Here is a 72,089-nt window from a genome sequence, read left to right on the forward strand (position 1 = left end):
AGAATTTAAGACAATAGACATAAATGTAGCACCTATCTGCGCAGATCAAAATGACGTAATGACAAACTATTTTTGATATTTGTGACGCTGGAGGAACGATGCTGTTAGGAAAAAAAAACAGTAACGCTGCTCTGTTCTACACAGCTTCTAATGTGTCAGCCTGTTAATGTAATTTTGAGCCAAAAAGTGACTTACAGAGATAAATCTTGATAATGACTGGCGCCAAGGAGATTGTTTTTAATGTATGAAAGCATGCAGTTATAGGGGCGGCTGTGATAAAGCTGACGTGTGCTTTCCAGGTTAGATCCGAAATTAGAATTGCCCCAAAATATTTACGAGATTCTACGTGTGCCAATAAGGAAATATAAAGTGTAGAAAACAGGACATGCGTTCTTGAGACGGGAAAGGCGCAATACTTTGAGTTTAGCAGCATTAAGCGCCATTTGCCATTGCGAGCCCTCATTGGCGATAGTGGTTAGGCCCGCTTGGAGTAATTCAACGTGATTAATGTTTTTTTTTTCTCGTGGTAAATGACATAATGATCCACAAACAGTCCCATTTAAGATATTACTTTGTTAGGTCGTTGTTAGAAAGGGACAGACGAGAGAATCTTGCGAGATGCCCGAGGTCACACGAATCGCTAACGATTCAAAGTCATTAAAGCGTATATACTGTAATCGGTTAGACAAAACGCACTTTATAAATTCTGGTACACCCCGCCGGGGTGGCGCAGTGGTTACGACGCTCGACTACTGTTCCCAAGGACGCGGGATCGAATCCCGGCCTCGGCGGCAGCTTTTCGGTGGAGGTGAAAAGCAAGGCGTCCGTGTGCTGTGCGATGTCAGTGCACGTTAAAGAACCCCAGGTGGTCGAAATTTCCGGAGTCCTCCACTACGGCGTCTCTCATAGCCTGAGTTGCTTTGGGACGTTAAACCCCACAAACCAACCAACCAAATTCTGGTACACCATGTTTGACATTAGGCATGCTCAATTTGTAAAGCCGTACATTCGGCGACACTGTATCAAACGCATTGCTAAAGCGTATATAAATGCATTCAGTCGCATTTCAATCATGACGTATGAACTTGACCTAGCTCATAGGGTTAATCAATTATATTTCGCAAAACAAGCGTTTTCTCAAACCATGTAAAAAAAACAGTTAGAAAACAGTTAAAAAAACAAGGTCACCCAAGAAAGTTTGGCAGATGGGATAAGATGACCTGCTCCAATATCTTGGAAGAAATACTGGTCAATGATATTGGTCGATAGTTGAGCGTAGGGTAGTAGTCTCCTGATTTATGACGTGGAAAACAAGTATGTCCCACGAGTTAATTTTAGGATCTCAGAACAACCGCCTTCGGAAGCAAACGAAAATTACTAGCGATGGGTAGACTTAGCAGCCATGCTTCTTCGCTTGCATATTGGAATATTTTGGTACGACAATTTTCTTCTCGGCCTAAAATAATTGTTTTAGGCATCGCACTGCGAATTTTAGATTGTTACATTAATAATCTCTGCAATTGAAGCCATGGAATCGCTATCTTACATTCTCGCCCTTCTTAGGATGACAGAGAGTGTTCTCCATACAGCATTCGCTTAGTTTGGACAAAACTGCAGCAACAATTTAAGCTACCCGTTCCGTGGGAAGTGCTTTATAAGTTACTTCATCATAATAGCCACCCTAGGCTATTACGACTATCTGAATAGTTACAATTACGAATATCCGACTAGTTGATCTGCTAGCGTTGAATTCATATAGAAACCTTCTATATTTCGACTTCCAGAAACAAAACTCTCAACATAAGATTCTAAAAACAAAAGATGCTCTGTGGAGAAGTGTGCGAAAGAAGTTCCCCAAAATGTAATCCTTACCGTCCAGCCTCCTCCGTCCGTATCCATGTCACAGTAGACTCTCTGTCCCCAGGGACCAGCAGCATCGTGGAACAAGGTGTAAACTCCGCTCGTCGCGTGACCGCCTCGCAGGGCGTCGCCGCAGTGCTGGGGCCTAAACGGCACTGCAGAACAAAACCGCAGCCATTTTTGTTTCCTGAATAGCGCATACAGATGACATGAATCCCTATGCGTGGTTAATTTCGATGTCTTTTAGGACGCTTTGGCTTCAGTTTGCTTGTTTTTATGCCTCGTCAAAATCAAATGGCTTTGTTAATGGTAAAAAATAGACGATCTCTCTCTTCTGCGAATATAAAGTGAAACGTGTCATTGGCCGTGTATTTGGACCGAAATTCCGCACCCTTACCTGAGCGTCGCAAGTCAAACAAGCTTTCGATAGACCTGCTATCATAATATGCATTGCTAACGCTGATAGTGAAAGATATCTTTCGCGTTTTCTGTTATGGACTGCCAATGTTCCTCAGATTATCAAGATTTCGTGCTCATGCGTGTTATATACCTGGACTTGTTAAGGAAAGATTGTTACTTAAGTATATGCTGCACCAGCAGTCCGAACCGCGTAGAGACAGTGGCCTCGTCAGGCACCAATTGCCTTTAGCTTCTGTTCCTGCATCAGGCATTGTATTTGTGAGATGAATAAATGTGCTCCATTGGCCTATGGTTCTCTATTTTTGTTTTCTGCCTAAATGCAGAAAAAAGGGCCCTGGGACAGGTGCGGCCGCGGTGAGGCTATAAATAATTAAATGTTGTAGTATAGCGGGCCTTGCATGATATCATGCTTAGCGGAATAATGGATCACTAGTGCGCATGCGGGGAATGCTTGCATAGAATTAGTCTTAGCGCATGCACTAATTTTATGAAGGCAGCGTTGCGGCTTTCCATATTGTAACGGGACGCGGAGGAGGCCTTCCAAGCTAGACCCATTTTCAGCTGAACAAGGAGTAGTTTTGGTCTTGTTTGACACCCTTAATGTCTCACTGTGGTTGCTGTTTGACACCTTTAATATCTCACTGTGGTTGGTGTTTCTCGCTATGACTGACCGTGCTTTCGCGATCCAGCTGAGGCTGTTTCTCAGCCCAGTTTTGGAGATCCATTCCTGATTTTGGCTCCCTGAAGCCTAATGGGCCGCCATCTGCTATTTTACCGTCTGCAACTCTTCAGAACAGGCAAAGTTGGTATGAAGGAACCAAAAAATATTTTGGAAATTTGCGGCGGTGTTTTAACGCATATAAATAATTTATTACGGCAGTCTATACTGAAGTCTCTAAAATATTTTCCCCATTCCATATTATTTGATGGAAAGCATACACGTTCTACAAATTTCACGTTCGCATTTCGTCAATCAGATGGGTTCACGTTTCTTATTGCACATTATTTTAGTCGCCAAAGCATCACTCGGGCATTTTGATGACAGAAAGCAGGTTTTCTGTTTTAACTGGCTCTCTAAAAGACACTAATGTATAGAAGTTTGGAACAAAGAAGCAGTAGTAACCAGTGATGAAAGGCCTTCCGCCTTCATGCGAAGTAGAATGCGTTGAGCGGTTTCTGAGCGTTGCAATAAATCTCTATTTAGGCATAATTTGCTTCCCTTTCTCTCTCTCCGCTTTCACTCCTGCCTTCCTCCCTTACTTTACGGTGCGGTAAAAGTGTCCACTGAAAAAGTGTGACAGATACTGCGCCTTGTCTTTCCTGTGAACCAATTATTATTATTACTACAATTTGCCTACGGCACATATATAATTTTTCTTATTTTCGCTACCACTTTAATGCTATTCTAAAACTCTTTTTTTTTTCAAGCAGCGTGAAAAATTTCTATTGTTTTTTCATTTTTCCTTAAATAAAGCCTAGAAAACGTACCATCCTTCAATGGTACGGTGAATCTGACCGCTTTTCTTTTATAGTTTTTTTTACTAGAATTATTTTCCTGATTTCTTCTTACCCTGTCCATTTAAGATATATTACCTGTCCCTGCACCTTCAAGAGAACGATAGTCAGTGTTCCTGACGCTTTCTGGGATGTTAGGGGCCTCATTGCGGAATGCCTTCAATATTCAATAAAATATTGCTATTATCTGCTACTAGTAATAATACTGTTGAGCAGGTTTCATCATTTCATGTTACTGAATTCGCTTCTAAGTTCTTAAAACTGAGAGCTTTCTTCAGCCCCACACCTACGTCTGAGGACATTGTTCCGCCACTATTTATCATACGCGCTGCACAAAACAGATGCAGCTACAAGAAACAGGAATCACTTAAGCGCCAGGTGTGTGTGGGGAGCAGAGTGTTTGGATGGATAGATCCATGGTATGAACCAAAAAGGTACCGTCCATTTCCTCCAAATACATGGCCTGATAGTCTTTATTCTGCTTACACCTATGGTGACAAGATGACAAATGTTCTAGCCTTCTTGCATATCCTATCTATTTGCGAATTGTTTAGTCTGAAGAATGCCTTTGTTAAATGAGTAAGCAACAAGCATGAAACACCACATCTATCTGTAACATTTCAATGTTACTATCAAACAGCTTGCAATAAATAAAGCCTCAAAGCCTAACATACAATGTTTAGAGCATGAACAAATTTTCAATTCTTTTCAGAAATCTTATTTCTCTAAGAACAATGATCAGGGAATGTATACCAGTAGGGAAAGCGTCACATAGGACAACGGTTGTGCATTGCACATGAAAAGTGCTAAAAGAACTGCCCGTATACGGGCACAGGTGGTCAGTTAGGGCAAAGCTTTCGCGCACGTCTTGATTTTTGCCTGTTACAACAGCATTTTTTCTCTCATCTGTGAAGTGAATGTTTTTGTTTCCCTCATTTGAACTATCAATAAATAAAAAATAGTGATGGTTTAGCTTTGGCTAAAGCGAGGGCTAGCGAATACTAGGGAACTATGGTTACGCTTGGAAATTGGCGATGACTTATCTCAGCTAGGCCAGGATAGTGCAATCATGTGTGCCTGGTGCTGGGCTGCCTACTCCTCTCGAATCTCATCTAATCCCATCCAATCCTGTGTAATGCAATCCAATCTAATATAAGCCAAACCAAACCAATCCAGTGTAATCCTATCCAGTCCAATCAAGTACAGTTCATTCCAGTCAAGTACAATCCAATCCAATCCAAACCAAATCAGTCCAAACCAGTCTAATCCAATCCAGTCGAGTCTAATCCAATCTAATCTAATGTAGTTCAATCCAGTCGTGTCCAATGCTGAGTACAAGCTCGTCTGAAATGCGCCGCTGACTAGCCTATCATCATGACTATTGCCATCCTTACGCTAGAGAAGGAAAATTAAGATGCGCTGTTTTCGATCTCAGGCGTGGACAGGTCTGTGACATATTTTTGTTTGCGAAGCATGCGTATGTCCTTCAAGTCCTGAATTGTGGAAGGAGGAAGGTACAAGTAATACACATAATTTTATCGACATTTGTGTGGCGCACTCAATGGAAGTCCATGCGGCGTGACTTGTTCCTTCCCTTAGAGTTTTGTGGAGTGGGCCTTGTTCCCCTATTTGTGTATCAACTTGTTTCCCGCTTTTTTTTTTTTTTCAAGTCGGCAAACTACTCATTTTGTTTGTGCCTGTCATCATTAGGCGTGTTATTCCTCATTTGCCTTGCTTATTCGCATCGACTGGGCAGGCTCATGAGGGGCCTTTATGAGAATTCCTTAAAAAGGCTGCTGACACTTTCAATTTTCTGACTGTGCGTTTCTCTATAGATTACCTGTGTAACCCCTCGAGAAAGCAGATGAACCAGGTCCTCACTGAGTCTTTCTTCCATCCACCGTTGTATCGGCAGCCTTATCTGGGGCTTTTGAACACCACTGTTTTAAAGCGTGTTAGGCGAATGTGCCTTCAGGCAGCCGTTCTTTTTCAAACGGCACACAGCGACGTTGCCTGTCAAAACATTTCTTTATGATAAAGAGATGTTTGTGCCCTGGGTGGTGAATTGACGTCTCTGTAACGTGCCTGAGACAATTGTTCATTGCTTTATTCTGTGCCGTGATGCTATGTTCTTTTGGGACATACTACAAAGAACTCTTAAAAAGATATTTAAATTACATCATGTACTATTAGATTTTGGCCTCTTGACAAAAACTCTGTCGTGCCTTATGATCTATTTGTGTTGATGGAACTGTTCAGTCTTTGGAAATGCCGTATGATGGACAGGCATGCCGAGTCACCAAGAACGTCCAAATCTGTGTTTCGGGAGCAGTGTACTTTGGTCAGGAGTGCGTATGCTCCACGCGAAGAACCTCCAAACTCTGCCTAATCTAGATGCATGTGTGGGCCTCCCGGGAGTTTGGTGTTTTGAAGGTGGTGCATTGTCGGGCTTGGGATGTGGCGGGCTCATATTAAGCACCCCGCTAACTTCAGACATAAACATAGTAAGTAAATGGAGTTTTTCTTTTTTTACTCAAGTTTTTCTATGTAATAAAACAATAATCTGCGCATGGCTCACTTGGCTAAAGCGTTTGAGATGGGGCATGAGAGATGGAGGTTCGATTCCCGGTGGAGAGAGCATTTTTTTTATGAGGAGACCGTAGCTCCTCTTCAGGCTGTAGCTGCGGCCACCCGAGGTCTCGCTTTAGCTGTCGGAGTGTTGCTTTCGCAACAAAAAAGACAAGTGAATGAAAAAGGACACAGTCATAAAAAAAAGTCAGGATGTTGTCTGTGTCACTGTTACATGCTCTAGTCTCGTTAATTATTGGTGACACACTAAATAGCCAGCTTTCTACCTTGTTTGAAGTATACCGCATCGTGTGCTTTCTTCTATCGTATTCACAATAGCCAATCAGTAAAAAGCATTTCAAATTTAATGCAAGAATTATAAACACTTACATTTTTGGACAAGAGTCGCACCAAACGACTGTAGCGGGGCGCTTGTCGCGTGGACGAATATTGCCAGCAAGGTTGCATACCGACACATGGCGAAAATGTTCTGTGTAGCGCAGTGAAGAAGTGGATGTCTGAAAATGGCCAGAGGTGTCAAAGTATTCCAATGTCAAATATACACCAATTAAAATGTTGCTCCTTAACCTGTCGTCTCTTTTACCACTATTTTGATCACATTCAAAAACACGTTTCGAAGTACACAGTATAAAATTAAGCGTAAGTATTCTATATTCACTTCACTTCAGCTCACGCATCTGGTGGAGATGCAAAAGGACGAAAAGGGGGCATTATAATATCCGTAGTTATACTGCCCGTCGTATAAGACAAGTTATATGCACTCTTTCGTCTTCCAATACGTAACAAAAGGTGTTTAACATACCAAGACCTAAGCATGTGCTGTGTCGGATTCCATACTGTACGACTCTGGAATGAACGAGACTAACTGTGCTTGTCATACGCGCACTAATATCAGGCATAACTTGAGGTCTCTTGCACATCGCTTGCTTGACATCCCGCTGCTACAGTCGGCTTTAAAACCAACCTCCTGGAGCTTAACATCCGAACACGGTAGACACTAAGCCACCGCGTCAGTACAAAAGAAAGCACATGTAATACGAATATATGCAGATGGACCTAGCAATGAATAGGTTTAGATAACTAAAACGCTAATTAGTTGACGGTCCTGTATTGGAGCGTAAGTGGTTATCCTGCGCCACTGTGAACAAATATAGACTAAAGCTTTCTAGAATAGACGGACATATAATTACCATGTAGGAATTCCTGCCAGCCTTTAATACCCATCCATTGTTCTTCATTACCCTAAACCTGAAGCTGGAAAGCATTCTATCCAACTTCCCGCCGGAGGGACAAAAAAGTGCCGCGTTGCTCTATTTGCTTGCTTAAATATCGCCAGCGATCAAGACTAAGTTCGCAGGGCCTCAGTTCTAAATAGCACGCACACGAGAACATTCACACACAGCGTGGACTTGCGCAAGTCTATTGCACAAATTTATATCCTCCGCGTTTTAAGGCATGACATCATGCTTGTAGCCTTCACACGAATATGATAACATGCGTCCTGTTGATTCTTTCTAAATTCAGCAGCATTTCTTTTCGAGGCGAGCGTTTTCAAAGCCTTCTCGAGATGTTAACTGAAGCAAAATTTGTGCAACATTTTTACCTGTGAATTGTTCTATCGCAACACCTCTGCGTCCGCAAGTTACCTCACAAGAAACCACGGGAGATATTTTCAAAAAGATGAGATTTCTCTATACATTGATACTTTAGGTATCATACATTCAGTGGTGAATCGAAGAATCAGAATACATGTCATTAAAAAAATTCTCATTTCTCCTGCATTTTCAAGAAAGCGGTTCAGCAAAACAAAACAATATATTTTACTGGTTTGCGAAGGAACCGGAATAACTTGACGGGCTCTTGAACACGATAGCCGAAAACGAATCAAGCACCAAGTAATCATAATTTCACCATTAATTGCTAGCGTACACAAATTTTATAAAGTAGGAAAAAAAATGATTCATTTGATTTTAGGTCTAGCGCTAACATTTAACGCCATCATGACTATAGGGAGAAATTAACTTTAAAATACTGTGTTTATATTCTGCTTTTGCAAAGACACCTTTTTATAACATTTTGTTTAAACTTTAGTTCGTTGAGCTCAGCAAACACGTTTTTAACGTTGTTTCATGCATGCAATCCTTACCTGTTTATGTAGCTAAGGCTATATAGCTTACCTTGCTTCCAACAGCAAAAGTTGATGCTAGAAGTAAAACGCCGTTTTTCCCCTTGCAGGCCGTATACCGGAATGGTATCTCAAGTTGCACACCAAGGTACGGGCCGAATTGTTTTGCCAGACATGACGCAACTGGGCGTTCCCAATTGGCTGGGACCAGAAAATGATGTCTGCGACGCACAAAGTAACTCGAGACGGTTGATAACGGAGATAGTGTCGGTGCCAGGAGGCATTCTCTCATTCACGGCCAGATGGCTGATTGGACTCTATTGTGAGCTCCGCTGACCAGAGCTGCGTCGCAGAAAGATAAACGTTACCCTGTATCTTCAGACGAGCTGCTCGTATACGTGGAACCGCGGTGACATGCCACCGCTTAGTGACGGAGAGCTTCTAGACCGGCCCTGCCGCGGACTTATAGTTATGCTCATCATCTTCAGCATCATTTATTTTGTAATAGGGGACCTTGCAGAGCGCGCTACGCCATGAACAGTTAACACAACATCCGGCGATTAGTCCTAGAGCTTGTGTCAGCACACGTGCGAGCATCGGATCGAGCGTTGTTTTCGCTGTCTTTCTTTTGTGTCAGAAGTTGTACATTATTGTCGTCGTTGTCTTTCTTGAGCATCAGGCGTTCAACACTTCAAAACCGATTGCCTGCCCTACAACTTCCCCCGGGCGAAACGGCGCCATCCTGGCTGCTTATGGCAATGTCACGGTGGCAGGATAATAGTAAGGTATACGTTTTCACTGTAGCTGCGACGATGGTCAGTATATGGCGCAAGGAGTTCTGCGGAGTAGTTGACGGGGATTTTTGCTTGGAAATAGGGTAGGGGCACTGGTACTTGCTCAGAAGATTTGAGGAAACACCGGGGCTGGAGGAAGGTACCCATAGCCAGAACAAAGACAGTGGACGGTAAGCAGGAAGTAGTGCAAATTGATATTGGGCGGTGTTACGTATCTCCACCGACAAGTGGGACAGCTGACGCGGCCACCGCATAGCAACAGGCAGAACCGCGAGCGGATCGGCCATTTCGACGCCGTTCATCGGACGCGCAACGCTTCCTCCCGCCGACAAGCCTCAGCGTGTTCTTGCCACGCGCCAAATGTGTGTGCGTGCGTGTGTGTGCAGAAGCTGGCCAAGCCTGGAGATCGAGGGAAAGTGCGTCGCCCTCTCCTGTCTGCAGGAGGTGGAGGAGATGAGGTCGGAACACCTGCGATTGAGTCATTCGTCGTGAACCAACATGTTTAGCTCTCCCTTTCCTCTGAGGGTTTACCCTTTCCCCGTGAACTGGAAAAACTATAAAAAGCAGCGGCCGACTCCGCTGAGATAGAGACTACTTTAACGCGCCGTTGAGACGACGCTAGACACCAGCTGTGTGAACGTGTCTGTATTCTCTCCGGGTCAGCTTCTCTGCCCGTATCTTCTCGATGTTGTAGTAAAGGTTCTTTGCTGGCACAGTGGATGCCGTCCGCCGTCCACGGAGCCACCAGGCCAACGCCACCCAGAGCCACGCGACCCCCAAACGTAACAGTTGGTGAACAGCGGTGGGATGACGACGACCAAGCCGTAACCGTGGTCGGAGGGACGAGCCAGGCGATACCGTCGTCCAACAACTGGTGAACAGCGGAGAGACGAGGACGACCAAGCAGTGACCGTGGTCGGTGAAACGAGCCAGGCCTGACCGAGTGCAACATCTGGTGGGAAGAGCGGAGATGTCCCAGGCGTGACCCGTGAAACAAGCAGCTAAGCGGAAAGTCGGGAGCAGTGCAACGAGCCCTGTGTGATGACTGGTTGCCTGCAGCGGAACGACTGCGTTGGATTCTTGGCTGCGAGGTTTGGTGAGTGCGGGACTTTCTTCTACTGAGTTTTGCCAGGCTTTTGTTAAGTATAGAGAACAGAGCTGGTAATTGTGTTGTCGTTGTTGCTGGGTTAATTGCAGCAAGGCAATAGTGGGCAGTAGAGAAGGCAGCACTAGGAACAGCCATGAATTTGGATTTGAAGTCGTTGCGCAAACCGAAATTGCTGGAGCTTGCGGAAGAGTTGGGTCTGGATTTGTCAGACAAACTCAGAAAACCAGAAGTGTTAAAGGCTATTCTTGCGTCGGAAGCTGAAGATGACGAGCTTTCGGAATGCCTTGAGATCATTGACGAACGTGAGGAGACAGAGGAACGTGAACGTAGAGAACGTCACGAGAAAGAGGAACGTGAACTGAAGGAAAGGCTAGGAAAAGAGGAACGTGACCGTAAGGAAAGGCAAGAGAAAGAGGAGCGAGACCGTCAACTCACTATGGAACTGAAACGTATCGAGGTAAACGCGGGACGCGCTGGTAGTGCAAGTCGGACTCACGGTGCAGGAGAACGGGAATCGTTCAAAATGAGGGACCTAATGGGGCCGTTTGAGCTTGGAGGGGACATTGGTTTGTTCCTGGTTAACTTCGAGCGAACGTGCGAGAGGCAAGGGTTTTCTCGGGAAACGTGGCCACAGCGCTTGCTCACTTTGTTACCCGGTGAGGCGGCAGACGTAATCGCTCGCTTGACAAAAGAGGAAGCAGAGGATTACGACAAAGTGGAATCGAGTCTGCTAAGAAAGTACAGGCTGTCAGCAGAAGCATTCCGTCGGAATTTTCGAGAGCATGAGAAAAGCAAAAGTGAGTCGTATACAGAGTTTGCCTACAAGCTCATGTCAAACATGTATGAGTGGCTCAAAGAAGAAAAAGCGTATGGTAACCACGATAAGGTTCTGCAGTGTTTCGGGCTGGAACAGTTTTACAGTCGGTTACCCGAGAACGTGCGGTATTGGGTCATGGATAGGCCAGATGTTAGTACGGTGGATAAAGCCGCCGAGCTAGCTGAAGGGTTTGTGACGCGTCGGGCTCGTGGAGCTAAGGACGGTCAACAGGGGGAATTCGGCTCTAAGTTTGAGAGGCCGAAGTTCAAGCCCTTTAAAGCTAAAGAGAATAAACGTGGTGCGGATGCGAGTCAAAGCAGTCCGGCCGACGATAAAGCGACGGTGGTAACCGAAGCCGAACGGAAAAAGAGGTTCGAGGCAAGGCAATCGCGCGTCTGTTATACGTGCCAGAAGCCTGGTCATTTTTCGGCACAGTGTCCAGAGACAAAACCAAAGATTGTGTTGTTGTCATTATGCCGAAGTGACGAGAACATGAAGCTTCTCGAACCGTACACTCGAGACCTCCTCGTGAACGGGAAACAGTGTCGAGTGCTTCGCGATTCTGCGGCTACCATCGATGTGGTTCACCCCTCTTACGTAGAACCAGAGATGTTCACGGGTGAGTGCGCGTGGATCAAACAGGCCGTGGAAGCTCGCAGCGTGCGTTTGCCAATAGCCAAAGTGCTTATTGAGGGACCTTTCGGGGCACTTGAGACAGAAGCGGCGGTGTCATCTGTGCTTCGTCCTCAGTACCCGTACCTATTTTCAAACAAGTCCGATCACCTCTTGCGCGAAAATGGGCTGGTGTTTGGAGAGGGTAGCGTACAGGCCTTGACCAGATCTAGAGCTCGGGAGCTAGCTGCAAAGGCGGTAGTACCGGAGAGGTGGTCAAGCAATGAGAAAGGGTCGAAGGTACAGCACGCTGAGATTAAGACCACGTACGCCGTAGACACAAGTGAACCTGAAAAGTCAAAGGTACCAGAGTGTGAGAAACAGCTTGGGGAAGCGGCCGAGCAACGTGACCGCAGTAGTCAGCCGACCGATTCTCGAACAGAAGAGTATCCTGTTACCTCGGTCGAGACACTAGCTGAGACGGTTAGCACAGGCTTAATCGGCCAGAAGTCCGAAGTGACGCCATTAAGCGAGGTGAACTGCATGCCGACCCAAGTAGCTGTAGTAGATACAGTTCCATCAAATGAGTGTGGGGAACTGGTAGTAACTGAACCGCCTCTCGAGTCGAAAGCAGAAGCTTGTGTAGAGCGCGATGGAGATGAAAACGAGCTAGGAGAGGACAAAATTTCGGTTTCCGAAGTCAGCTGTGTTATAGAGCAGGGCACGCAGAAAAACGTAGTGCCGATCAAGGAAATAGCGCAGCCCGCGAGTTGTGATCAGCCAGGGCAGACCGACGAGGAGTGCGCGTCCGCTGTGGAGAGCGAGACTTGCGAAAGCGACAGTGAACGACCAGAGCAAAGTCAGAATCGTTCGTGCCCCAATACCACGCTGGGTTGTATTCGCGAAAGCAACCCCAGTGTGAACGCGGACGTGGCACATATGACCCTCACGCAATCCGAAGCGCCCCAGCTGTCGAAGGAGCTTGATCGTGCGCCGGTTAGCGCTGAGCAATGCGGCTCATCGGAGGACCCGTGTAACGTGAGTGGCGAGCCGCCAGAGGAAATGCCTAGCTTGAGGGCTGGCGTGAGCAGTTGTTGTTCGGACTTGTCTGAAGATGAGTCATGCACTGCTGGCCGCGATGCAGACGCGGCACCACACTTTGACCACTCAGATGACCCCGGTGTCCTACTAGCTCCGGTTACCGCTAGAACGTTGACCGCTAGCTTGCCAGAGCTCGCGCCGAAAGTAAGTAGGACTAGAGTATTCAAGTACTGCCACTGAAAAACGCGGAAAGGCAGACGCGAGAAAGATTGCTGCCATCGTAAGGAGAGCAAACGCAAACGATTGCAAAAAGAAAACAGAAAGCCTGTGTTTCAGTGCTGCCGTAGAAAAAAACGGAAAGGCAGGCGCGAGAAAGAATGGAACAAGTGGAAGCTATCGCGAAAAAGACAGAGACTATCCCAAACGCACAAATGCGCCCGCGCCGAGAAAATGCGTGACTGGTGCGCAAAGCGTAAGGAGAGGGATAGGTTGTTCAGGAAAGTGAGTGATTCATCCTCATGTGGTTTCTTGCATAGAAACAGAAAGGTACGGTTGTTCCGTGAAACGGACAGCCGAAGTTTTAGTGAAAAGGGTGATCTCAGCGGTAACGCCGATGGCTTAAGTCGAAGCCCATAACGTGAGAAAAAGCCTCAGTTTTCACTTCTTGGTGTTTCTTTCTGACATAGGGTTTTGAACATTTATATTCATTATCTTTGTTTGAAAATGATGTTTTGAAAATGCAACTTTCAAATTTGTGGAAGCGTTCCAAATGCTGCTGAGCTGCCCTTTAATATAGATGGGGGCATAAGAGGGAAATAGTCTGGCAAAACTTAGTGAAGATTGTGCCGTGCTTGCTGGCTGACCGGTTGAGTTTTTAGCGTGGTTGTGACGTTGTGGGTTGTCGTAAAACTCTCCTGAAGACAAGTTGCAGAGTGCCTTGGGAACCAGGACTTGCCAAGGAAGTCTTCGGGCAGTTTGGGCTCAAGGGAAGCAGAATCGGACGACCCCGGCAAGCAGCAACATCCCGATCCCTCCGGACAGCGGATGCAGTCCCCTGCCCTTCGGGATCTCCCTTCACCGGCGGGGCAGTCTGTTACGTTTCTCCACCGACAAGTGGGACAGCTGACGCGGCCACCGCATAGCAACAGGCAGAACCGCGAGCGGATCGGCCATTTCGACGCCGTTCATCGGCCGCGCAACGCTTCCTCCCGCGGGCAAGTCTCGACGTGATCCTGCCACGCGCCAAATGTGTGTGCGTGCGTGTGTGTGCAAAAGCTGGCCAAGCCTGGAGCTCGAGGGAGAATGCGTCGCCCTCTCCTGTCTGCAGGAGGTGGAGGAGATGTGGTCGCGCCACCTGCGATTGAGTCATCGCCTTGTCTGAACTTGAAGGGCTCTCTCCATTTCCCTGGGAACTGGCATGCCTATATAAAGCAGCGGCAGACTCTGCTGCGACAGAGACTACTTTGACGCGCCGTTGAGACGACGCTAGACACCAGCTTTGTGAACGTGTCTGTATTCTCTCCGGGTCAGCTTCTCTGCCCGTTCTTTCACGATGTTTTAGTAAAGGTTGTTTCGTTAGAAGACGCCTCGTCTTTGCTGGCACCTTTGATGCCGTCCGCCGTCCGCGGAGCCGCCAGGCCAACGTTACCGAGGGGCCGCGCGCCGCACGTAATAACTGCTGGCAGCGGTACGCTACTCAGGCACTCGCAAACCCAAACCTAACAGTACATTTCCCTTGATTTCTTTAGGATTGACGTAAGTTTGTTACGGTATGATTTGAATTCATTGCATAATGTCGAATCCTTTGTTTTTATGAACTGGGCGTACAAGGCATTTTTGTGCCTAATCATTTTCAGGAGCTCATGCGTTGACATGCCTTGCTTCCTTTTTTTACTAACCTGCGAGTAAAGTATACGATATACATATGTTTAAAGGTGTCGATAAAAGGGTTAAAGGCCGCTTCCGCACAACTAGTTGCATTAGGAGTAGCCCATGTTTGTTGCCTTACAGAATCTCGGAACTTTTCAAGACACGAAGGCGTTATCACCTGAACATAATGTTCGTGGCGAACCATTATCGAGATATTCAATGCCTCCTCCTAACAGGATTAGGTCGAAATGATCGCTGATGTCAGTCTATATTGTGCTTGCAGTAATCAAATTCGTATTTGTTTGTTACAAATATGTCTAATAAAGAAGTACTTTCCCGTCCGATTCGAGTCGGCTGAGTAATATAATCTTTGTAACACCACTAGATTTAATCACTGATTGTACTTGTTTATGAATGGACGTATATCCTTGCACCTTCACCTTAATATCGCCGCCTATGGTTAACTGTACGGTTTGCTCTGCCACATGACCAAAAATGTTTCTAAGAGTGAAATAAACCTTTTGGCATCGCTTGATAGTGATCTGTATAATACTAAAAAAATATTTCCTTTCTTGAGCAAGGTAAGTGCCTCTCAATCAGATGTAAGTGTTGAAAACTCGTAAAAATATTTGTACTGAATGCTGTCTCTCACTAAATGAGCAACACCGCCTCCTCGCTTATTTTGACGATTGCAGAAGGATAACTGATACCGTGGAAGCTGCAAAATGCATGATTCGTGAGTGTGAAAATTCTCAGCCAGCATGATTATGTCAAAAGAGACACCAATGATTTTTAACAGCATTGTTAGGTCATCTTCGCCGGCGAGCGAGCGTACATTCATATGAAAAAAAAAAAAACGATGCGCACGTATCTTTTGTCATTTATTGTTTGATTTTACAAGGTTGAAGATCCAGTTTGGTTCTGATTTTCTCTTTTGCTAATACAGTTGGCATAATCACGCATTTAAAGAGAATTGAGTCATCAAGATGTCATCAAGAAGATTCATAGTTCAATAACACAAGCCTTCCCGAATGATGACAGCTTTAAGCTGGCTTAAGATTTTAACAAACACTTCATAGAACCTGTTAGCAAGATACTTGCGCCTAATGCATCTTTCTCCAGAAGCATCACACCTAATACATCAAACATTAATTCCGCTTATTTTTCTTCTATCTCGGAAACAGAACTCTGGAATATCTTGAAAACGATACGTACCACAAGTACGCCTGGACACGATGGCAATAGAATCAGAGATATTACTGTAATTCTTTATAAATTGAAAGCAGTCTTTCTTTATATCATTGATGAAACACTGAGAACAGGCTTGATTCATCTTAAACTCAAAACTAGTGCAGTGAGGCCCCTTTTTAAGAAATGATCACGAAATATTTATGATAACTATAGACAAGTGGGCATCCTTTCTTCAGTTGCCTGTATTCTTAAAAAAGCTGTTCACGTTCATGTGATTGTATTCTGTCAAAAGTGGAATTTACTAGGCGACGTTCAATACGGTTTTCGTCCAGGTCACAGCACTAATCAACTTTTAGAATATTTTAATGACCTCGTTTGCTCTGAAATAGATAAAAATATTACTGTTCTAATACCTTTTATTGACCTTCAGAAGGCGTTTGATACAATTAATCATCAACTTTTGCTAGATAAAATAGAGAATTTTCGTTTCAGAGGGCCAAACCGAACATTTTTTTATAATTACTTAACAGATCAAAAACAATGTGTAAAAATAGGCGCTTGCTACAGTAAGTTACTGGAAATTTAATCTGGGGTACCCCAAGGCTAGATTCTAGGTCTCCTTTTATTTTAAATTTATATCAATGATTGAGCCACTTTGGCAGTGAAATCCAAACTATAGTTGTATGCAGATGACACTGCCCTTGTACTGCCTCGAACATCATATAGTGATCTCGAGGATATATTACAATCTTATATAATACAAAGGTTTTCATGGTTTCCATACAATAAAATATTAATCGCAAATCCAAAACAAACCTTATATGTTTCCACAACCGACATGAAATCATTTTAAACTACAGACTAACTTTCTTGCATTACAATTGCTCTGAAAATAGTTCGTGTATCCCCATTCCGCTCAATAACTGCACAGCTACGCTGTCCGGGATAACCCCCTGCGCTCTGTAAGTCGCCATCAACTCACGGCGTGATTCGGCTAGCACGGCGCAGTGCAGTAGAAGATGTTCGAGAGTTTCTACCGCGCCACAGCCGTCACACACGTCACTGGTGACAAGTCCGTGGCACATCCGTCGTTCCCCAGGCCAACACATCCAATGCTCGTAGGGAGGATCATTGCGCGATGCAGCCGAGTAATTGAGCGGCCGCTGACACTGTGAATGCGCTCATCTCTTGCCATGCGTGGGTCGGGGGGGCTGTGTTCGGAGTTGGTCGTCGATTACCGCACGCACGTCCTCCAAAGCGAGGTGCTCGTCTTTAGGAGGGAGTTCATGTGCTGTGGTCGCGAGCTCGTCGGCACGTTCATTGCCCTCGATGCCGCAGTGCCCGGGGATCCACTGTGCCCGCATAGCGCAGCCACGCTGCGACAAGCGTTCGAGACGCACGCGAATCTGACACAGCAGCGGAGTTCCCCGGCCGGTGGTTGACGTCTCCGTTGCCAGAGGTAGCTGCTTGCTAGCAGCGGCGGCTACAATCCCCACCCTGCAACTGCACAGACAGCTGCACTTGTCATTCCTGGGTGTTTCCACCACAGCGGAGCTCCTGGGCCTAGGTCGCCTAAGTCTGGATATCCTGCTTGGATTGACTCCGCCGCTGCACAGATGTGCCGTGCTATGCGACTCCCGCGCCGCCTGCTGCATTGTCTGCTTCTGTATACTTTGTGGTATGGCGTTAGAAGAAGCGCCAAATGAATACCTTCTCCCAGTGAAGTCATCACAAATCGTGACGTCATGACCTGATGTGACATCATCATGACGCTACTTCTGGTTATTAGACATGAATGGACGTGATGGCATGATGATGTATCTTTAACGTGCGCTGACATCGTACAGCACACGGACGCCACTTCGTTTCGCCTCCATCGAAACGCAGCCGCCGTGGTCGGGTTCGAGCCCGGGAACTCCGGCACAGTAGTCGGGCGTCTTACTACTGCACCACCCCGGCGGGGCTGAATTGCACTTCCATTCCCATTTTTTACAGGATCCCCAGCCGAGCGCTTTACCGCTGTGGCACGCCCCGGGTTGTGAAGCGCGCCTCTTAATTCCGCTTGTCTACCGTGAGGATGATAACAAGATCCCACGGGTGACAGATACTGTGCTATTGGAGCGAAATCTGAAAGTACCAAAGACTAAAAAAAATGAATAGTTAAGTCACTCAGTCATGGTGACGTCAAGGATGTGACGTCATCCATCTGCCGTCAGCTATGAGGACCAAGCGGGAACGAGTGCGCTCCAACGTCGCCGGGCGGCACTTCTTGCCTGCCGCGAGTGACAGATGCAGCGCCTTTCCTGTAAACGAAATATAGAACGCCAGCTAACTTAGACGCGCTTGACATGGAAGCCAAGGAGAGTTTAGTTGCTGCCGAATGGCGCAGACGACTGGAGAGATTAACTTCTGATCCCGAGGTAGTCACTGCTTTTTACGGCGTATATCCATGCATAGCAGAGCTAAGCCATCTTTAATTTTTGTTGTTCGCACATATTCCACACCAACTAGATCTTAAGCGAGTATTGTTGTTGTGGCTGTAGGAAGAAAGAAAAGAAAGTGCACGGGCCTGCTACTGGCTCTGTAGCCGAGCCACCTCCGCTGCCTCGTGCAGGCAGAAGAAAAAATAGACAAGAAAAAAGAAGAGGGAGAGAAAGACGCGCGTCACAACAACGGCCGTCATCCACCACCAGCGAAGTGGCGGCGAGTGGAATGACGGCCTACAACAGATCAAAATTCAGTGACAGGCTAGCCCCCGTCGTAATCGGCGGTGACCTACCTGTCCCAGCCCCATCCGGGGAAGCGAACGTATATAAACGATACTGGACCTTCCCTTTAATGCAAACCACTGAACTTTCTCTTTAAATGGGGGCGTCTGTGTGCTCTGCGATGTCAGTGCAAGTTAGTGTACTAGAATATTCGTGCGGAAAAGCAGAGAGAAAGTAGAGAAGAAAGAAGTTGCCCACCTGGTCAAAATTACTATGGAGCCCTCCACTACGGCAACCTTTTCACTCTTTCTGTTTTCAATCCTATCTTCCTCCCTTCCTTTAAGGCGTTAGCCCACCAGGGTGGTGCAGTGGTAAGACGCCCGACTACTGTTCCGGATTACCGGGTTCGAACCCGACCTCGGCGGCTGCGTTTCGATGGAGGCAAAACGAAGAGGCGTCCGTGTGCTGTGCGATGTCAGCGCACGCTAGAGATCCCCAGGTGGTCGAAATTACTCCGTAGCCCTTCACTACGGCTCCACTTTCTCTCTTTCAACTTTCACTTCCACCTTCCTTCCTTCTCTTACGGCGCGGTTGAGGTGTCCACAGGAAACAAGTGAGACAGTTAACGCGCCTTTCTCTTCCTATAAATCAATCAGTTTTACGGCGTGGTGAAAGTGCTCACAGAACAGCTATGACAGGCATTGCGCCTCCTTTTCTGTAGTCCTAATATTATTGTTATTGGCTTTAATATGTACATAATTAAACCACATGAACCATGTTTTTCACTTGCACACCTTTCCATCACGCCCTATCCTGTGGTACCATTCCTTTTATGATATATCAACTATTTCCTCTTCTGACCATTCCTTGACGCTCTATCTTATGGTACCAGCATTTTTTGGCTGCCGAGCCCCGCCGGGGTGGTGCAGTGGTACGACGCCCGACTACTGTGCCGGAGTTCCCGGGATCGAATCCCGGCCTCGGCGGCTGCGTTTCGATGGAGGCGAAACGAAGTGGCGTCCGTGTGCTGTGCGATGTCAGCGCACGTTAAAGATCCCCAGGTGGTCGAAATTACTCCGTAGCCCTCCACTACGGCCCCCCTTTCTCTCTATCCACTTTCACTCCCACCTTCATCCCTTCCCTTACGGCGCGGTTCAGGTGTCCACAGAGCAAGTGTGACAGATACTGCGCCTTTCCTTTCCTATGAACCAACCAACCAACCAACCGAGCTTCTTACGAGGAGCAACGGCAACGCCTGCGATTACGTTACTAGATAATAGTTACCAGTTGTATTTACTATTTTGTTAGTTACTTCCTCTTTTGCAGTGCCAGCGAAGTCATGTACAACTTTCGTGTGCTTAGAAAAAGTTTTATTAGACATAAGACATTCACATTAGACATTCACATGAGCGGCGATAAATGACCAAAACAGGAATTGCACATGATTAACAACAAATGAAAGTGCACATAAGATAACATCCTAACGAACAAATACATCACAGATCAGTATTTAGATACAAAATAAAATTTGGGCAGTTCGTGATGATGATATATACAATTTTGAATGACAGTGTACATGAAGTTAATACAGTGTAGAAAATTTCCTAGACGTTGTATCTTATGTTACCATTACTTTTTTTTTTGCTGCGAAGCTGTTTGGTTTGTGAGATACCAAGGCGACGCCGCGAAACGCAGGAATGGGCGCCAAAAAGCTGCTCTCCAAAATGACCTCTTACTGAATCAGTGCCCAGCAGCGCGCAACACTGAGAACAAATGAAGAAAGAGCATTATAGCAAACATCATAATTATCATATGCTGCATTAAAACAGCAAAGAAATTACAAGCCGCAACATAAAGTACACTATACACTCAAAATAAAACCACAAAACATGACAAAAAAAAAAACAACAAAAAAGTAGTACAGTAACATGGCACTATGAAAATTTGCATTTGTTAAAACAAAACAGAACAAAAAGCAGTTATTAAAGGTCAGCGAATATCAACAGCTTTTTGTGCCTCTTAAATTTGCTTTTACATAGATGGGACATGAAACATGGGATGGATTAATGAGCACAGCTGGAATCTGGTAATTACACCTTTGTTTGCCGTAATTTGTCCTTGTTTTATCAACGAAATTTTAGTGTTGCCTTAGAGGGTATTACTAGGAAGTCGGTTAGATGAGACGAAGAACAGCCGATTGCTATGAATATGTTATAACAAACGGTATATGTAGACTCGGTTAGCTTTAAGTAGATTAAGCTTTTTGTTTAGAGGTGACGTTGCTAATTTTTCCAGTTTGCTGTAATAACCTTTAACTGCTAGGAGTGCCTTTTTTAAACAAACAACATCATCTTATAGTTCCTAGAAGTGGTGGTGCCCCACACCAATATTCAAAAATATAACGTAGAAAAAATAGAGATAATACATAGGTACTTCTAGCTAAACAGGTAAAAGGCACAGCCAACAGTTTTCGGTAAGATTTGTGGCAATTCTAGAAATATGTGTATTCCAGGATAAGTGTTCATTGAACAAAACAGCGAGAAACTCCTGATTGGTTACCTGTTGTATTTGTTGGTTAGGATAACTTTTTCAAGAGTGTAATGGATTGGGGCTTTATTAAGTCCGAAAATTGCATACCTGGTTTTGAAGAAGTTTAAGCTAAATTTATTCGCCTGCATCTCGACATGCAAATTGCCAGCTAATCATTTAGTGTAGTTTCTAAATGTGGCAGAATTTGGCCTGAGAAAAATATATTTGTATCATCAGCATACATGACCAAATCTGACGAATCAGCTATGTTACAAACATCATTTATGGGAACTAAAAACACAAGAGGGCCTAAAATAGATCCCTGCGGCCACCTTGTGTAAAACACAAGTGATTGAAACACAAGTACTGCATTTTACATACTCAGGTCTGTTGCTCAAGTAACTTCGAAACAGATTAAGTGGACTCCCACGTATTCCATAACAATTTACTTAAGAGAATTTCATGCTGCACACTTTCAAGAGCTTTTCAAAGGTCCAAGAACAGACCAAGTGTGTATGCTCGGGACAGGATATTATCAATTACTTTCCCTTTACCCACCAGTAAAGCTTGCTCGGTCAATCTATTTTTTTTTAAAGCCATACTTGGACAGGGTGATACATTGGGAACACTGAAAAACGTTTCTAATATGAATAAATGGCTCCTTGGAATAACTTAGAAAACACAGTTAATACGGATATAGGTCGATAATTCGTAACTTCATTTCTATTTCCTTCCTTATAAATCGGACACACTCGAGCTATATTTAGTTCATCCGGAAACACACCGCTGGTGAAAGTCAGATTTATAATATAAGCTAGAACATTGCAATGTGATGCCGAAACATATTTCAACGGTACTGGGCGCTAGCGCCACCACTAGACCGAACGGCGCTAGCGTGATTCCACTTACTGCTGCTGAAGCAGACGCTCGATTGAATTTGCGCGTTTTAAGAGCTAATTGTCGCGTTTATTTCTGTAGTTTTGGTTGATAACGAGTGTCAGCATTTCACTTTTTGATCTTCAATATTTGCTGGGGTTGCTGAAGTTTATTAAAGCTGTTGGCACGCGCCGTTATGGCTCTGTACCCGTACGTATTCAAACGAAAACCCGGCGTAAGCACCCATTGCTTCAAAAACAATAAGCCCATGTAATCTTTCTTATTCAAGATTTTAAAAGGCATAGGAGCAAGTGATCATTCTCTAGTGTGCATCAGACATTTCAGCGAGCAAGAGTTTGTCTATGTATGAGTTGGCGCTTAAAAAATAGGGTGAGTAGCTACAGAAGGAACGGCGCGCGTGTTTTAATTTGCACTTATCACGTGTTGGTTGATTGGTTTGTTCGGTTTACCGTCCCAAAGCGACCCAGGCTATAAGAGACGCTGTAGTGGAGGACTCCGGAAACTTAAACTACCTGGAGTTCTTTAACATGCACTGACATCGCAGAGCACACGGATGCCATTCCGTTCTGCCTCCATCGAAAAGTGGCCGTCGAGACCAGGATTCGATCCCGCTTTCTTGGGCACAGTAGTCGAGCGCCGTAACCCCTGCGCCACCCCGGCGGGGCGCACTTATCCAGTGTAAATATAACGAAGACCTCTTGCTGGCAGGATGGAAAATATGCTCGCTTCTTCACGGAGCACAGCGCTTCCAAAAAAAAAAAGGAAGGACCGTGCAAGGGCCAGAAGGTCTCATTCTTGTGAATGAAGGTTTTTACACGGAAATTTCACTGAAGTAAACTAGAAAATTCTGCCACCATGGGCAGCCATATGCATGATGAGTTATTTCAGGCAGCGTCTGCAGTGCTGTAGTAATTTCAAATGACAGATTACGTGTATAAACGAGATGTAGTGCATGGCATATTGTGATGTGCAGAGGTATGCGCCAATTAAACTAATTTGCGCGGGGAAAACGAATATCCGCCTGAATCAAGAATGCCAATTACGGTACTGAGTGCGCAAGAAATCGCTGCGCACACTTCTTCACAGTTGCCTTAAATATTAACCAACTTCTTCCCCACTGTTGGACTTGCTTACTCTGGTACGTTCAAAGCGGGGCCACTTCCGCAGGCACATCTGTTAGGCGCCTGCCAACTCCGCTGCTCTTACAGAGGAACCTTATTGCCTGGATTCAGTGACCGCTTACCTTTAACCGGTTGTGGGGGCCGCTTCAGGTTTTTTCCATCACTGTAACAACAATGCTGCAGCCCGTGCACGTCGTGGTCCCAGTAGCTAAAACTAGCCAACTTCGGCAACGCGCGGATTCAATGAAGTGCTTAGTTGCGAAATGAATGAGCCTAATACCCCTAAATAACGATAGCTTTCAAAAAGCCCCGAGGGCGGAACAGTGGGAGAGCCGGCTCTCCAGCGGCGATCTGGATTGCCAACTTTCCAACTAGGTCTGATACAGCACGCCCAGAGAACAGCGTAGCTCAGCGGAGCCCTGTAATAGGGGCACCGACCCTGTGAGAAGACGGAAGATGAACCACTTCTGCTACTAGAACAAGACCTTCCAAGAGAAATTAACGTATATCCTATCCTATCCTATCCTATCCTATCCTATCCTATCCTATCCTATCCTATCCTATCCTATCCTATCCTATCCTATCCTATCCTATCCTATCCTATCCTATCCTAATACCCCTATTTAAGCTTGTCAAAACCAAACCGATATGTATAATAAATAAATAAATGAACGTAATACTAACGTTCAACTAAAACTGCCCAAGAAAGCACCCTACAGCAGCAGTTCAACGCGTGTCATCCCGCTTACTGCGTCACGCTACCGTACCAAGAGGTGGCACTACGGTATGTACTCGCGCCCAATAGCTTTGATGCCGTCATGGGCGGCGGGAACATTGCGTTTATATTTTACCCATATAAAGAGGTACTTGTTGTGGAACCACAGGCAGCAACGCAATAGAATAAGATATGGATTTAATAGGTCACGCATGGAGGGGTTTGATAAAGATTGATCAAAAGTGGGTTTGGCAATTTCAATAAAAAAGTGGTTTATGATGTTTACGAAATTAGTTCCACTAGTCTGGGAATGAGATATAAAAATTTCTCCATTATTTCTACAGTTGTGCGCGTGTAATATTTCGTTTATTTCATGCCACAATTCATTGTGGTCGATATAAATTTTGAAGAAGCGTTGTGTATATTAAGCTTTTTTTTTTACCATGAGGTCTTGAAATCTGCTGTTCGCGGTTGCACAGTCTGAAATACGCCACCAGCAATAGCTCTGATCTTATATTATCTCAACCTCCTCACTAAACTTTCACCCCCTGGAAGCAACGCGAAAGACACACATTAGCATCAAACTGAACGCCATGCCTCTACACCTTGTCACTGCTTTTATTGGGCTAATTGGGTGCTAGATTCAGACACAGTAGCTGGTGCACAACTGGTCTCGGCCCGCAGTGCCCGTCTCCCTACTCTCTGTGTGCATCCTGTGCGCTGACACTATGTCTGTATATCTCGTTGTTGACCAGTTTATGTAGACCCGAGACGTCTTGAGATGCTTTCAGACACAGCAGAGCGGTGAGAACGGCACTGTGCGTTCTGTTGCAATAGTTAACAATCCACCCCACTATTGAAACAAATGCGGTCTGGACTGTCCCTTGCTGTGGCGGCGCTACACAAATACTGCATTCACCAAATATATTAAGGAAGGTACTGACTTCTTGCTCATAATGCACTGATCACATATCAATTCACTCTTGCGCTAGTAATCGGGGACATTAATTCAAGTTTTTGTTTATTTACCAGGGCTGATAGCTGCTAGGAACAGCTTGGTTGAGGATTTATCTGTGACTGCTAGTCGCGGCCGTACGCACATGAATTGAATGAAGCGAATACTGCAAAAAATTCTAACTAGCGTAATGACATTCTAAACATATATCAGGAGTACGTTTAGAAATGCGTATATGTCCCAAAGAAACAAAACAAGTTCGAATGAGTTGAATTTCAACGATAAGTACCTATGATAATTAAAATAATCTTCATTTCTGTATTAGCATGCAATTGTAAAGACTGGCAGTGGCATAAACAGGCCAGCGATATATTAAGAAAATACAATGTATGCTCATCAGTGTTGATGTTATTCGAAAATGTGCGTTTAATAAGTGCTGCAGCAAGTAGTGTTTAAATATTTAGTTTGATTATTTCGAAATTCTGGAATGAATCAGAGATCCATCTTGCGGGTGCAGATCGGATTTGAAGTGGCTGTTAAATGTTCATTGCTTATTAAGAGGTGCCTAAAAGTTTGTTGCAGTAGGGCGGTGAGTTGGGCTAGTTGGGTTATGTTCATCTTGAGGAAATATGTGCCGTAAGTCATAGAAGATAGCCTCCTGTACAGTTTCATGTTACTTTTATTACTTCTTATGTTTGCTGGCTATGTGCCGTGTTTCTAGGCGAATTATAGATATGTTTTCCTTCGGAATAAATTTTAGTTGCGAGACAGCGCTTGTGTTGTGTACTTCTCCGTCCGCCGTCTCTGTTCGCGCTGTTTAATTCCTCAAGGTGCCTAAAAGTTAGTGGAAATATTTAAAAGAGTGCGACGTATAAAAGGCGTATATGCACAAAATGAACTATTTTGTAACGCTGGAAGGCATGTTGTGTAGGGTAGAGGCAACGAGTGTTATTAATATAGCGAGTAAAGGTTTTGTGAAAACTGTTTTTTTGTGACACATAAATAATTTTAGACGGTCGCCCAAACTAAGGGGCAATAGTCCAGAAGAGAGCAAAATAACATGAGAAATTTTAATTTTTTTGTGTCCGTCGATAAGCGCCCGAGACATTGTAGTTCTCCCGCTATAGAAGAGAGCAACTGGCAAGACACCTAGGGGCTAACTGCTATTCATTATTAGATATATCACGCCGACGGGCACGGAAACACGTAACGAACTTTGCCTGTCAGTTGTTCTGTTCATGTTATCGCATTACGGACCACTTAGCGCGACATACCGACTATTGGAGAAAATTTTTTTAAAACACTCTCCAGAATCTTGTCACAATTAATTTACAACGAGAAGATACCCTACGATTTCATGATTATCTATAGTCTCGCAGCCTTGATTTCTGCATTCAATTGCGTTAGGCAGCATAGCTGACAAATTATTTTCACGAAAAATCATTAGCTTTGTGTCTGCGACACTTATTTGGAGAATATTGAACAAGAACTGTTTTGCAGTTTGGTAAGTCTAGCGCTTTTACGGAAGGCTAAACTTTTGTCCAAGCGGTTTGCTTGGCCAATATGCAGTCAATGCCTGAAATCGCATTGCTCGCCATTCGCGCTTACAAAAAAAAAAAAAATAAATTACTTTTCTCGTGACCCTCTAACTCTTGTTAAACTTAATCCCAAGATGTTTTCGGTATGTGATCATTGTGTAACGAGGACCACCAACCGCTTTCGGATAATGAATGCCCCGCACATGGAACAGATATTTTGTGGTCGTGCTTACTGGAAAACATCATTCCAACGGCCCATTATTCCTAACCATAATACAGTTCCTGTTAAGATCACCGCTGAAAATGTCGCACATTTCATTGTCTGTAGACAATCACCAGCGCGTAAGTCCCCCCCCCCCCCCCCCCTCCCGACATGAATTCTAAAAACAAAAATAAACTCTCTATCGATTTCCACTCGGACTTTTTTTCTGATCTTACAGCATTCATCATGTGGCTTGATCGCTCCCAGCCTCAAAGTTGACAAGGTCATCCCTGTTATTGAAACCGGGGGAAATATCCCCACATTTTTGCCACCTGAAACCAAAATCTTTTTTTTTTTCTAAACATCATTACTGCCGAAAATAATTTTTTTTTGTGACACGCAACTCCTAGAACTCACGACTGACTTTCAATGCAACATGAACGCCAACTTACAAACTGACTGCATTTTTTTATTTTGCTGAAGCTTTCGACCAGGTCGTAAATTTCCGTCAGTTCTCGAAATTATCAGATTGGTTTAAGCGCACAAGAACCTATCTGAGTATGAACCAACTTAGCCCCACAACGCATATTACTCGAAATTATCTGCTCTTTGCTTAGGCACTTTAACACTGACATTACCTCGTAACTTCCTTTCTTTTCGACAGCAGTTTACATCTTTAAGAAGCTTACCTCCACAATCTTTGATGTGACATTTAGGTTATGCTTCAAGGCAGTGCTATTGGTCCCTAAATGTTTCAGATGGACATTGATGACTTATTGACTAGCATATATTGTTCTCCGCGCCTTTTCGCAGACAACTGTAACGTTCACCACTCTGTTAAATCCATGGATGGTCGCCGTTCTCTCCAAGTGGAAGTAAAAAAAAAATCTTAAATCTACTAAGTGGAAAGATATCTCTCTGTCAACCGCAAGTGCACTAATTCTGATTTTACGCACCTCATAGATAGCGCTATTGCGTCTCGGGCTTCATTGTATATATATATATATATATGTTCGTATACAGACAACATAAATACCCAAGAAAGTAGCAGGGGGGACAGCGGCCGATGTAGCTCAGTTGGTAGAGCACCGGACGCGTTATTCGGAGGTCGTGGGTTCGGATCCCACCATCGGCACGTTGTTTTTTCTTCTACTTTGTGTCTAATTATCTTTCCCCTAAACAGATTACATTACTAATTTCTGTGGTTATCGAAGTAAACATAAAAAAAAAAAAAAAATGACATAAACATACCATCCCCAACGCTTTCCTTGGCCTCGCCGACTGTTGGCTTCTTTCCTTCATATATATATATATATATATATATATATATATATATATATATATATATATATATATATATATATATATATATATATATATATATATATATATATATATATACAGGTATTCATCTAACGCGTAATCTTTGATGGGCCACGCACATGCACGCCATTGCACCAAAGGCCCGAAATCGCTTCGGTGCTTGCGTCGAAACTTGAAAAACGCTTCGCTCTTAGCAGCGCAAGAAAAGATATATACCTATGTTTCGTACGTCCACAAGTAAAGGTTGAATCACCTACGTACCCTCCATTTCTAAACTACCTAATCAGAATAAATGCTATCCAAAATAGACCGTTCATTCCAATACATGCAACTACACTCTTCACAGCAGGGGGAGAGGTGTTGAAAGCCAGACTTGTCTCGAGCCTTTACACATTCGTCGTTCCATCGTTCTTTAATGGTTATTTCATAAACATATTACAGTAGCAAGTCATTTCCATCACTTCTGGAAGTGCCTTAATGCATTCCACGTCGGCTACATAAACAGTACAGCATAAAATGCACACAAAGAAGTCAAGCTTTAAATTCACCCGCATTTAAACGTGCAGGTGTTATTTAAAATAATCTTCCTGACATTATTGCGTGCATCCGCAACCAACAATAATTGCATGACCAGCTTCGCGAGCATATATAGAATGATATCGGGACCTCCTTTCCCGTTGTTTTGCCGTATCAAAGTATATTTCTGTTTCATTGCTATTGCGTCCAGTTTTCGTTTATTGTGCGCTTTACATTTGCAGACTGAGATTGCTAAAAAGAACGCTGCATGTTTTTAGATGTGTAATTGCCACGTATTGCATTTGTATCACTACTAATAACCCGGCATCTATTATATTTTCGCCATTAGGCATTGCCATAGTAATTAGTTTCTATTAAATGTTTCCTTGCATCAGATGTTGCATTAACTAGACCCTGTTGTACACATGTCATTATTCCCCCCCCCCCCCCTCACTGCCCTTCTGTGCCGTGCAAGATAACATGATTAAACAGATAAAGTGACACGGCAGCGTTGCGCTGCAGAGTCAGCTATGTTTGAAACCAGGAGACACAACTCGCAGGGTGCTATTGTGTGGCTTCACTTCAGAACTGTATTCTCAGTGCTTTAGAGCTTTCCGCGCTACCGACTTTCACCACAGGCTATCGCACAAAGTGGGATAAAAGTCGGGTGATCGCGAAACTCGGGGTATCTTTCATAGCGCCTTGGGCAGAGGACTGAGTTGATTGGAGGAAATCATCGCCACTATCTGCCGAAGTCGCTCCCTGGGAGGCCTACTTATCCCCTATATGATTGCCGTTATCCCCGATCCTATGTCAGTTGTCGTCGCCTACCTTTGTTTGTGGGGACGAGCTCGTGATTTTTGAACTCAAAAGAAAATAAAAAATTTCGCTGAAAGACGACAGATCAAAACCGTGGTGAGAGAAAAAAGAAGTGAATTAAAACAGAGGGTGTAGGCCATAGATTTTTGAAAGTAATTCTTGGCTGCCACTACCCGTTTTCAGCTATATGAAGGTTTTTTTCTTATGAAGAGGGCACCGATACTGCGGGTTCATTTTGCCAACAATATCTTGCAAGCTTCTGATCATAACTGTCCTTTCAAGCCCTTTGACCGTGTTCTTATGTCTGATTAGTAACATTTGGTAACGGCTCCACATATCACGCCCTCGGGAATGTGGACGTAGGAATTACTGCGCTTTCAACGGACCTTCCTGAGAAGGCCAGTTTTCAACTGCAAGCAGAGGGCAATAAACAACACGGAGATGAATTATGTGCATGTATCCATACGTGTCGAAGCCATGTTTTTCAGGAGGAGAAGTAACATTTTATGACATAGGTTTCTCTCGGGAACATTCTATCTTCGGCAGCTTCCATCGTGGATGTTTTGAGATATCCATAAAAAATGTAAAATATGTATGTTGAAAGTGTAATTCTTTCTTGGCGTCCTAGCTTGAAATAAAAAAAAATGGCTTCAGTTTTATTTGTTTCCTCCTTTTGTGACCATTGTTCGAACCTGTACGCAATAGCGCTCTCACTTTGCATTCGGGGACGCGTGCACTATTTCGCAACATTTTCTCAGACACTGTATTCCACTCAATTCTGACTCACTTTGCCGATCCATTACTGTAGTAAAACCAGCGCGAACACGCGCTGCCGAACACGCGCATCGTCATAAGTGAGGGAATTCGGCGTCTGAGGTGCAATTCGTCCCGCTAACACTTGATCAGTCTGCGTGCTGAGTGCTGCCACAAGCAAGGCTCGCTGCCGTGTTGGGTCGGTAATAGCATTGGCTTCAAAATATGCTTCAGCCCTTGTAAGGTACGCTTTCCACTTATCTGATGTGTCGTCGAAAGTCGAAAGCTGCAGGCTGGTCATAGCTCTCGTCGGTGCTTCACGTTGCGGCAGGCTGTCGGCTTCAACTTGCCTTGTCAGATGGAAGGAAGGGTGCACTAGGTGTGATCCTCCTGTGAGGGTACAGACCTCAACCTGCGACCATCATCATCCTACGGCTACCCCAGGCATGGCGTCCCGCACCATAAGGTTTTGGGGGGTTTTTTGTTTCGGTGAGCGGGCTTTTCCCAGCCAAGGGGCTCATGCAATCCGGGCTATTTCCACCGGGGCGGGGTCGCAGTGCATATGCACCACGTCCGCACCACCCTGGTGGGTCGAAGCCTGACACGAGCAAGTCTTCTAATATCTCACTTCTAGTTTTCCGTTTTCTTCTTTGAAGATCACCATGGGAGTGTCCCCATTCTTCAAAAAACTTTTCTCCCTAGGTGGCGTCTCTCTCTCTCTCTAGGTGGAACCATAGTTTTTTCTGATTTTGGCCTTCACTTCATGGGGGCTCGGAATCTTGTTCGAGTAGGCCGCTTTGCAGCGGGCCAACCAAACCACTTTTACCGCAAGGGTAATTTTCGAACTCGTCGCCACTGTAGTAAAGCCAGCGCGAACACGCGCTGCAACACGAACGCTGGTCGGCCGTGATCAACCACGTTTATTGCCCAGAGCCGAGATTTTAAACCTCTCGAGCTGAGAAGGTTACAGAAGAGGGAGAGAAGCGTGAGCGACAACGCAGTCACGAGGCTGCCTTCAGCACAGGAACGCAGGCACGCGCGGCTGTCTTTGGCACAGGAACGCAGGCACGCGGCTGCCTTCGGCACAACCAAAGAAATACAACGATTACACTCCCTCAAACTCGCCGCCTTTCGTTGATTGTGTCGCGGCACTCTACCGTATTGCATAATCAGAGAAGAGTGGTGCACTTAATTACTTTTATTAATTATTTACTTTCGTTGTAAAATTGCTGCCTGAAAGTTAATCATTTCATTACCAAACTGCTCGTTCAAGAAAGTATTTCATTTCATTACAAATTAACGAGAAAAGCAATTGACTTACAGTAACGTCTTCAGTGTAGATAAATTACTGCCACATCTTGTGACATCCTAGAAATGTGTAGTATTTCTATATATTTGAGACACTAGGATTTTCGACACGCGTCAACACGTATAAAATACTCCTTTTTTAACGAATAGTTTAGAATGGGATGCTGCCCTCCCTAATTCCCAGTTCTTTCACCTTCAATAATTTATGACTTGTAGCTATCTGGAGTCATGTATTTCAACAGAGTTTTATGTGTCATTCATTTATGTAATCATTTTACGCTTTCGCATTATTTATAAATCATTTTCGCATTTATAAATCACAGCACTTCTTAGTATATTATTCTTGCTTATATCGCTTATGCATTCTTATCCTGCTTGGACATTCGACAAACACGAGTATTTTATAACTAAAACTAGAATAAATCGAGCGGTGAGCAGTCGGGCTTAACATCAAATCGTAACCATTTGAATACTTTCACTAACGACGAAAGATAACGCCTTCTTTAATGCCGAGTAACATGCCGTTTTCTCAAACGTTTTCTGAGGCTTTTTGATAGGTTGCTTTTTTTGTTGATTCCTAGATTCAATGTTCATCTGGTATTATATTCACCGTTCAAGATCTCTCTTCTTATATTTACGTGGTTCATCTGTCAATAAAATCAATAAGATGAGTGGCAGCTGGGGCTGGAGCCCTCCGCCAATTCTTCGCGCTTTTGGGCCTCCCATTCAAGACATTGAAGAATAGAGAACAAAGATAGTTTTTTTTAGTTTTTTATCCAAAAGATTAGCCAGTAGCACTAGGTATGATGAGCTCCTTATAAAGTAAACCACAATAACAAACGTAACAAGACGTCCATTTCTTAATAAAATGGCACGTTAATAGTGAAGCAAAATTGTTTAACTACACCTTGCGGTAAGCCCCGCCTCCTTTCAGGAATTCTGACGCAAAGCGAGCCACAAGAAATTTTCTTTTCACTCGATTTGATTTTTTTTCTGGTCTGAATGGACGACAAGCACAAGTGGTGGCCAGAGCCCCAATTTTAAAGGAGTATAGAGCTCGTGTAATCTAGTCGAAACTAAATTACACAAGCAGTTCACGAGCCTATTGTAAAGCTACTCGGACGCATCATCATACGCACACTGGGATACGAATACGTAAGAAATATGCCGTGTGGTCCTCTTTTTAACCATGCAATGCCATCGGCTATGCTTGCGTGGATACCATTCAGGTTAAGACCATTAAGGTTCGAATCATGACAGTTGTTGTACCACCAGGAACCACGATATAAGACGGAGCAGCTGCTCTCGTCGGCCAGGTCATTGTCCTTGTCGTACGTGGAAAACTTCATTCCATCGCAAACTGACATGCTGTCCCAGTCTGCAAACGTGGACGCAAGCAGAGTATCAGTATAAATCACTCTTTCACTTGTAGACATTTATTGGGCGGAGTATAAATATCGTGAATTTTTTTTTTTGATTACTTGCACTGTAAATTGAAGCACCCAAGTTAGGAGCAGCAGTGCAATAGGTGGTGCCAAAGAAAACTGATCTACTCAAGCATTGAATTGCTCTGAAACCAAACATAATTTTTGATAATACGTATCCTAATCCGAAAATCGTGCAACATAGTAAAGACAGTCCCTTCAACAGCTCAACCTTTATAGGATATCTGACTTCTACCTCTAACACTATTAAGGTTTAAATCTTTCTCTTTCTCGGATTTCAGATGTGTACGGTTCTTTTATATCGTACATTATTATTGGCACAAACCCTTGCCGCAGTACCTATTGAAAGAAGCGATCAGTACCATACTACAGCTTCCGGGCACTCAAATCAAGAAAGATAATGATCTCGTGAACAGTGCTCCTTTACTTCAAAGGGGCTTTCGATAAGATTTCACAGTATGCGGTACAAGAAAATCGTAGCTTCTTGATTTCGAATATAAAATATACAATATAAAACTTAATAAAAATTACTCCAACCAACCTTAAAGCAGTACAACGGTTCAGAGCCTAGCATCGCAGCCTTGAATTGCATGCAAGCAGGAAATTCTCATATTAGAGCGTACTGCGAGGCTGTACCGAATGTAGCCAATAAACAGAGTCTCGTAAAGGTGCAGTAAGGGGCGCTCAGTTGGATCCCATTTGATGCCAGCACTGAAAATATGCATTGGACTGCCCAGATGTACCTTTACGAAAGGCACAATTGAAGAGACACATGCTTGTCCAATATCAATATATTTGTCACACGAACCAGTTCGTGTATACTTACGAACTTTTACATCACACTGTTTTCACCCATTGAGTAAGATTCTGGACGAGCAGCTGGAATGCAGTTTAAAATTGCACTCCGCTGCCATCAGGCGCAAGTATCAACAGGGTATATGCCTGCCATATCGTGCCACCCAACCACCATGGGTGATGGATAAACCTTTGGTGCACCTTCGTGTTCTTCGGATACTAAAGAAATGAATGGTGCCACTTAGTGGGGTCAAACAATAGCTGCCGCGAAACAACTGGCGCACATCTAGCCAAAATATCCTAATTATATTCACGCATACATCGCCGGATCTGCGGTCATACTGTGGTCATACCAGCAGCTGTGGTCATACCAGCTCAGAAAATGAATCTACATTTCCTTTTGGGACATACTTCTACAGCAACCGCTGCTGAACTTGCAGCCCTTCGGGAATCTATTCGCTACATATAGGGGAATCACCTCAAAGACTGCAGTGGAAATTTTGGAACATTCCTTAGGCCACATCGCCTACCATTCTCTGGCACTAAAAATTATGGAGGTCCTTACATCTACCCAACTGAAAGGCCACAGGATAATATTTCAATGGATCCTTGCCCACTGCGGGCAGGAATCCACATTATTTATATATTTGAACAGGTCGACTCCCTAGAATGTTCAACTTGTGGCATCCCGAAGAATGTGGAGCATATATTATTGGTGTCCAGTGTATGCGTGTGAATTTAATGTGCTAGTCACTTCAGCGTTTAGAGAAGAGCCCTCTGTCGGAGAACTGCAGCTGGGCGCTTGACAGGACAAGGGGAAGGGTGCCCTGGCAGTGCGGGATCTTTGCTGTTTTTTGTGCGCCACTGGACTTGATTCGCGCTTGTAAATAAAGCTGCCGCGCCTGTATATATTTTAATATGCTTTCTCCCACATCGTCACCCATCATGATCATCTTTCTTCCCCCCTTCCCCAGTGCAGAGTAGCAGGTCAGATTTTAATTATTCCGTCCAACATCTATGCCTTTCCTTTCAGTAAATCCATCTATCTATTTGAATTGCATGCAGGTCTCGTCCACCAGAGGGCGCAAATTGTTTGTCAGGTGTGAAGAAGAAAAACACAACAGCGGGTGTACGAAGTAGAAGAAGCAAGAAGCGCTGGCTCCTCTCGCCACATCTAAGATCAGTTCTCGGAAGGACATGACCTTGAGGATTGGCGTGGGAGAAGTACAGATTCTGGAATAAAATCACAGCTGTTGTCGACGCTGACGTCGAGCGCCACAGCCTTCCTACGCATCTGCGGATGCACTCTGGACAACGTAGGTGCTGAGGAATACTAACGTGAGAGTTTTCTTTGTTTATTGTCTCGTGTCTCCGGCCACTCTCGGAGAGAATATGGCTGAGCTTTCTATCGATGAGCACGATTGTTTCTGATTTTCAGCCACTTGACAGGGTAAGGAAGAGATTAAGACAAAAATCTAGGAGAGGGGTAGCGAGACCTGAGAGCTCATTTGAGCATTACCGCACCTCGTAAGGCTGACTAAGCTATGAACAAACACTTTCCTCAACACTCTCCCTCTTCATAAACAGTGCCTTTGTGAATAAAAGCTTTTTTTCTAGAAGACCTAGCACCAAATAGAGAAATACTCTGACCGATAATGGATCCAGTGATTCCTATGGTACTAGTGTTTGTCTTTTCAATGTAGATGAAAGTATCCTGGTTTGACAAATTAATCACGAGGCCATAAACGAAGGGCTTTCGTTCGAAAGAATGCGGAATTGGCGGTGGTCTAACGGTTTGTATCATGTAGTGACTGCGTAGCCTGTGAACACAAGCGTGATAGCCGATGCTGGCTCGATGGCGTGTGACCGAGGCTACTTTTTTTTCTTCATGTGTGCGCATCAAGACTACCGGACTCGGTAAAACGTTCACCGAGCGATGTTATCTTAAACTATCGCTACAGCTGATGTTCTATAAGCAGGCCAGTAAGGATGAACTGTTCACACGTGATTAGGCCACACTAGCCTGTCTTTACGTTTTAAATCCATACATCAGGACAGATGCCAAAAGAAGCTGAGAGAAGCAGAAGCCGAGAAGAAGCAGATGCAGATAAGCTGTCTTGGAAACCTTTCCTAATTTTCAGTTATTTTTGTGATTCTTTAATCAACTTCTCTGCGGAAACCTTTGTTAAGGTACTGGTTTTGGGAGAACATCTATTTTTATCGACCTTTAAACGAAAAGAGCTAGGTTATAATACATTCAAGTAGTGTTTTAGACCCGTTATTTCGTTTGAGCAGTGCTTGATTAGAGTGCTTTTCTATTACCAACTACATATTTCGAACAGAACGGATGCACATTTAACGCCAATTCGGCCGAAGAGGCCAACGCTTTATGTCGATCCAGCGTTGTGGGGCTGACTAAATTCTACGCTGACATGCTGGTACTTCAGGCTCGTTGATGACACCCGGTGCCATGTATCAGCCAAGGTCAGTCTGTCCGCCCACTTGACCTTAAATGAGCCCGAGGTCACAGTGTGGCTGTATAGTTCAACCATGGTTGCATCTATTGCAACGAAAAGATTAGGGCTCTAAAACATTCTAGTAGTGTTTTAGACATGTTATTTCATGAGCAATGTGATAATTACAGTGTATTTCTATGTTCTATTACAATGCTCTTCTATTTATTTTCTATCTTCTATTTCGAAGAGCACTGATGCACCTTTAATGCTAATTCGGCTGAAGAGGCTAACCATTTATGTCCATTCAACGTTGTGGGGCTCACTAAACTTCACGCTGACAAGCTAGTGCTTAAGGCTCGTAGATGACACCCGGACACACGGGGCCATTTATCAGCCAAGGTCAATCTGTCTGGCCGCTTGACCCTAAACGAGCCAGAGGTCACTGTGTGGCTATATATTTAAACCATGGTAGCATCTTTTGTGTACCACCAGTCAACATTTGACATCAATTTTTTGTCGCCAAGTACAGCACCAAGTGTGGCCTTTTGTAGTAGACAGTGTCCTGGACGCAGTAGTCTCGGCAGCTTAACCGCTGCAAAACCACACTTGCCCATCTGTACTTAAGCCTCATCAAAACGAAACCATGCAAAACAACGCTTTCGCTTCGCCTAAGTCGGTATCGAAGGTTTAAACATCAGCCATGTTATAGTATAATCACTTATTTTACCAACCACCAGCTAGCGCCTGCAGATGACGCCCCCTCATATGTGCGTTCCTACTTGATTTCGACGATGTTGTCACGTTCCTTTGCATTCCTGCCTCCAAGGTTACACACATATCATTTCCCTTTCCATAGCTGTGTGTGTTGTTATCAACTTGAGTTGAACGAAAATAGAACGAAGAGCCACGATCTGTGCATCGATCGCTTAAGGCCTTTCGTTTTATTTTTCTGAATAATTTTCTTTGCTTCATGAGAAAATAGAGTGCTTTGTAACTGCTGATACATACATACATACATACATACATACATACATACATACATACATACATACATACATACATACATACATACATACATACATACATACATACATACATACATACATACATACATACATACATACATACATACATACATACATACATACATACATACATACATACATACATACATACATACATACATACATACATACATACATACATACATACATACATACATACATACATACATACATACATACATACATACATACATACATACATACATACATACATACATACATACATACATATTAGTCCCTCACATAATTTTATCAGTATATAGCAAAAACGCTTTAGCTGAGTGCGAATTTCGCATTGCGGAGTATTGAATTTTTCCAGAGATCCACTCAAATTCCGGCTAAATCCATTCGGCAGCCTAGCAGGTCTTTAGAGCCAAGATACAGCATTGATATGTCATGTTCTGGTAAACAAGGTTTCGAAATTATTTCACGCTGTTCGCAGCGAAAAACATCGAAAGGAGAGGATATGAAAATTTAGAAAAATGACCGAACAAATGGTCCAATTCTGTCATGTCTTACGAACTTTTGACTAGTGTCATTGGATAGTGTAAACCACTGCGGGTTACATGACACAAGGGTTGCTGTCAAAGTCACTTGTTATGTCATAACGTTGGAATGAAGCAGGCTCCTATCGGCGGCTGTCCCTCCTGCACCAAGCGCTCGGAGAAAAATGACTTATTGCAGTGCTACCATGGTATATAATCATGCGCATACTGCCAGTACAGTATATGGCAACCCATCGGGCCGAATTCTAGTCCCTATGATCACCCTAGTTTAGCCAAACTGATCGCTTTCAAGACGCTTCGCGTACCGGAAATGAACATAACGTCCTTTATGAAACGGCAGAATCTCACCTGTAGGGCCGAGGAATTTTCCTAGTTTCATCTTAAAGAGTTCGCCTTCGTTGGCAATGCGAACACTCTCATAGTCTACTGATTGGTAGTCGTTTGTGCCGTTAATCAGCATCACTCGAAGTGTCATGACCTCTTTTCCGGATGTAAGAGCGTGCAATGCCCGATTGCCTGCATGGAAACAAAGAAAGAGATTCGATTAAATTCAGATAAATTTGGTGGTCGCTGAATTACGGCACTGCAGTACCATGGAGTGGCTCATAAATCGTCACTAAATGTAACAGAATATTGCGAGTCCTGCTACTTGGGGCATAATTTAGTGGTGAGGTAGAAAGGGCACTTTGTAGCAGACTGTTATTCGATGCTGATGAGAAGAGTCTAAGCAACTAATGGATAGAAAACCCTTACGTCGTAAGTTCTTCAAGCGTGCAGAGAAAGCAATTAAAAGTGGGATATCCAACCAACATTCTTACGAATCGAAATTGATTTTAAGGCACCCTTGGAATAAATACTCTAAAATACGTTTATGAACATAATGATAAATAAGGTCCAAGCTTGTGATGCGAATCTAAGTTTTCCTTCTGAAGGCTGCTCTTATCAACCGAGCATTTACTCTGTGCCAGGCAGTTGACGTGCAGATATTGAGATAATTACAAGGCAACCGCGAAATAAAGTGCATACAATTGATTAACACATTGATGGGAATGGTCCATGCTTCTTACAGGCACCAACTCAATTAAGCTTCTATTGTTTGTGCGGCACTCACGCGTAATCGGAGTACATTAGTAAAAACATTGAAGTCTGGTTTTAAGCAAAATTGCAAGCATGTAATGCCGAAATAGGTGGACGTGCAGATGTTGTGATTAAATTGCAGTTTACAATACGTGAAAATATTAATTTCAGGAACAGAAATGCAGATGATTGAGATGTTTGGTAATACGATGTATGAGCGCAATTCTTTTTGTTGCACATCGCCTGGCTGTTTAGATGTTAGCGGCGTGAGCTGCAAGCACAGATCGTTTTTGCCAAACGAACAGTTCCGCAATCTCACAGAGATTGTGCTCGGGCAGAGTCACCTCGAGACTAACCAGAAAAGTTTTAAGGCGAAGCCTTTCTAGGCTCATGGCGAATATCTGGAATCCGGGAGATGTGTCAGCGAGGTTCTGCGAGATTACGCGAGATGTGTCAGTGAGACGTCGCAATAGGTTCTGGCGTAAACATAATTTGCCACGTATGGACGTCGCAATAGGTTCTTGCGAAGAAGGCAAACAAAAAAAAAAGTAATGAAATTTTAATGAGTACTCAAATACGCAAGGTAGAGGAAAAAAGGTGACAAAAGAAAGGCGTTGGCCAATAACCTTTAAGCGAAGCTAGCACAATTGTGTAATGTTTTAAGAGTATTTATATAAGTATTACCGTGGCTTCCGTTTGTTCAGCGAGGGCAAACTGAAAATCGGAGATAGTTTATGAAAACAAAAGCGAGCAAAATTAAACTCGCTACTTCTCCACAGTTCTGTCGCGTAATGCATTAGGGATGCATTTTTAAACACAAAAAAATGGTAGCTTGAGTCCGCTATTTATAGTATTTTCTTTGTCTATTTTGTTGCCTTAACCATCGTATCATTCTCTGAACGTGCAGGAACTCTAGAGGACAAAACATAAGCTTTATGTTTGAAGTCAGGACACCACCCTCACTGCCGTTCACCAAGCTGCCTTTCCGCAATCTGTCTGATAAATTAATGTTCTGTACGACTAGGAAAGCTGGCCTTAGGTCATGCAAATATTAGGCCCAGGTTGGCTTTAACCGCTTGGAACAGTACGGTAACGCAATTGTACTGCCTTATTCCGCGTACTATTAATTTTCACCTTGAAATTTAGAACGCGACAGTGCCAGGGGACCCTCTGCATACGAACAATATCATTCACGATACTATCTGGTACTTGTGTGTTTATGATGACCACTGTCGATCTCGGTAGACTGAAGAATCCTGCCTTATAGGTTGGTCAATGAAACCTGTCATGGGGTGGCTCCCTGATCCACTGTTTACGTCAACAGCCACGCTTCCACGAACGACTGCCTAAGAAATGCTTCGCTCTAAACCTTCCCGAAAGCGGGGCGAAACTTCTTTTCTCGTGAAAAAAAAAAACGCACTGTAACAACAAAATAACAGTGCCAGAGGATGCTTGAGCACATGCTTTGGCTACCGAATGATATATTCACATAGGTTCTACATTGACTAGCAAACTCGATTGCTAGCGAAGTGTGCGCAGCAATTCAGCCGTAATTGAACCCGTGTATTTGCAGGAAAATGTGAAAAAGAGAGGTAACACTAAATTTTAAAAAGGAAAGCTCTTCATTAAGTATAAGTTTATCTTTCACTATATCGGGGTCAGGATTATTTGACCAACATGTTTTTTGTGTGGAGTTTAACGTCCTAAAGCAACTGAGGCTATGAGAGACGCCGTAGTAGGGGGCTCCAACAATTTTAGCCACCTGGTTTCGTTAACGTGCACAGGCTTCGCACAGCACACGGGCACCCATTTCCAATGAAAAGCGGCCGCCGTGGTCGGGATTCGAATCCGAGCCCTTGGGAACAGTAGTCGAGCGCCGTAACCACTGCACGCCCCCGGCGGGGGCCCGACCAACATGAAAGTGCGTTCATATGGAGAGATTCTGCGTCCCTCCTATATCCCTATTTACTTGGCGCTACAGGAACCAGTAAATCAGGCCTCGGTTTTATAGCGTCAGTAAGCAAGATTATTCACCCTTTACATCGCGTACAGGAGCGGCCATAAAACCTATAAATTGTCATTTCTCTTGTTGGATGAGTTTCATGTTTCGTGATGCACCTCTTAATATATTCAGCAATCAAATGCGGACAGAACACTTACTAGGCGGCGTAAGAGGGTTATCACAAACACAAAGCTTCCCTCCTTACCGGTAGACACATTTTACGTGTCGCCTGCGATACTACAGGGTGTTCCATATCCACTGGTTAGTTAGAGGGTGACACCAGCGAACACTCTAAGAATGCGTTACTGTAAAAAAACACCTCATTATGTAAACAAATAAATCGCCGTTCCCATAGCCGAGTGGTAAAACAGTGGACGCAAACATCGGAGGTCGTGGTTTCACACCCAGCCGGCACCATGTGGTCTTTTTTTCTTCTACTTTATAACCAACACAAAAAGTGCATTCCCCTCTGCTTGCCTTTATGTTTGTGGTTGATCGATCCTTCCTTATCTATATCGTAAGAAAGCTGTCTGGGGAACTTCGGGCTCATGATTTTGTTTTCAAAAATACTCAGGCAATTTCTGACTTTGTTTCAGCTTATCTGGTAACAAATGTCTAATTTAAAATGCTATGTTTTCAGTCAGCACTGAGTGAAATTTCAGGTCTAATGCATTTTTCTTCAACTGAACGCTTAGTTACACGTCAACGTGAAACGGCCGTTTGAGTGTATACATACACACGTAGTATTGCTTCCTACGTGTCTGCGCTGCATTTTTACTTGCCTAAACGTTCCCATTTTGCAGAACAGACTTAGGAAACAATAATTCGCGTTCATAAATATTACTTGCATATGCAATTTACTTGCATAAATATTCCGATTTACAGTTCCTCTTGGATCTCTCGGACCTCTCGGAGCGGACGTACGCGCTCGATTTCTCACGACTAGGCGCGTTTCTCCCAGCGTCAGTCGCCTATCAGCGCTCGGCGAGAGCGGGTGTGAAAAGCGCTCGCTCCGGCGAGCTCGCCCGGTCGCCTGCCTTGGTGCTATCTCCTGCGTTCACGTGTCCTGCTTGCTGCCTCGCGGGCCGCAGTCCTGTTGTGCCCCGGTATCCTGTGGTACAATCTCCGGGCCATCCTGGCCCACTCTCGCTGGCTTCTGGCAGCCCTACTGCCGCAGTGGTCCCTGATTCATGTCTGCCAGCACGCCCCCATCGTTTCACCGTGCGATGCGCCCCCAGTGCTGCAATGGATACCAGGATTTCCGTTACCTGTCAAGCACATCCCTGTCGCCTGTGGCACATCCCTGTGGCTGCCCGCTTCGGCCTACTTCTGCTCCTTCGGGGGGACAGTCCTCCTGGCCTCTGCTTCCTCATCTTCCGTGGGCCCTGACGCACCCAGCGTCTCCTGTCGCTTCTCCTGCGGTCCTCCCCGCTGCTTCGCCAGCACTCCCGTGCGCTTACGGGCCTCGATGCGCCGCCTTTCCGGCGGTTCCTTCAGCGTCAGCCGCCGCGCCTCTGCCTCGGCAGATGTACCTATGCGGTCCCTCCTTCTGCCTCCCGGATTTCCCCAAGAGACAGCTTCCAGTGGTCTCCCTGCTCGCGGGCCTTGGCGCGCCATCCGCCTAGATGGTCCCCTAAGTGCCAACCGCCGCGCCGCTGGTTGGATGGTTGGTTGGTTGGTTCATAGGAAGGGAAAGGCGCAGTATCTGTCACACTTGCTCTGTGGACACCTGAACCGCGCCGTAAGGGAAGGGATGAAGGTGGGAGTGAAAGTGGATAGAGAGAAAGGGGGGCCGTATTGGAGGGCTACGGAGTAATTTCGACCACCTAGGGATCTTTAACTTGCGCTGACATCGCACAGCACACGACGCCTCTTTGTTTCGCCTCCATCGAAACGCAGCCGCCGTGGCCGGGATTCGAACCCGGGAACTCCGGCATAGTAGTCGGGCGTCTTACCACTGCACCACCCCGGCGGGGCACGCCGCTGCCAAGGCAGCGGTTTCCGTGCGATCATCTCCTGCTGCTGCCCGGTTTCACCAACGCGGCAGCGTACTGCGGTTCCCCCGGCAGTCCTCGCGCCACCCCACCGGGGTGTCGCTCCGGAGTACACCCTCAGGCCTTCAAGACCGTTCTGACTCCCTCCCGGAGCTAGGACGCTTGTCGAGGAGTGCGCTGCTCGCAACGAACCCGACCCTGCACTTGGCTCGGACTTGCCGGTCGTGTCTGAATTTGTGGTGAGTGATCTGCGGGCACTCTGAATAGTCCTGTGTCAGTGGTCCTCGACGCTGTGCTTCGTGCTTCGGCCCTTCTGACTCTTGCGGACGTTTTGCTCGAGTCCCCCCCCCCCTTTCCCCCACCCGTTCCCAACCCTCCCTTTAACCCATTCCCCTGGTCGCCAAAAGTGCCGCCTCTCCTACAGGCCGGAAAAAGTCGTGAGCAGTATCCCCTCCCCTCTCATCATAGTCAGCACCACCACCTGTTCCCGTTTACCGGTACTACTAAAGTAAAAGGGATTTAAAACTCCTACAAAGAAATTCTTTCAGATTCTTGCCTTACTACTCTGTCGGCAGGAACAATGACAAGAACACTGAGCGCTGGCACCATCAAGTTGCTGACATTCAATACGTATTTGAGGTTCGCTAGCAAAAGTTTGAAATAAAATTATATTCATCGGCTCGGACCACATAAACAAGAAATTAAAAGGAATAATAACAAACTGCTTCTATGAAGGTTCCAAACTCTATGAAAAGTTTTACATTCAGCAGCGAATCTAGTATTATCTATATCTGTTCCAAAATTTGCGTTTCCTTTCTACCATACCAATTAGCATGAATAGTTGTAACAGTTAGGTGAGTTTTCATAAATAAAAGCTCCCTTTATCACTGAACGTCTCATCACAATTTTCTGCCTCAATCCACGGTTGGTAAGCCAAGCCACGAAATATTCTAATTTCTTCAGTAGGCTGAAGCAATTTTTCTTCTATAAAAACGAGCGGTCAAGTTTGCAAAGTTTTGAAAGTACACTGACTGAACAAAGCCTTTATGCAAATCAAATCGCTGAGATTGTTACTTTTGAACTATATATATGTATTAAAAACTGGAGCAATAGTGCATAGAATTGTAATACCGAACGACACGCTTCCACTAACCTCTTCTTGCTTCCCAGGAGAAGCCAAAGAGCTGCAACTCTTCGCAATTTTAACCTTCCACCATGCTATAGTACTTATGAGGGAAGACTAATTGAATTTATCGAAATGGAATACCTAATGATTTAAAACTTAAAACGAATTTTGTGAACACACTCGAGGCATTCATCATCGACCAGTAAAAACACTACGTGAATAGTTGCAGTTTTCTTCATGTTAACCATAGTTTATCAATCATTGCTGTTTCATCTACCTAGATAGTATCATAATCTGATTCCTAAATATTCGTTGTACATTGTATACATAATGAACGAAACCAACAACCAGCTGCTCTGGATAATTTCTGCATTTTTAAACATGATTTCACATTCAAAATTATGAGGCTGGGTTACCAATCCAGTACTCCTTTGTGGGATCGCCGAATCCTCCAGCATACTCTATCCAGTTTCTGTAAAAGTAGTACACGTTGTTTCCGTATTGGCCTCTTTTTTGGATTACCTGCATAAAAAGAAGAAGTAGCGTAGTTGAATTAAGAGCCACCGCAGTGGAGGTGAAGTCTGGAATGGCAATCTCCCTTTGTCATTTCAGAGCTCTCAACCTAGGCACACAAATTTGGCTTGACGTTGTCTCAAGCCTCTTTTATTATCTCTACTCTCTGGCTCATACTCAGTTTTATTTTTGCAGACTTCAGGTTTATCGCATCACGGCTCATTTCCCAGAATCCAGGAATGAACTGCAGGCACTTTCACAATCTTGATCCACTTCTCTATCAAACCGCCGAACAAATCGCCGGACCTCCCATTACAACTCGATAAATTAGGCCACCTGCGCCTTATCGTAGCAGTTTTATAACATAGAAACAGTTTTGTGACGCCATGTCGGACACATGGATAGGCCGTGCTCTACTCATTCTTGCTCCGCCATGTCTACCGGTGCGCCTCTTCGCTTCGCTCAAGCAGTGAGCTAGCCTCTTCCTTCGCGAGGCGCACGGCTCTTTGGCGTGCCAGCTTGAACATCCTTAGGTCACGTGTTGTGTACTGCGATCCTCGCCCAGCGATTCGCTGACGACGCTCAACAGGAGCCTATCAAAAGGACAACTATATGCTAAACACCTTCCGTTTCTCCGTCGCCACGACATGCGCGGCTTTTCTCATGTGCACCGAGCAAAGGTATATCTCTAATATGAGACGCGAAACCAGATTATTACAGTCTTCGATGCCGAAAAAGAAGTCGCTTTGGTTCACTCTCTGATCGCTTAATTGGAATTTCCTTTATTTATTTCCGATATGACCTACATGACATTACTGACGGAAGTGGTACATAGAGATAAAATGAAACTGGTAAGAAAAAAGAGGCAACACACACACACACACAAATGTGTACAAAAATGATATCCATGATTGCCACAAAGAATAACTAGCTGCAAGAATATACATTTCTTGACAGTGCGAAACAGTGCAATTATTATGAAGATTACTAACGCCGAAACAAATAATTTCACCGAAACAATAAACAAAAAATAGCTAGCAAACATAAAAATGTGTACTTGAAACTTACCATTCAAATAGATATTTAACAATCAACTGGGTGCAAAGACAGAATGATCTGAATAATACAAACTACAGACGAAAAGAGGAACAGAATTTAATACAAAATGTTCTAAACAGAGTGAAACAGTCAAGGTTAGAGTAAAGCGCAATAACGGTAGCATTGCCTTAAACTCGTCAACATAAGTATTTGGTGGTAGGTGGTTCCACTCCGACCATGGTTTTGGAATGAAAGAAGATATGCAGGATGCCGTACGGTAACCAGGACCTCCAATCTTCCGTGAGTTATCGTTGCGGGATGAAACACACGTTGGTGCTTTGATAAGTGATTCTTTAAGGGTGGAGTTCATATTGAGAATTTAAAACAATAGACATAAATGTAGCACCTATCTGCGAAGATCAAAATGACGTAATGACAAACTATTTTTGATATTTGTGACGATGGAGGAACGATGCTGTTAGGAAAAAAAAAACAGTAACGCTGCTCTGTTCTACACAGCTTCTAATGTGTCAGCCTGTTAATGTAATTTTGAGCCAAAAAGTGACTTACAGAGATAAATCTTGATAATGACTGGCGCCAAGGAGATTGCTTTTAATGTATGAAAGCATGCAGTTATAGGGGCGGCTGTGATAAAGCTGACGTGTGCTTTCCAGGTTAGATCCGAAATTAGAATTGCCCCAAAATATTTATGAGATTCTACGTGTGCCAATAAGGAAATATAAATAGTGTAGAAAACAGGACATGCGTTCTTGAGACGGGAAAGGCGCAATACTTTGAGTTTAGCAGCATTAAGCGCCATTTGCCATTGCGAGCCCTAATTGGCGATAGTGGTTAGGCCCGCTTGGAGTAATTCAACGTGATTAATGTTTTTTTTTCTCGTGGTAAATGACATAATGATCCACAAACAGTCCCATTTAAGATATTACTTTGTTAGGTCGTTGTTAGAAAGGGACAGACGAGAGAATCTTGCGAGATGCCCGAGGTCACACGAATCGTTAACGATTCAAAGTCATTAACGCGTATATACTGTAATCGGTTAGACAAAACGCACTTTATAAATTCTGGTACACCATGTTTGACATTAGGCATGCTCAATTTGTAAAGCCGTACATTCGGCGACACTGTATCAAACGCATTGCTAAAGCGTATATAAATGCATTCAGTCGCATTTCAATCATGACGTATGAACTTGACCTAGCTCAAAGGGTTAATCAATTATATTTCGCAAAACAAGCGTTTTCTCAAACCATGTAAAAAAAAAAACAGTTAGAAAACAGTTAAAAAAACAAGGTCACCCAAGAAAGTTTGGCAGATGGGATAAGATGACCTGCTCCAATATCTTGGAAGAAATACTGGTCAATGATATTAGTCGATAGTTGAGCGTAGGGTAGTAGTCTCCTGATTTATGACGTGGAAAACAAGTATGTCCCACGAGTTAATTTTAGGATCTCAGAACAACCGCCTTCGGAAGCAAACGAAAATTACTAGCGATGGGTAGACTTAGCAGCCATGCTTCTTCGCTTGCATATTGGAATATTTTGGTACGACAATTTTCTTCTCGGCCTAAAATAATAGTTTTAGGCATCGCAATGCGAATTTTAGATTGTTACATTAATAATCTCTGCAGTAGAAGCCATGGAATCGCTATCTTACATTCTCGCCCTTCTTAGGATGACAGAGAGTGTTCTCCATACAGCATTCGCTTAGTTTGGACAAAACTGCAGCAACAATTTAAGCTACCCGTTCCGTGGGAAGTGCTTTATAAGTTACTTCATCATAATAGCCACCCTAGGCTATTACGACTATCTGAATAGTTACAATTACGAATATCCGACTAGTTGATCTGCTAGCGTTGAATTCATATAGAAACCTTCTATATTTCGACTTCCAGAAACAAAACTCTCCACATTAGATTCTAAAAACAAAAGATGCTCTGTGGAAAAGTGTGCGAAAGAAGTTCCCCAAAATGTAATCCTTACCGTCCAGCCTCCTCCGTCCGTATCCATGTCACAGTAGACTCTCTGTCCCCAGGGACCAGCAGCATCGTGGAACAAGGTGTAAACTCCGCTCGTCGCGTGACCGCCTCGCAGGACGTCGCCGCAGTGCTGGGGCCTAAACGGCACTGCAGAACAAAACCGCAGCCATTTTTGTTTCCTGAATAGCGCATACAGATGACATGAATCCCTATGCGTGGTTAATTTCGATGCCTTTTAGGACGCGTTGGCTTCAGTTTGCTTGTTTTTATGCCTCGTCAAAATCAAATGGCTTTGTTAATGGTAAAAAATAGACGATCTCTCTCTTCTGCGAATATAGAGTGAAACGTGTCATTGGCCGTGTATTTGGACCGAAATTCCGCACCCTTACCTGAGCGCGGCAAGTCAAACAAGCTTTCGATAGACCTGCTATCATAATATGCATTGCTAACGCTGATAGTGAAAGATATCTTTCGCGTTTTCTGTTATGGACTGCCAATGTTCCTCAGATTATCAAGATTTCGTGCTCATGCGTGTTATATACCTGGACTTGTTAAGGAAAGATTGTTACTTAAGTATATGCTGCACCAGCAGTCCGAACTGCGTAGAGACAGTGGCCTCGTCAGGCACCAATTGCCTTTAGCTTCTGTTCCTGCATCAGGCATTGTATTTGTGAGATGAATAAATGTGCTCCATTGGCCTATGGTTCTCTATTTTTGTTTTCTGCCTAAATGCAGAAAAAGGGGCCCTGGGACAGGTGCGGCCGCGGTGAGGCTATAAATAATTAAATGTTGTAGTATAGCGGGCCTTGCATGATATCATGCTTAGCGGAATAATGGATCACTAGTGCGCATGCGGGGAATGCTTGCATAGAATTAGTCTTAGCGCATGCACTAATTTTATGAAGGCAGCGTTGCGGCTTGCCATATTGTAACGGGACGCGGAGGAGGCCTTCCAAGCTAGACCCATTTTCAGCTGAACAAGGAGTAGTTTTGGTCTTGTTTGACACCCTTAATGTCTCACTGTGGTTGCTGTTTGACACCTTTAATATCTTACTGTGGTTGCTGTTTCTCGCTATGACTGACCGTGCTTTCGCGATCCAGCTGAGGCTGTTTCTCAGCCCAGTTTTGGAGATCCATTCCTGATTTTGGCTCCCTGAAGCCTAATGGGCCGCCATCTGCTATTTTACCGTCTGCAACTCTTCAGAACAGGCAAAGTTGGTATGAAGGAACCAAGAAATATTTTGGAAATTTGCGGCGGTGTTTTAACGCATATAAATAATTTATTACGGCAGTCTATACTGAAGTCTCTAAAATATTTTCCCCATTCCATATTATTTGATGGAAAGCATACACGTTCTACAAATTTCACGTTCGCATTTCGTCAATCAGATGGGTTCACGTTTCTTATTGCACATTATTTTAGTCGCCAAAGCATCACTTGGGCATTTTGATGACAGAAAGCAGGTTTTCTGTTTTAACTGGCTCTCTAAAAGACACTAATGTATAGAAGTTTGGAACAAAGAAGCAGTAGCAACCAGTGATGAAAGGCCTTCCGCCTTCATGCGAAGTAGAATGCGTTGAGCGGTTTCTGAGCGTTGCAATACATCTCTATTTAGGCATAATCAATTGCTTCCCTTTCTCTCTCTCCGCTTTCACTCCTGCCTTCCTCCCTTACTTTACGGTGCGGTAAAAGTGTCCACTGAAAAAGTGTGACAGATACTGCGCCTTGTCTTTCCTGTGAACCAATTATTATTATTACTACAATTTGCCTACGGCACATATATAATTTTTCTTATTTTCGCTACCACTTTAATGCTATTCTAAAACTCTTTTTTTTTTTCAAGCAGCGTGAAAAATTTCTATTGTTTTTTCATTTTTCCTTAAATAAAGCCTAGAAAACGTACCATCCTTCAATTGTACGGTGAATCTGACCGCTTTTCTTTTATAGTTTTTTTTACTGGAATTATTTTCCTGATTTCTTTTTACCCTGTCCACTTAAGATATATTACCTGTCCCTGCACCTTCAAGAGAACGATAGTCAGTGTTCCTGACGCTTTCTGGGATGTTAGGGGCCTCATTGCGGAATGCCTTCAATATTCAATAAAATATTGCTATTATCTGCTACTAGTAATAATACTGTTGAGCAGGTTTCATCATTTTATGTTACTGAATTCGCTTCTAAGTTCTTAAAACTGAGAGCTTTCTTCAGCCCCACACGTACGTCTGAGCACACTGTTCCGGCACTATTTATCATACGCGCTGCACAAAACAGATGCAGCTACAAGAAACAGGAATCACTTAAGCGCCAGGTGTGTGTGGGGAGCAGAGTGTTTGGATGGATAGATCCATGGTATGAACCAAAAAGGTACCGTCCATTTCCTCCAAATACATGGCCTGATAGTCTTTATTCTGCTTACACCTATGGTGACAAGATGACAAATGTTCTAGCCTTCTTGCAGATCCTATCTATTTGCGAATTGTTTAGTCTGAAGAATGCCTTTGTTAAATGAGTAAGCAACAAGCATGAAACACCACATCTATCTGTAACATTTAAATGTTACTATCAAACAGCTTGCAATAAATAAAGCCTCAAAGCCTAACATACAATGTTTAGAGCATGAACAAATTTTCAATTCTTTTCAGAAAACTTATTTCCCTAAGAACAATGATCAGGGAATGTATACCAGTAGGGAAAGCGTCACATAGGACAACGGTCGTGCATTGCACATGGAAAGTGCTAAAAGAACTGCTCGTATACGGGCACAGGTGGTCAGTTAGGGCAAAGCTTTCGCGCACGTCTTGATTTTTGCCTGTTACAACAGCATTTTTTCTCTCATTTGTGATGTGAATGTTTTTGTTTCCCTCATTTGAACTATCAATAAATAAAAAATAGTGATGGTTTAGCTTTGGCTAAAGCGAGGGCTAGCGAATACTAGGGAACTATGGTTACGCTTGGAAATTGGCGATGGCTTATCTCAGCTAGGCCAGGATAGTGCAATCATGTGTGCCTGGTGCTGGGCTGCCTACTCCTCTCGAATCTCATCTAATCCCATCCAATCCTGTGTAATGCAATCCAATCTAATATAAGCCAAACCAAACCAATCCAGTGTAATCGTATCCAGTCCAATCAAGTACAGTTCATTCCAGTCAAGTACAATCCAATCCAATCCAAACCAAATCAGTCCAAACCAGTCTAATCCAATCCAGTCCAGTCTAATCCAATCTAATCTAATGTAGTTCAATCCAGTCGTGTCCAATGCTGAGTACAAGCTCGTCTGAAATGCGCCGCTGACTAGCCTATCATCATGACTATTGCCATCCTTACGCTACAGAAGGAAAATTAAGATGCGCTGTTTTCGATCTCGGGCGTGGACAGGTCTGTGACATATTTTTGTTTGCGAAGCATGCGTATGTCCTTCAAGTCCAGAATTGTGGACGGAGGGAGGTACAAGTAATACACATATTATCAACATTTGTGTGGCGCACTCAATGGAAGTCCATGCGGCGTGACTTGTTCCTTCCCTTAGAGTTTTGTGGAGTGGGCCTTGTTTCCCTATTTGTGTATCAACTTGTTTCCCGTTTTTTTTTCAAGTCGGCAAACCACTCATTTTGTTTGTGCCTGTCATCATTAGGCGCGTCATTCCTCATTTGCCTTGCTTATTCGCATCGACTGGGCAGGCTCATGAGGGGCCTTTATGAGGATTCCTTACAAAGGTTGCTGACACTTTCAATTTTCTGACTGTGCGTTTCTCTATAGATTACCTGTGTAACCTCTCGAGAAAGCAGATGACCCAGGTCCTCACTGAGTCTTTCTTCCATCCACCGTTGTATTGGCAGCCTTATCTGGGGCTTTTGAACACCACTGTTTTAAAGCGTGTTAGGCGAATGTGCGTTCAGGCAGCCGTTCTTTTTCAAACGGCACACAGCGACGTTGCCTGTCAAAACATTTCTTTATGATAAAGAGATGTTTGTGCCCTGGGTGGTGAATTGACGTCTCTGTAACGTGCCTGAGACAATTGTTCATTGCTTTATTCTGTGCCGTGATGCTATGTTCTTTTGGGACATACTACAAAGAACTCTTAAAAAGATATTGAAATTACATCATGTACTATTAGATTTTGGCCTCTTGACAAAAACTCTGTCGTGCCTTATGATCTATTTGTGTTGATGGAACTGTTCAGTCTTTGGAAATGCCGTATGATGGACAGGCATGCCGAGTCACCAAGAACGTCCAAATCTGTGTTTCGGGAGCAGTGTACTTTGGTCAGGAGTACGTATGCTCCACGCGAAGAACCTCCAAACTCTGCCTAATCTAGATGCATGAGTGGGTTTCCCGGGAGCTTGGTGTTTTGAAGGTGGTGCATTGTCAGGCTTGGGATGTGGCGGACTCATATTAAGCACCTCGCTAACTTCAGACATAAACAAAGTAAGTAAATGGAGTTTTCTTTTTTTACTCAAGTTTTTCCATGTAATAAAACAATAATCTGCGCGTGGCTCACTTGGCTAAAGCGTTTGAGATGGGGCATGAGAGATGGAGGTTCGATTCCCGGTGGAGAGAGCATTTTTTTTTATGAGGAGATCCTAGCTCCTCTTCAGGCTGTAGCTGCGGCCACCCGAGGTCTCGCTTTAGCTGTCGGAGTGTTGCTTTCGCAACAAAAAAGACAAGTGAATGAAAAAGGACACAGACATAAAAAGTCAGGATGTTGTCTGTGTCACTGTTACTTGCTCTAGTCTCGTTAATTATTGGTGACGCACTAAATAGCCAGCTTTCTACCTTGTTTGAAGTATACCGCATCGTGTGCTTTCTTCTATCGTATTCACAATGGCCAATCAGTAAAAAGCATTTCAAATTTAATGCAAGAATTATAAACACTTACATTTTTGGACAAGAGTCGCACCAAACGACTGTAGCGGGGCGCTTGTCGCGTGGACGAATATTGCCAGCAAGGTTGCATACCGACACATGGCGAAAATGTTCTCTGTTGCCTAGTAAAGAAGAGGATGTCTGAAAATGGCCACAGGTGTCAAAGTATTCCAATGTCAAATATACACCAAATAAATGTTGCTCCTTAACCTGTCGTCTCTTTTACCACTATTTTGATCACAATCAAAAACACGTTTCGAAGTAGACAGTATAAAATTAAGCGTAAGTATTCTATATTCACTTAACTTCAGCTCACGCATCTGGTGGAGATGCAAAAGGACGAAAAGGGGGCATTATAATATCCGTAGTTATACTGCCCGTCGTATAAGACAAGTTATATGCACTCTTTCGTCTTCCAATATGTAACAAAAGGTGTTTAACATACCAAGACCTAAGCATGTGCTGTGTCGGATTCCATACTGCACGACTCTGGAATGAACGAGACTAGCTGTGCTTGTCATACGTGCACTAATATCAGGCATAACTTGAGGTCTCTTGCACATCGCTTGCTTGACATCCCGCTGCTACAGTCGGCTTTAAAACCAACCTCCTGGAGCTTAACATCCGAACACGGTAGACACTAAGCCACCGCGTCAGTACAAAAGAAAGCACATGTAATACGAACATATGCAGATGGACCTAGCAATGAATAGGTTTAGATAACTAAAACGCTAATTAGTTGACGGTCCTGTATTGGAGCGTAAGTGGTTATCCTGCGCCACTGTGAACAAATATAGACTAAAGCTTTCTAGAATAGACGGACATATAATTACCATGTAGGAATTCCTGCCAGCCTTTAATACCCATTCATTGTTCTTCATTACTCTAAACCTGAAGCTGGAAAGCATTCTATCCAACTTCCCGCCGGAGGGACAAAAAAGTGCCGCGTTGCTCTATTTGCTTGCTTAAATATCGCCAGCGATCAAGACTAAGTTCGCAGGGCCTCAGTTCTAAATAGCACGCACACGAGAACATTCACACACAGCGTGGACTTGCGCAAGTCTATTGCACAAATTTATATCCTCCGCGTTTTAAGGCATGGCATCATGCTTGTAGCCTTCACACGAATATGATAACATGCGTCCTGTTGATTCTTTCTAAATTCAGCAGCATTGCTTTTCGAGGCGAGCGTTTTCAAAGCCTTCTCGAGATGTTAACTGAAGCAAAATTTGTGCAACATTTTTACCTGTGAATCGTTCTATCGCAACACCTCTGCGTCCGCAAGTTACCTCACAAAAAACCACGGGAGATATTTTCAAAAAGATGAGATTTCTCTATACATTGATACTTTAGGTATCATACATTCAGTGATGAATCGAAAAATCAGAATACATGTCATTTAAAAAAATTCTCATTTCTCCTGCATTTTCAAGAAAGCGGTTCAGCAAAACAAAACAATATATTTTACTGGTTTGCGAAGGAACCGGAATAACTTGACGGGCTCTTGAACACGATAGCCGAAAACGAATCAAACACCAAGTAATCGTAATTTCACCGTTAATTGCTAGCGTACACAAATTTTATAAAGTAGGAAAAAAAATGATTCATTTGATTTTAGGTCTAGCGCTAACATTTAACGCCATCATGACTATAGGGAGAAATTAACTTTAAAATACTGTGTTTATGTTCTGCTTTTGCAAAGACACCTTTTTATAACATTTTGTTTAAACTTTAGTTCGTTGAGCTCAGCAAACACGTTTTTAACGTTGTTTCATGCATGCAATCCTTACCTGTTTATGTAGCTAAGGCTATATAGCTTACCTTGCTTCCAACAGCAAAAGTTGGGGCCAGTTTGATGCTACAAGTAAAACGCCATTTTTCCCCTTGCAGGCCGTATACCCTAATGGTATCTCAAGTTGCACACAAAGGTACGGGCCGAATTGTTTTGCCAGACATGACGCAACTGGGCGTTCCCAATTGGCTGGGACCAGAAAATGATGTCTGCGACGCACAAAGTAACTCGAGACGGCTGATAACGGAGATAGTGTCGGTGCCAGGAGGCATTCTCTCATTCACGGCCAGATGGCTGATTGGACTCTATTGTGAGCTCCGCTGACCAGAGCTGCGTCGCAGAAAGATAAACGTTACCCTGTATCTTAAGACGAGCTGCTCGTATACGTGGAACCGCGGTGACATGCCACCGCTTAGTGACGGAGAGCTTCTAGACCGGCCCTGCCGCGGAGTTATAGTTATGCTCATCATCTTCAGCATCATTTATTTTGTAATAGGGGACCTTGCAGAGCGCGCTACGCCATAAAAAGTTAACACAACATCCGGCGATTAGTCCTAGAGCTTGTGTCAGCACACGTGCGAGCGTCGGATCGAGCGTTATTTTCGCTCGAGCGTTATTTTCGCTGTCTTTCTTTTGTGTCAGAAGTTGTATATTACTGTCGTCGTCGTCTTTCTTGAGCATCAGGCGTTGAACACTTCAAAACCGATTGCCTGCCCTACAACTTCCCCCGGACGAAACGGCGCCATCCTGGCTGCTTATGGCAATGTCACGGTGGCAGGATAATAGTAAGGTATACGTTTTCACAGTAGCTGCGACGATGGTCAGTATATGGCGCAAGGGGTTCTGCGGAGTAGCTGACGGGGATTTTTGCTTGGAAATAGGGTAGGGGCACTGGTACTTGCTCAGAAGGTTTGAGGAAACACCGGGGCTGGAGGAAGGTACCCATAGCCAGAACAAAGACAGTGGACGGTAAGCAGGAAGTAGTGCAAATTGATATTGGGCGGTTTGCTGCTGCTGCTGCTGCTGCTGCTGCTGCTGCTGCTGCTGCCGCCGCCGCCGCTGCCGCCGCCGCCGCCGCCGCCGCCGCCGCTGCTGCCGCCGCCGCTGCTGCTGCCGCCGCTGCTGCTGCCGCCGCTGCTGCTGCTGCTGCTGCTGCTGCTGCCGCCGCCGCCGCCGCCGCCGCCGCCGCCGCCGCCGCTGCTGCTGCTGCTGCTGCTCCTGCCGCCGCCGCCGCCGCCGCCGCCGCTGCTGCTGCTGCTGCTGCCGCCGCCGCCGCCGCTGCTGCTGCTGCTGCTGCTGCTGCCGCCGCCGCCGCCGCTGCTGCTGCTGCTGCTGCTGCTGCTGCTGCTGCCGCCGCCGCCGCCGCCGCCGCCGCCGCCGCCGCCCCTGCTGCCGCCGCTGCTGCTGCTGCTGCTGCTGCTGCTGCTGCTGCTGCTGCCGCCGCCGCCGCCGCCGCCGCCGCCGCCACCGCTGCTGCTGCTGCTGCTCCTGCCGCCGCCGCCGCCGCCGCCGCTGCTGCTGCTGCTGCTGCTGCTGCTGCTGCTGCTGCCGCCGCCGCCGCCGCCGCCGCCGCCGCCGCCGCCGCCGCCGCTGCTGCTGCTGCTGCTGCTGCTGCCGCCGCCGCCACCGCCGCCGCCGCCACTGCTGCTGCTGCTGCTGCTGCTGCCGCCGCCGCCGCCGCCGCCGCCGCCGCCGCCGCCGCCGCCGCCGCCGCCGCCGCCGCCGCCGCCGCTGCTGCTGCCGCCGCTGCTGCTGCTGCTGCTGCTGCTGCTGCTGCTGCTGCCGCCGCCGCCGCCGCCGCCGCCGCCGCCGCCGCCGCTGCTGCTGCTGCTGCTCCTGCCGCCGCCGCCGCCGCCGCCGCTGCTGCTGCTGCTGCTGCCGCCGCCGCCGCCGCCGCCGCCGCTGCTGCTGCTGCTGCTGCTGCTGCTGCTGGGTTTGAGAAGTGAAAGGCCAGGCCAGCTGTCGGCATTTTCCAGCATAATTTGCAGCTTGGGAAACGGTCGTGAATTCAGCAGAATCCGGTCTGTATGGGCAAATGGTGTCCACGGTACAAGATGGCTCACGGCCGTAGAGGAGGAAGTATGACGAGAATCCGGTGATTGCTTGAGTGGCAGAGTTATAAGCAAAGGTGACGAATGGAAGAATGTCGTACCAGTTGAAGTGGTCGGAAGAAATATACATTACCATCATGTCGCCCACATTGCGGTTGAAACGCTCAACCATGCCATTTGCCCGCGAATAGTACGCGGGCAAATGGCGAAGGTTGTGTGGTGAACGATTTTGCATTCTCGAAGGAGATCTTCGACAACTTCGACAACACTATGCAATTATTTGAGTGGCGATGAATGTACGATGGAGAATGAAGGCTGAAATGTCGTGGCTGTACCAGATGACAAAGGCGACGTTTTTGGCATAGCGTGTGAGATGATCAACTGCAACCATGATCCAACGATTGCCTGTTGATGTGCTAGGAAGAGGGCCGTACAGGTCAATGTCAACACGGTCAAAGGGCTGGGCTGGACATGTCAACGGCTGCAGAGGACCGGTGGGCTGGAGAGGTGGGCTTTTGCGACTCTGACTTTCGGGACAGGACTGGACAAACGGCGAGCATAACGGTACATTCTACGCCAGTAGTACCACTTTCGCAGGCGAGTGAACGTTTTCAATAAGCCAGCATGGGCACACTGGCGATCATCGTGGTAGAGAGACTAATTTATTTATAGGAAGGAAAAGGCGCGGTGACTGTCTCATTTGTTTTCTGTGGACACCTCAACCGCACCGTAAGGGAAGGGAGGAAGGTGGGAGTGAAAGTGGAAAGAGAGAAATAGGAGGCGTAGTGGAGGGGTACGGAGTAATTTCGACCACCTGGGGATCTTGAACGTGCGCTGACATCGCACAGCACACGGACGCCTCTTCGTTTCGCCTCCATCGAAACGCAGCCGCCAAGGTCGGGTTCGAACCCGGGTACTCCGGAAAAATTATGGCCAAGCTAGACTCACACAGTGGGAAGCCTATAGAAAGAGCAGGGCGGAGTCCGAGGATACAGAGATCAAGGACATTAAGGATTGGGTAGAGGGTATCAAGTCCGACTGGGAAAAAGTCACTAAGAAGGTCACTCTCACCAACAAAACGCCCAACGTGGATGAACATCTCTTACACCTCTGGGATGCTAGACGGGGGTTGCTAAAGAGATGGAAAAGGCAGAAGCACAACAGAAAGCTCAAGCTAAAGATCGCCGAGGTCACAAAACAAGCCGAAGAATATGCGATGGAGCTCTCAAAACGGGACAGGGACCAGAAATGCAACGATCTACAGGGGACTCTAGGTTTGGTCAAGACGTGGGCATTGTTAAGGGCTCTCATAGACTCAACTAAGACCAAATGTGAAAATTATAAGACAATCCAAAGGATCGCGCACCAATTCCAAGGTACAAACCGGGATCTGCTAGAGAACATCAAGCAGCGATACATCGGTGACGAAATGGGCGCCGACTACAGCTCGCCATACACGGGAGAAGCAAATCCCACTCTTGATGAACCCATTATTATAGAAGAAGTCAGACACGCTGTTATGTCTGCCACAAAAAACACCACCCCAGGCAAGGATGGCATTACCAACGTCATGATTAGGAACTTGGACGAGAATTCAATCCACAGATTTACTGAATTCATCAACACACACTGGGAGCAGGGGACCATCCTGAAAGACTGGTCTCATGCGGAAATGGTAATGATTCCTAAATCCGGAAAAACTGCCAGCCTGGAAAATATACGACCCATTTCATTGACGTCATGTTTGGGAAAGGTATACGAAAGAATTGTGCTTCAGAGGTTGCAGACCCACCTGGAGGACAATGACCTCATGCCGCACACTATCTTCGGATTCTGAAAACATCTCTGAACACAGGACATCCTCCTGCAGATCAAGGAGGAGGTGCGTAAAACGGTCCCGAAATACGGAGAAAACATCTTGCTCGCGGTCGACCTCAAGGCGGCATTCGACAATGTCAGTCACAGGGCAGTGCTAGATGGGCTCTGCAACTTAGATTGCGGGCGGAGAATACACAGCTATGTGAAAGCCTTCTTCAGTAACAGAACCGCCACCATTGGATTAGGTGGCATCAGGACAGACACCTTCCCGACCCCCAAAAAGGGAACACCGCGAGGCTCAGTGATATACCCTATGCTCTTTATCATTGTTATGATCGGCTTAGCAAACAAACTCGAAGAAATTGAAGGAGCCAGACATGCTATATATGCTGATGACATCACGATCTGGGGGATCAGGGGATCCTTAGGAGAAAAGCAAGACTGTCTGCAGAGAGCAGCAGACGCTGTCAACGCATACGCTCGACATTGCGGCCTTGAATGTTCTCCGGAGAAATCTGAGGTGCTCAGAGTCCACAGAAGAGGGTACAATCTGCACAACTCCATAGACATCTACATAGGGGAAAAGAAGATCCCGGAAGTGTCACAAATAAAAATCCTAGGCATGCGGATACAAAACAACTGCCGTTTAGATCAAACAATCAGGCGGCTAGCAAGTACCACCGCGCAGATCACGCGAATGATAGCAAGAATCTCCAACAGAAGACGAGGCCTGTCCGAGGAGGGCACATGTAGGATAATACAGGCCCTCGTTGTAAGCCGAATTGTATATGGCGTCCCCTACCAAATTCCGCTCGAACCGGAAAAAGAACAACTGGAGGCAATCCTGAGGAAAGCCTACAAATGCGCTCTTGGACTACCGGTCAACACCTCGACCGAAAAATTCAATAAACTGGGCATAAACAACACAGTGCAAGAGCACATCGAGGCCCACCTTCTCGCGCAGAAAATAAGACTCATGCAGGCGCAAACGGGAAGGAACACGCTAAATATACTGGGCATGAGAGATGCTTGCAGGGAAATAAACAGCACGGGCAGCATACCGAAAGGAATAAGAGAGATCATTAAGGCCAACCCGATTCCGAGAAACATGCATCCGAAAATACACAAGGCCAGAAGAGAGGCAAGATCCGAGGCACACGAAAGAAGCCTCGCAGGGAAAAAAAAACATATTGTACGTCGACGCGACCACATACAAAGAACAACGCGGAGCGGTAGCCAGTGTGGTTGATCACCAGCTTAAAGAAGTCAACTGCGCCTCGATCAAGAGCAACAACATTCTCGAGGCTGAGGAAGCGGCAATCGCTCTCGCTATCACCACCAGGGTGAGGAGGCTACCACAAAAATAAATACGGACTCGCAAGAAGCATGCAGAAGGTAAAGCAGCAGACGCATATCCACTGTGGCCATCCGCATACTCAAGGCAAGAAAAATCAGCTTTTCGAGATGCTTCATAACGTGGACACCAGGCCATGAGACTGTCAAAGGTAAGCAACGTGCCGACGCCAATGCCCGAGCATATGCCAACCGGGGGGCGCACAACGACGGGGAACCGGACGCATTCACTAGACGCTATGGAGCCATCCTTGAACATCAAAGAGCCTTAAGGAGGATCTATCCACCTCCCCACGAAGACCTCAATAGAGAGCAGTCGGTTGCCTGGAGACAGCTACAGACTAACACATACCCCAATATGAGTCTACTCAGTAAAATCCACCCCACTACATATGAAAATAAATGCCCACTATGCGGAGAACCCCCTACACTCTACCATGTTACATGGGCCTGTCAAGAAACACAGGTAGCACCAATAAACACCACACCAACACCGGAGCAGTCGGAGGCTGCGCTGTCCTGCTCGACGCCTGACGACCAGCTCAAGCTGATTGACAGAGCGCGCAAGACGGCAAAGGCCACTGGAGCCCTGGACTGAGGGCCCCACCAACACCGGGAGAATTCCCTTTGTGTAAATAAAGTTTTTCATTCATCTCCGGCACTCGTGGTAGAGGGAGCGAATCACAGAGCGCAGGTGAATCGGAATAACAAGCAGCCATTTTCTACCATCCGGAATGCAAATCCGACGGTAAAGGAGCTCGTCTCTGATGGCGAAATGGTGAGACTGGCGACGGAGAGCGCGGCAATGAGGTTGTGACGATCGGCCAGATCAGAAATCCTGGGGTGAAGCGATCCACGCGTCTTTGCATTGCTCGGAAGTCATATCGGTGGACATGTCACTGGCATGTAGGAGAGATATAGTAGGAGTGGATTTAGACGGCAGTGGAGAACGTGAGGAGGCATCAGAATCGGCATGTTTACGGACAGAGCGATACAGGGTTAATGTCTTATTCTTGGAGCCTCAAAGCCCAACGGGCGGGTGAACCGAAAGGTTCTTTCAAAGAAGACAGCCAGAGGAGGTAGTGATTATTGGTGACGCTATCAAAAGAGCGGCCATACAAGCAAGGGCGAAATTTAGCTATTGCCTAGAATATTTGGTAAAACCTCTTTCTCGATGACGGAATAGTTTGCTTCAGCCTTTCTTTGGGTCCGCCTGGCGCAAGTGACAACGTACTCGTGAAACTCAGACTTCCGCTGAGCGATTACTGGACCGAGGCCGAAGCCGCTGGTATCAGTGAGAATTTCCGTGGGATATGAAGGGTCGAAATGACGGAGGATTGGCGGAATCGTGAAAGGGCGATGGAGTGTCGCTCTCATCACAGTGGGGAGACCAAGCTGAAAGACTGTGGATGGACAGAAGCTTGGTCAGAGAATCGATTATTGTGGCGAAATTGCGAACAAAGCGGCGGAAATAGGAGCAGATGCTGACGAAGCTGCGGAGTTCTTTCACATTAGTGGGCGTAGGAAATTCTGCTACAGCGCGCAATCTTGCCAGATCGGGAAGAACGCCATCCTTGGAGACAAATTAAATTAAATTGGTTCACAGGAAGGGAAAGGCGCAGTAACTGTCACACTTGCTCTGTGGACACCCGAACCGCGCCGTAAGGGAAGGGAGGAAGGTGGGAATGAAAGTGGACAGAGAGAAAGAGGAGCCGTAGTGGAGGGCTGCGGAGTAATTTCGACCACCTGGGGATCTTTAACGTGCGCTGACATCACACAGCACACGACGCCTCTTCGTTTCGCCTCCATCGAAACGCAGCCGCCGAGGCCGGGATTCGATCCCGGGAACTCCGGCACAGTAGTCGGGCGTCTTACCACTGCGCCACCCCGGCGGGGTACCTTGGAGACAACATTTCTGATAATGGGGAGCTGCCGATATTCATAATAATAATAATTTGTTCACCGGAAGGGAAAGGCGCAGTATCTGTCTTACTTGTTTCTGTGGACACCTGAGCCGCGCCGTAATGCAAAGAAGGAAGGTGGGAGTTAAAGTGGAAAGAAAGAGGAGCCGCAGTAGAGGGCTACGAAGTAATTTCAACCACCTAGGGACTTTTAACGTGCGCTGACACCGCACAGCACACGGACGCCTCCTCGTTTCGCCTACGCAACCGCCGCAGTCGGGATCGAACCCGGGTGCTCCATTATAAGCCGCGCCACATATGCCCTCCCATACCTCGCTCTCAAACAAAAGGAGAGAGACCAGGTGAACGCGCTCCTACGAAGTTGCACGAAAACGGCTCTATTCCCCCAGCACATCTAATGCCCGACTCCTTAAATTCGATGTACACAAAAGTTTCGAGGAACTTAGAGATGCTACATTAATGGCACAAATATCCAGCCTATCTAACTCGGCAGCTGGCCACACTTTACTATCCCACCTAAACCTAAGCCCAGTTACACACCCCAATGACTGTTCCGCCTTTCTCCTAACCTCCACTCTAAACTCATCATACCTCCCATCTCTAAAAACATGCACCCTGAGCGAGATCAGGGGCGCAAAATAGCCAGGACTCACGCCCTTCACAGACAATATAGCGAGGACCAAGAGATGGTCTACGTGGACACAGCGGAATATACGTCAGGCTCCCGTATGACCCTGGCTGTAGCTGACAATCAAACAAGGCTGCTTACTTCCAGCTCTATAATCACCATTTCCACAACGGAGACAGAGGAGGCAGCCATTGCGCTTGCTCTCATCTATACATCTGTCACAAAAATTGTCTCTGACTCAAAATTTGCGATTATAAATTATGCCAACGGATATATCCCGCACCGCTGCTCGCATAGTATGCTTCTGGTAGCCCCGGCACCCCATAAGCCTCATCTGGACGCCAGCACATGCTGGCCTCCCTGGCAACGAGGAGGTTAATTCTCTAGCCCGCTAGAGGAATGAGCCCCCTCTACAGGTCGAGGAGCGCCTGCTCTCCTTCCGTAAAAATCTCTTGCATTACCGGGACAAGGTGGTGGTAGTGATTATTTATTGTATATATAAAAGGAAAGAAAAGATGTTTGCCAGCCCCGGTATCTGCTATCTGATATATGAAGCACCTGAACTGGGGCGGCAGAAATAAAGGGATAGCGAGCAAAAGCTAGAGGAAATCAAAGAGGTGAGCGATAGGGAGAAAGAAAAGGGTAGGTAAAAATAAAAGAAATATATACACTATGGTACAGTATACAGTAGTTTGCTTGAAGTCCACCCGCAAACGTCTTAAGTCACTGAGCACTCGGCACATCGGGCGGGCCTCCGCAATAGCTCTGCGTCCAGGCAACTGTTCACAACGCACGCACTGGCGCACTGTACAAAACACTGACGGCTGTCGTGGGCGATCGGCCGTTATTGTGGGAAATAGCACACGCGGAGCGTTCAGACACAGCGCGCACTATCTGGCGGGGTGAAATAGGCGGGTCACCAAGCCCGCCTGCTCGATATAGTAGAAGCGCATTTCGGGGAGCTGGAACCACTACTGCGCATGCGCCGTTACCATGGCGTATAACGCAGCGCGTTCTGCCATTGCGCTCGCTACAAACAGGAGGAGAAGGGCACAGGCATCCCAGCAGATGCGCGGGCTGGCGTGGAGAGAAGAAGGGTAGTTGCTGCCTCGTGCATGCGCGTGCCATGGAGGTGTGACAGAGTGGAGCACGAAAGCATCAGCCGATATACAGTTCAGTCGTTCAGTCGTGTCCGACTCTTCGTGACCCTATTGACCATGTCACGCCACGCTTTCCGGTCTCTCACTATCTTCCTAACATCATATAACTTCATCTGCAGTGCCTCGAGGATGCCATCTAACCAACGCGTTCGCTGCCTACCCCTTCTCCGGTGACCCTCAACCTTTCCCAACATCAAATCTTTCTCCAGCGACTCCTCTCTTCTCATCAGATGACCAAAGTAGCTGAGCTTTAACTTTAGAATTTGACCCTCCAATGAGCAGTCAGGGTTTATGGTCGACAATATTGACTGATTTGATCTTCTGGCAGTCCAAGAAACTCTCAGGAGTCTTCGCCAGCACCACAATTCAGACGCATCAATTCTTCGGCGGTCAGCCTTTTTCACAGTCCAACTCTCGCATCCATACATCACAACTGGAAAGACCATAGCACGAGTTATACGGATCATGGTTGGCAGACTAATGTCTCTGCTCTTTACTAGGCGGTCATGGCTAACCATTGCTCTCTTTCCAAGAAGCAGGCGTCTCCTAATTTCATGGCTGCAGTCTCCTTCCGAGGTAATCTTGGAGCCCAAGAATAGAAAATCTGTCACATCTGCCACTTCTTGTCCCTTGATGCTCCAGGACTTGATAGGGCAAGACACCATGATCTTTGTCTTTTTAATGTTCAATTTAAGCCCAAACTTCTCACTCTCTTCTTGTACGCGCATCAGAAGTCTCTTGAGTTCCGCTTCATTTTCTGGCATTAAGGTGGTATCATCCGCATATCTAAGGTTGTTGATACGTTTTCCAGCAATCTTCACTCCAGCTGAAGACTCGTCCAGACCGGCCTTCCTCATGATGCACTCTGCATATAGGTTAAATAGGCAGTGCGACAGTATGCAGCCTTGCCTCACTCCATTCTCAATCGGAAACCAATCAGTAAGACCATGCCCAGTTCTGAGTGTGGCCTCTTGCCCTTGATACAGGTTCCTGAGGAGACAGATAAGGTGAATTGGAACTCCCATCTCTTGGAGAGCTTGCCACAATCTGCTATGATCTACGCAGTCAAACGCTTTCGCATAATCAATAAAGCAGAAGTAGATGGGTTTCTGGAACTCTCTTGCTTTTTCCATGATCCAGCGAAGGTTGGCAACTTGGTCTCTAGTTCCTCTGCCCTTGTGAAACCCAGCTTGCACGTCCGGAAGCTCCCGATCCACATACTGCTGCAGCCTACCTTGGAGGATTTACAACATCACCTTGCTAGCATGCGAAATAAGCGCGATCGTGCGGTAGTTGGAACAATCTTTGGCACTGCCTTTCTTTGGAATGGGGATGTAAACTGACCTCCTCCAATCCTGTGGCCACTGCAGGGTTGTCCAAATCTTCTGACATAATGTATGCAGAATGTTAACAGCGTCATGGTTGAGGTTTTTAAGCAACTCAGCTGGAATGCCATCAATTCCGCTTGCTTTGTTCTTAGCAAGGTTGGCTAAGGCCCATTCATCTTCACTCTTCAGGATGCCCGGCTCGAGATCAGTAATCACAACCGTCTTATGTTGGGTTTGCACATTCGGGTCCTTCTTGTACAGTTCTTCTGTGTATTCCTGCCACCTCCTCTTTATCTCTGAGGCTTCAGTGAGGTCCTTGCCTCGTTTGTCCTTTATCACGCCCAGCTTAGCACAGAAGCTTCCTTTGATATATTTGATTGTCTTATACAGAGCTCTTGTGTTCCTTAATTGGCTGTTGTCCTCAACTGCTTGGCACTGTATGTTCAGGAAGGCATTCTTATCTCTCCTTGCTATTTTCTGAAAATCCGCATTGAGAACCTTGTATCTTTCTCTTTCCCCCATAACTTTTGCCATCCTCCTTACCTCAGCTATTTTGCAAAGCCTCTTCAGATAACCAGTTTGCTTTCTTGCATTTCTTTTGCTTTAGAGCTACCTTAGTAGCAACTTCTTGCATTATATCACGAACATCAGACCACATTCTTCGGGCTCTTTGTCTTCTAGATCTAATTCTTGAAATCGATTCCTCACTTCTACAGCATATTCTAATGGAATTTGATCCAGATCATACCTGAAAGGCCTTCTAGTTTTCTGCGTTTTCCTAAATCGAAGCTTAATCTTGGCAACAAGAAGCTGATGATCGGTGCCACAATCGGCCCCAGGCCTTGTTTTTACTGCTTGTATAGCGCTTCTCCATCGCTGCCGGCAAATAATATAAACGATCTGATTCCTGTACAGACCATCCGGTGAAGTCCACGTGTGCAGGCGCATCTTGTGCTGTTGAAAATGAGTATTCGCTATGGCCAGGTTGTTTTCTTGACAAAACTCTACTAGTCTCTGCCCAGCTTCCTTTGGCTCACCAAGACCGAACTTGCCTGTAATTCCGGATATTTCTTCACTCCCTACTTTAGCATTCCAGTCTCCTATGAGAAAAACGACGTCTGATGATGGGGTGTGGTCTAAAAGGCATTGTAGGTCCGCATAAAATCTCTCAACGTCAGCGTCTTCAGCAGTAGTGGTCGGTGCATAGGCTTGGATAACTGTTATGTTGAAAGGGTGACCTTGGATCCGAAGTGAAATCATTCGGTCGTTCTTGAGGTTGTACCCTAGCACTGGTTTGCCCATTCTTCTGTTTACTACGAGAGTGACCCCATTCCTTCTCTTGGATTCGTGCCCACAATAAAAGACATAATGGTCGCCGGAGTTAAATTCTCCCATTCCCATCCACTTGAGCTCACTGATACCCAAGATATCAATGTTCAGTCTGTCCATTTCTCGCTTGACGACATCCAGTTTACCTTGCGTCATAGATCTTACATTCCATGTTGTTATGTGATATATCTCCTTGCAACATCGGACTTTCCGGTCGCTTCCCGACACATCCACAACTGAGCGTCCTTTTGGCTTTAGCCCAGCCGCTTCTTTCGTCCTGGAGCTACTAGAAATCGCCCTTTGTTCATCCCCAGTAACATGTGGGACGCCTTCCAACCTGGGGGGCTCATCTTCCGGCTCCAGATCATTAATGGTATTGTGACTGGCCATGGGGTTTTCTTGGCAGGAAATACTGGAGTGGGTTGCCATTACCTTCTCCAGTGAATCCCATTTTGTCAGAACTCTCTGCCGTGACATGTCTATCTTGGGTGGCCCTACACAGCAGAGCTCACGACTTCATCGAGTTTCGCAAGCCCCTCCGCCACGACAAGGCAGCAATCCATGAAGGCAGTGATCCACAGTGATCCATACAATACAATACAATACAATAATGTTTATTTAACATCTTGAAGATGTTGGGTGCGCCGGCAAAAAGCCAGTAGAAAGGCTTGACGAGGCCGACGCACCCTACAGAGGCATTGCAGTGGTACATAGCATAATATTGTCACGGGTTCTACCGCTACCCGGACGGCAGTCCAGAAGGACAGGGTCAAAGGACGGGGTAGAGGCACAGGAGGCAGAGAGCAGGTGCTTGACCAGGCAAATGCAGCGGCATCCCAAAACCACGCGCACTCCGCAGAACTTCGTCTTCTTCTCTCGTCAGAACTCACACGGTTAGCGCGGGTTACACTACTCCTCCCGCTGAAAGGCGTATCGTCCCGATGCGCGCTCCAGCGTAACTGAAACGTTAAATCGAGCAGAGCTCAGGGTCAGAATACGTGGTTCTAGCGTTCACAGGAAGTTTTGAGGCGAATCACATGCACCACTTCAGGATGAGGGGGCTGACGAGATGTGCTCGGAACAATCGGAATCACCTCGTAATTCACGTCGCTTATATGGCGAACGACCTCGTATGGGCCAAAGTAACGTTTTAGCAGCTTCTCGCTGAGACCGCGACGGCGAACGGGAGTCCACACCCACACTTTATCACCAGGTGCAAAATGAACTTCGCGATGCCGCAGGTTGTACCCGCGTGCATCGACGTGCTGGCGGTCTTGGATGCGTAGTCGTGCCAACTGTCGGGCTTCTTCTGCGTGCTGGGTTACCAGTTGGACATCGTCGTAAGAATAGGCCTCCGGCTCATGGGGGAAGCATGGCGTCAAGCATGGTAATCACCTCTCGGCCATGCACCAGGCGGAATGGCGAAAACCTGGTTGTTTCCTGAGTTGCGGTGTTATAGGCGAAAGTTACGTTGGGAAGAACGTCGTCCCATGTTCGGGGCTCGACGTCCACATACATAGATATCATGTCGGCCATAGTCTTATTAAGGCGCTCAGTGAGCCCATTCGTTTGGGGGTGGTATGCGGTAGTTTTGCGGTGGTGCGTGTTGCTTAAACGCAAGATCTCTGCCATTAGCTGGGACACGAACGCGGCACTGCGATCTGTGATCAAGACTTCGGGAGCACCGTGACGGAGGACGATGGACTCGACGAAAAACTTCGCTACATCAGCCGCTGTTGCAGAAGGCAAAGCTCGTAATTCAGCATACCGTGTGAGGTAATCCGTAGCAACAGCAATCCAGCGGTGTCCCGAGTTGGACGTAGGAAAAGGTCCGAGCAGGTCCATGCCTACCTGCTGGAACGGAGTCATAGGCGGCGGAATGGGGTGAAGATGTCCTGCGGGTTGTACGGGCGGAGTCTTACGTCTTTGACATTCGCGGCAGGTCCTGGTATAGTGACGAACAGTCTTAGCAAGGTGAGGCCAGTAATACTTGGAACGAATTCGTGCGAGTGTTCGGCTGTATCCCAAATGCCCGGAAGTTGGGTCGTCATGACAGGCGTCCATAATTTCATTAAGTAGGTCAGCCGGAATAACCAGTAGCCAAGACCTCGCACTCGCTGTGAAGCTCTTTTTGTATAGCACATTGTTGCGAAGACGTAATGAAGGTAGAACGCGCAAGAAGACGCGTGGAATAGTGCCATCCTGACCTTCCAGATGGGCGATTACTTCACGGAGTTCAGTGTCGTGTCGCTGCCGCGCTGCCATATCGACCGTGCTTAGGGTACCCATAAAAGCATCTTCATACTCGTCGTCTTGACCGTCAGATGCTGATTCTATAGGGGCTCTCGAGAGGCAGTCAGCATCTGTGTGCCTGCGACCGTACTTATAAACTATAGTGGCATCGAATTCTTGCAACCGAAGGGCCCACCGTGCAAGTCGCCCTGAAGGGTCTCTCACAGTGCTGAGCCAACATAGAGAGTGATGGTCGGCAACTACCTGAAATGGGCGTCCGTACAAGTAGGGTCTGAACTTATTAATCGCCCAAACTACCGCGAGGCATTCTTTTTCAGTGGTCGAGTAGTTAGTCTCCGCCTTCGATAATGTTCGACTTGCGTAAGCGATTACACGCTTGGTCCCGTTCTGTTTTTAAATGAGCACGGCTCCGAGGCCCTTGTTGCTGGCGTCTGTATGAACTTCAGTCACGGCGTCCTGGTCAAAGTGCCCGAGTACAGGGGAGGTCTGTAAGCTTTGTTTAAGGCGGTCGAATGCACGCTGCTGTTAATCCGACCACTGGAAGGCGACGTTCTCCTTCGTGAGATGAGTAAGTGGTGCAGCGACATGAGAAAAATTGGGGACAAAGCGCCTGTAGTAAGCACAGAGGCCCAGAAACCTCCGCACGGCGTTCTTGTCTGATGGTGTAGGAAAGGAGGCGACGGCGGCTGTTTTATCGGGATCTGGACGAACACCCGCGCTACTGACGAAGTGGCCAAGAAATTTTAATTCGTCGTAGGCAAACTTGCACTTTGTTGGCTTCAGAGTGAGGCCTGCGCTTTTTATAGCTTGTAGTACTGCTCTCAGGCGAAGAAGATGATCGGAGAACGTGCTTGAGAAGACTACAACATCTTCAAGGTAGACCAGAGAAGTTTGCCACTTCAGTCCGGCCAAGACGGTGTCCATAACGCGCTGAAAGGTTGCTGGGGCGGTACAGAGGCCGAACGGGATCACTTTAAACTCATATAGACCATCCGGGGTGATAAAAGCAGTCTTCTCTCGGTCGCGTTCATCAACTTCTATTTGCCAGTACCCACTTTTCAGATCTATGGATGAAAAGTAACGGGCATGCCGTAGATGATCAAGTGCGTCATCAGTGCGAGAAAGGGGATAAACATCCTTCTTGGTGACGTTGTTTAGACGTCGATAGTCAACACAGAATCGAAGAGTGCCATCCTTTTTCTTTACTAGTACCACTGCAGCTGCCCATGGGCTGTGCGAGGGTTGGATTATGTCGTCGGCCAGCATTTCTTGCACTTGGTTCTAAATAACTTCACGTTCTTTGAAAGAAACTCGGTAAGGCGACTGACGAACAGGGTGAGCAGCGTCATCGGTAATTATTCTGTGTTTGGCAATGGTCGTCTGGCGAACTCCGGATGACGTAGAGAAGCAGTCTTGGAATTCTGCAAGCAACGCTATCAATTTGACCCTCTCGCTCACAGATTAGGTTCAATGCTTACACCCAAAGGTGTATCGTTCTGCTGCGAAGAGGAGGAGAAAGCACCTTCGGACAGGGCAACAACTTGAATAGGGGCGGTAATGCTCTCCATGGTACCGAGAGCCGTGCCTTTCGTAAGGCGCTGTGGAGTGCCACAAAAGTTGGTGACTAGGACGTGTACGCAGCCAGTATCCAGACGCGCGATACCTCGAGCAAAACGCAAGAAGCAGCTGAGCACTTCCAGCAAAAATTCGCCAGAAGCAACGTGGTCGGACGTGACAGGGAGAAATACGCTAGACTGGGGCGGTACGGTAACGTGCTTCGCCAAGACGCGTGCCGTGCAAACTTGGCGCTTTGTTTGCGCCGAGGTATATCGAGGCTGACGAAGCGTGAGGCGGCGGTCGGTAAAGTCGATTACAGCACTGCAATCACTCAAAAACTCCATGCCGAGAGTAATGTCTCTGGAAAATTTTGTTAGTACAACAAAGGTAACCGGGCACCTGAGACTGTTAATCTCAATACGAGCAGTGCATCTGCAGATTGGTCTCACGAGGTGGCCTCCAGCGTTCTGATATCGGGGCCATCCCACTGCGTCGTTACCTTGCGAAGTCGGCGGCATAGCTCCACCCTCATAACAGAATAGTCTGCACCGGTATCAACGAGTGCCGTCACGTCGTATCCGTCGATCACAACATCGAGGTTATTGTACACTGTGGCGCGACGGTCGTCGGAAGCTCCGTCGGGGAGTTCGTCGTGAAGTTCGTCAGAAAGCTCGTCGGGAAGTTCGGCGAGAAGTTCGGCGCGAAGTTCGTCGGGACGGTCGTCGGGTTGATCGTCGGTTCGCGTGGGGGAGCGGGTCGAAAAACGTGGAGGCTCTTTAACAGGAACGGGTTCGGCAACGTCACCTCCAGACGTCGCCGGGCTTAGTTTTCCCGATGAGGGGACAGGCTTTGCCGTCGATTGCTGCAAAGGGGAGAATCGTACCGGCGGGACGGTGTCGAGCGAAGGTCGCGACGTGAAGACCGGTCGGGTGGTGGTGAACGGCGCAGATAATCCGCGATGTCGCGGGGTTGCTCGCCGAACTCCGGGCGGGGAGCATTCCGCTGGAAACCGCGAAGACCAAGCTCGCGGTAAGGGCAGCGACGGTAGACGTGGCCTGCTTCTCCGCAGTGGAAACATAGTGTGCGTTGGTCGGTTGTCCTCCACGCGTCAGCCTTGCACATCCATTGCTGCTGCGGACGAAGATCGTACACAGGGATACGGGTTTGTGCAGGCAAGTACTGACGGCGAGCAGGCGGCGGTGTTGGCTGCTGCGGCGGCGGGCGACTAGCAACGGACGCGTACGTCTCAATGGGCTGAGTAGGTGAAGAAGCAATGGAGCACTGTGGATAAAGGGCACGTTGTACTTCTTCGCGGACAGCATCCGTGAGGGCGCAGGATGCCGTACCATCAGCAGGTGGAAGCAGCTGCCGTATTTCCTCGCGTACAACTTCGCGGATGATCTCGCGTAGGTTTGCGGTGTCGAGGGAACCAACAGGAAAGCGAGCAGCTGAAAGGTTCGAAACGCTGGGACCTCCAGCAAGACGACGATAATAGTCCGCTCGCGTAACCAAGGCTCGCTCGATGTTCGTCGCCTCATTTACAAATTGTGCCACTGTAGTCGGCGGATCACGAATAAGCCCGCCGAAAATGTCACTCTTGACGCTCCGCATGAGTGCACGCCCCTTTTTTTCCTCGGTGGCACGGGGGTCGGCACGGGAGCTAAGTCGTAGGACGTCTTGAACAAAACTTGTTACAGTTTCGTCGGGTCGTTGTACTCTTGTTTGCAGAAGGTCTTCTGCTCGCTGTCGCCGATACTGATTGGCGAACGTCCGTCGCAGCTCTTCCTTACAGGTTTCCCAGGATGTAAGGGAGGCCTCGTGGTTTTCGAACCAGTGCCGAGCCGTACTGTCCAGGCAGAAATACAAATTCTGAAGACAGCTTTCGGCATTCCAGCCATTGTGGCATGCCACACGTTCGTACTGCTCCAGCCAATCCTCCACATCTTCGGAGGCATCGCCATGGAACGTGGTAGCCGCTCGAGGAGCCATCGGTAGGTACACCACGGACGGTGCGAGAAACGAGTCCGTCTGTTGACATTGGGTCGCGGTACTCCGGGCCATTGTAAGTAGTGAAGAGCCTGAGTTCGGCAACAGACCAAATTCCGGAGCAAGCCCTTGAAGTCGCCGGCTGGCACGTATCTCGGCCTCCTCGTCGAAGGGGCGGCGGCTGAGACTTGGGGGCGAACTCAGAGTAGCGGGTTTTGAGGGGCTGTGCTGCATTTACCCCGCGTCTCCACCAGAATGTCACGGGTTCTATCGCTACCCGCACGGCAGTCCAGAAGGACACGGTCAAAGGACGGGGTTGAGCCACAGGAGGCAGAGAGCAGGCGTTTGACCAGGCAAAAGCAGCGGCGTCCCAGAACCGCGCGCACTCCGCAGAACTTCGCCTTCTTCTCCCTCCAGAACTGACACGGTTAGCGCGGGTTACAATATCACTTTTAGAAACAAGAACAAACATAAAACAATCGATTTTTCATTATCTATACATTTGTTTAGACTGTTTATTTAATTGATGCGGGAGAGTGTAGCTCAGCATTTGGTAACCATAATTTGTTCGGATCTTAGGTACAAGCCATTTTGGTGTCGTTCGTGTAGTGTATATTGACTCTTTGCGTTGCAATCCTGACAGTTTTATCATCAGGAAGTTGTTATTGTGAACACCAATTTCATACTGCTGCAAGAGTAATGTTTTGTATA

General features: G+C 46.1%; 2 protein-coding genes across 4 annotated transcripts in view; both read right to left on the reverse strand.

Moving 5' to 3' along the window:
* Positions 1–6,847, reverse strand: part of LOC146195911 (techylectin-5A-like) — a 20,257-nt gene extending 13,410 nt beyond the window's left edge. Inside the window, exons 1-2 of the mRNA XM_084596876.1 lie at positions 6,754–6,847; positions 1,873–2,015 (exon numbers count right to left, since the gene is read on the reverse strand). Coding sequence (XP_084453002.1) covers positions 1,873–2,015; positions 6,754–6,841 — 231 coding nt within the window. The 5' untranslated portion in view covers positions 6,842–6,847. The remainder of the gene's footprint in view (positions 1–1,872; positions 2,016–6,753) is intronic.
* A 25,087-nt stretch (positions 6,848–31,934) lies between these two features.
* LOC146195912 (techylectin-5A-like) lies at positions 31,935–54,178 on the reverse strand. Of its 3 annotated transcripts, none has more exons than XM_084597955.1 (6): positions 54,023–54,178; positions 52,215–52,323; positions 47,342–47,484; positions 44,207–44,312; positions 37,940–38,107; positions 31,935–32,703 (listed from the first exon to the last, which is right to left on the reverse strand). In XM_084597955.1, the coding sequence occupies exons 2-6, from the start codon at positions 52,300–52,302 to the stop codon at positions 32,420–32,422; spliced, it is 789 nt and encodes a 262-aa protein (XP_084454081.1). In that variant the 5' UTR covers positions 52,303–52,323; positions 54,023–54,178; the 3' UTR covers positions 31,935–32,419. The 3 variants fall into 3 exon arrangements, with proteins under 3 accessions (XP_084454081.1, XP_084454080.1, XP_084454082.1); XM_084597954.1 differs by having other exon boundaries at positions 52,215–52,342; positions 54,023–54,176; XM_084597956.1 differs by lacking the exon at positions 52,215–52,323 and having other exon boundaries at positions 54,023–54,165.
* Between the last annotated feature and the right edge of the window lie 17,911 nt (positions 54,179–72,089).

The sequence above is a fragment of the Amblyomma maculatum genome, chromosome 3 (genome assembly GCF_055883805.1).
Source record: "Amblyomma maculatum isolate TAMU_Amacu chromosome 3, ASM5588380v1, whole genome shotgun sequence".
In the NCBI taxonomy this organism is placed as follows: domain Eukaryota; kingdom Metazoa; phylum Arthropoda; class Arachnida; order Ixodida; family Ixodidae; genus Amblyomma; species Amblyomma maculatum.

Bases quoted from the DNA above. Each gene is read 5' to 3' on its own strand.
- LOC146195912 (XM_084597955.1), bottom strand. From the start codon at position 52,302: ATGTGTCGGTATGCAACCTTGCTGGCAATATTCGTCCACGCGACAAGC. The intron at 44,313-47,341 runs GTAAGGATTACA...CTTTTTATGCAG, and splicing joins CGGACGGAGGAGGCTGGACG to GTAATCCAAAAAAGAGGCCA. The intron at 38,108-44,206 runs GTAACCCAGCCT...GTTTCCATGCAG, and splicing joins CACAAAGGAGTACTGGATTG to GCAATCGGGCATTGCACGCT.